This window comes from Cryptomeria japonica, chromosome 9, assembly GCF_030272615.1.
Source record: "Cryptomeria japonica chromosome 9, Sugi_1.0, whole genome shotgun sequence".
Taxonomy (NCBI): domain Eukaryota; kingdom Viridiplantae; phylum Streptophyta; class Pinopsida; order Cupressales; family Cupressaceae; genus Cryptomeria; species Cryptomeria japonica.
Genome location: NC_081413.1, coordinates 6,401,427 through 6,473,515, shown reverse-complemented (window position 1 = coordinate 6,473,515; position 72,089 = coordinate 6,401,427). Strand labels below are relative to the sequence as shown.

The following is a 72,089-nucleotide window of genomic DNA, read 5'->3' as shown; positions in this document are numbered from 1 at the left end:
TTTGTAAAAGTACCAGAACAAAGCAAGCAGATAAGAAACGGACATGGTTTGGCAGACAATATATATGTAGAAATAAATGAGAATAAATTAAGAACAACATTTGTACATATCTGCAGAGCTATACAAAATTTGTATAGGTTAATATTATCAAAGAATTGTTTCATTTAATATACTTATTTCTTTCTGTGATGATAGAATTGTCAACCATCTAACAAGAAAATTGTTCAATGGCTATGCACCATATCAAAAGCTTTGTGTCCACAAGTAATCTTCAATCGGTAGAACCCCAATTCCCTGTCAATGGTTCTCCACCCTCCTTTACCAATTGAAGGGAACTTTTTTAATTTTTCAGTTCCTACATGAGCAAGGTACGCACCTTGGCTAAGTGCGCACTGGGCAAGATTTGCAATACACACACACACACACACACACAATTATCTTTTATCTTATAAATTTGGTGTATTATGGAGATGCTCAGTTATACCTGTGCATAGGTATGCATAGTTAAAAAGGATAAGGCCTTAAAAAAAAAACATTAATGTGAAAGAATGGTTGTTTATTGTCATGGCTACATACATGCATGCAAACATAAACATATGTATGTATATAGATAGGCATATAACCCAGGACACAGTTAGCATTGAAATCAATTTCTTTTGTTTCTCTTCTTTGAGAACACATAAAATATAATGAATAGGTGTTGAACATCTTGTCGTTACACTATTGGGCAAGGCATTCTAGAAGTTGCAGTGACAAGATCAAAGTTCACAATTAATTATGGGTTTTTATTGTCTGCAATTTATTCCCTATGCCTATGCGCTTGGGCATGTATATATAGCTAACCACATGCATATAGATATACATGTAGGCATGTAGGAGGCATGAAGATGAAGACAAAGGGCATGATGTATATGTATTTCAGAAGTGTATGACAACATAAGAGCAAGTTCACCATTGTCTATTTTTTTCAAAGAGGAATGTGACAGTGAACTCATATAGCACCCATAACATCTTGTATTGATGGCTTTGGTGGTCACAGGAAGAGTTTGCATTAAATGCGGCTAAAAACTTGGCTGTCATAAGGGATGTTTCATGAACATGGAAAGTGTGTCAACCGAGCACACTAAATCTACAACATTGGCAGCAAAATGTGAATGTTGAAACAAGTGGGATTAAATGCTTTGTCAGTGCAAGGAAAATCTCATGGGGTAGAGTAGCATATGCATCATTTGTAGTATGTATACATATAGATATGCATGCATATGCATAACTATATGTATATGCAGGTATATATATGTACTCCAACAGTTTTTTAAGGATAAAAAGCCTATATATGTATGTATATGCCTATACATAGATGGACGTGTGCACAAAGATGGTGGTCAAAAAAGTGGACACCACCCAAAAAAAACATGGAAAAACAAGCAGCGCGTACGCGGTTTTAAAATTTGAAATTCCCGCATACGTGCTTAGGTTTGTTCTTCCCGAGCCTAGAAAAGGTAGCGTGTACATGCTGCTTTTAGGAAAATGAGTGCATACGCGCTACACCTAGGAAATTGAGCGCGTATGCACTACTCATAGAAAAATGAGCACGTGCATGCTAATAATCCAAATAAAACCGCGTACGCAGTGCCTCGTAAAAAAAGTTTTAAAAAAAACTAGGTCTCATTTACCCGTGAATGGCACATTTTTAACTTCGTTTTTTCCCCATTTCCTCTCCTAAACCGCGAATGGGGTGCTAGATTTGTCCTCCAAGCTATGGATCAAGGTTAGTTTTTGTTTATTTTTGTCTTTCTTTCCGGTTTATGCAATTTTTTTTACATTTTGAATTTAATTTCATTAATTTTTATTAGGTTTTTTCATTTTTTGTTTCAAAAACCAGATTCTTCTGATCTAGAACAAGAACAACCAAATGCACCTCCTGAAAACCCACAAGAACAACCAAATGCACCTCCTGAAAACACACAAGAACAAACCCCAATTCCTCCTTTTGATTGCACACCCGAAACACAGGAAGAATTAATTAATCAGTTAGGACAAAATACGTCTAAAATCAATAGACTGATTGTTAAATTGAAAACTTTTGAACTTGACCATCATCAATCCCTCGCCACTAGCCTAGAAACATTAGCTAGTGGTGCCATAGTTGTTTCCACAGAAATTACCAATGGGGAAGCTTTAGGGATAGGTGTCGTCAATTCTATGCCAATGGGCTATCATACGATGGAGTAAAAAACAAAAATATTACTAAACAATAAATATGTGCCCTTTTTGTTGATCCCAAAACTGGTCAGTCATTACCTCTTAATGCAAAGAGGTTTCCCATACATTAGTGTACCAATGTGTAGATGAAGAATCTTTTTTGGCAGAGGCGGTGGATGGTCTTTGATGATCCACCTTGTAATAATTATGAGGTAACTGACCAAAGAGAGAACCTACAAATCAAACCATATCCTTGTTCCATACTAACATGTACCAAGCCATGTAATGTAAGATCTCTTTTACCATCTAACATTCAAAAAAATGAAAAATGGTAGTAATAGATGTAAACCTTTCATGCCAAAGGTAAATCAAACAAACCAACCATTCCCATAGCAAAGGGAATCTTCCCTAAGTCACAAACCATTTCCTATATATCTCCAAATAAGTCCTTAGAACTAGACCTATAACTTAAGACCATTATCAAGAAGAACAATGAAAATCCATAAAATTATGCATCTTCTTCTAAACATCTCCTCAAATCTTCTATATTCAATACTTACTCACTTGAGAATACAAGATACAAAATAAATAATTAATCTTATAACTAGGCAAGAAATACCTCTCAGTTCATTCACCTTCTAAGTAGACCAAGAGTGGGAAACAAGATTTCCATGTGCTCACGAAACTAAGAAATTAAAGAGTACAATAAATTAAAATCTTCTCTTTAGGTACATAATGGATTTATATCCATAACCAGGTGTAGGCCCCTTGGATTTTCTATTGAAATCCTCATCAAAGAGTAACCACCTCAACACACAATCCCAAAAAATATACAAGATCGCATAGCCTCACCCAAGTCTCTCTAGTCTTCATGAGCATCTACCAATCAATTTATCCTAACTTCAAATGCAACCCTACAAAATCATGAATCTCCAAGCAAATAATTAATACTCAAATACAAAGAGAACCAACAACACCTCACCAAACACTAAAGAGTCCTCCATAGAAAACCAAGATGTTATCATCTCATATCACATGAAGATAATCATGCATCATCAAATGATTAATCTACATTATGTCAAAGCTCCCACTAAAACATGTAACCAAGCTCTCTAGGCATCATGATAACCATATCTTAATTGAATATCCTTCGTGACCCCAACACGATCAAAGAACTCAACCAAGAGCTCCCAAAGTGAAGAGTCAAACCATGATTTCCAAACCAAGAAGATACAACTACATATCCTTTTTCAATAGAACTAAATATGTCAAACTCACACTACAATATAAAGAAAAAATTGAAGAGCTTCACATGTCACCAACACCAATTGTAAAATATCATCCATCTTGTAGGAAAGAAGAAGATATAATACATTATGTAACTGCATAAAGCTCCAACTAAAAGTGATACTGAGTTATACATGACATCATAAACAATTTCATTGCCAAAACTTCACTGAAAGTGAACGGAGATCCTCGTATACCATAATCTACTGCTAAGATTCAAATGAAAAAAAATCAAGTACTCCCAAAAATCCTTCTATCACTACAATTGACATACCAGTGTAATAATGGTGACAAACAAAAAGGCCTACCAAACTGGATCCTCGTTAGACAATTTACAAGATTAGCGCATATGAAAAATGTCAAAGAAGAAATACATAATTAATGCTCCGAGATCTCAAATAACTAAAAGATTCAACCCCACATCAATATCATGCGTAACAAAGATAATCAGGCATATCATGTAGATTTCCAAGACTCAAACACTAGAATCAATACTAGAAATGATTTAACAAACAAAACCACATAGGAGTAACAATAGATCAATAAAAACCTTCCAATCAACCATGCAAACCTATAACTATCTCCATCTAGAACACCTTGAATTCAATCTTAGCATAGATCTACATAACACAAATTTTAGTTAACATGTAAAACCTGGAAAACTATCTCTATAAATCTGAAACCCACTCAAACATCCAAACATTCACAATAATATACATGTCATCTAAATAATAAAATAAGCACAAGTCTACAAAATCAACAGTTGTAAACAAGAGACCATTGCCACCTAACATGTAAAACATTTTTTCCAAGATCTTGAAACATATGAAACATATTAGTTCCACAACTCACAAAGAGGTTAGTGGATTATATTTTAGTGCTTGTATGTAACCATGAGCTAAAACCATGAACCCAACAAAAGCACTCCAATCTATAGTCCAAATAGTTTGTGTATCTTCATGTAACTAGAATGTCAATACACATCCAACATGAACACCTCTCACTCTACATGACCACAAAGTAAAGGAAAAAAACCACCAAACAAGATGATAAACACATTTTATCAAATAAGAGCTCTAGATTACCAAACCATAACTAACTCCATGAAGATCCACAACCATGAGCTTCAAATGCCCAACATAGATCACATTGATAATATACATGTGGATTCCAATCTCACAAATATGTAAAATAAAGAACTCATATAAAATTCATAGTAGCCCCAACAACCTTTAATTCCTTTGAATAGACTCTCACAAGTTTGCCAAGCTAAGAAACCAAAAATAGAGGAATACCCAAAACCAATATCCTTAAGCTCTAATGCCAAATGTTGGGAAAGAAACGAGTTCAATACCAAACATTGTAAAGGATAATTTCTATCTAATAAAAAAATCAAATGATGATATACAAGGGTTGGATAGCTACAAAATGAAAATCTGAAACTCATATGCAAATATGAAAATTAAGCTGCCATAATTATGAAAAACCATGATTAGATCCTTCTTTTTAATGATGTCAAAAATTAGCATGTCATGCTTAATAAACCTATCTTGCCTGAACGTATAAAAACAATAAATAATTATTACCATCAACATAAGATAGCAGCCACAAGGCATCAAATCAGCAACATAATATCAACACATAACACAAGGTTTATGTGGAGAAACCTTTGTGGGAAAGACCTCCACCAAGAAGAGAGGATAAGCTTGCATTATCAACAATAAATGTTCTTACAGTACAATCACTTTCATTCTCCTATTTTCCTCCAACATAGTGGCACCTATGTACATGTAAACAACCTCCTTATTTGTCCCACCTATCCTTTGTTCATGTAGAGAAATCTACATTCAACTATTACCCATAAAATTTACTCCCAAACGAATGAATTTATAGAATGGCAAGAGCTCTAAAACCACCAATAAAAATATACAAAGAAGCCTCTTCATTCTTCATGACCATAACCCTTGGAATGCCTCCATGAAACTTGAAAAGACACTATTTTTTGCTCCAATACTTCCCCTCCAACTTAGGCACACATTCTTGCAAGATAAACATTACATTAAATGAAATAAATGACGGAATACCAAGAGTGTACATGTTGCCTCTTGTATGCTCCCACTTGGAGAAGTCCAAATGTCACTATTTTTCCACTTAAGTAATCAAATATCTTATTATAGACATCCATAAATGGGGAAAACAATATTAAATAATTGTGTTCACAACCCACTTTTACTATTGTTAGTGGAATCCATCACCCCTTATGAACGTATTAAAAATAGTGGTGAGAATTAAATATTACAAAATATTTTCCCAATACATCTCAAGTGCCTTGGGACACTTTTCAAGGATGTTTAAACCATGTCATAGGATTTATAAGGTAGATGGAACCTTAATCCTAACACCACTTTATTGGATTGGAAGATAGTGCATGAGGATTAAAAACTCACTCTTCTATATTTTTGCTCCCTTTTATAGGCTTCTCTACGTCTAACCATATATTAGTTTGTGTGTGCTTATCTTGCATTGATTTATCTTGTTACATATTTCATTATTTTTTTATAATACCGATGTGTAGAAAAAGTAATCTTAAAATAACATGTGCATTAATCTAGGATCAATTCCTTATTCCTATACATCATTAGAGGTGTGAGTGGGCTAGGCTTGCTATCCATAAGGAAGAGCCATTTAATCCTAGAATCACACTTATGTTGATTGCTTGTGATTTGAAATAATTGAGTGTGTGCATGTGTGTGTGTGTGTGTGTGTGCGCGTGCATGTGAATAAACTAGGTTAACTATATTAAAATGAATAAATGTAATAGAATATAGCAATTACAATAAGACAAATCTAGAATGAAGATATAATGAGGAACCTAGCACTAAAATATGGAGGTAACTATGCTAGATAGAAGTGTTGGGTGCCCATGTCTGGAGATGATATAGGTTTTAGGAGATGATCGAAAATGGGATTAGGAACCTTTGCACACATTTCTCCTAAAATCTAGGCTACTATAGTAGGATAGGGGTGTTGGGCACCCTTGTTCAAGAGCTTTCATTTGGTCAAAGTTTAGCACTATTTGTCATTGTATTCTTTACTCATCTATATCTGTCTCATAGTTTTATTTGAATCTACACACATAAATTAGGGGAAAAATAGTTGTGTTTTATAAGGATTTGCATAATTTAAACCTTGTGTTCGTGTTTCCACCCCCACAACAACAAGGATGAGCGATAGAGTGCATTCTCTTGCAAGGATAGAGGTAGAATCAATGATAAATGCTAAAATGACAAGATTACCTTAGTTGTGAAACCCTCTCAAGGATCTCCACATAAAGGTGGTGAAACAATGCTTTTTAGGAAGTCCTACAAGTGTTAGGTTTAGAACATGATAATCATAACTGAGAAAAGTGAATCCATAATTGAGTGTAGAATGTTAAGTTTGCATCAAATTTATATGATTAGGTAATTTTATAATTTTAAATATTGAACACAATGAACTTAATTTCAGTCTGATTTAGGTTCACTGCTAAGTTATTTTCACAATACAGTTTTCGCTTTCAATCTGATATAGATGCAGATTACAATGTATATGTATATATATTGTATATGGTGAAAATGGATAACAATAATAACGATATTGAAAGGCTAAATGAATTCAACCACAAAACCCTAGCCTAACAACAACAAAGATCCACCATAACATATGAAGATTACCTAAGACAATGCAAATCAAATGAAATCACAAAGATTATACCATCACATGTCCAATAGGGTTTGGATATCCATTCTTCCTATCTCCATTGATCTTGCTTGATATATTTGCTCTCAGATTTTATGTGCACAAGAGCTCAACAAAAAATGGAATGTGGTTGCAAGTAGGATCGCATATGCCAAGTAGTCAATTGATCAAGTAGTTAGGATGATTGATTAGGATGATTGATTAGGGTTTGATAATGAAGGAAGTATCTCCTTATATAGAAGACACTATATGAAATGGAGGGATAAGATTGTGAGGTGTAAAAGGAGGTCGGCTATGATTAGAGGGTAGGTAAAAGAAATAATAAAATAATGAAAATGGTAGGTAGTGTATGAATTAAGAGATGAATGACATGTGTCATGGGTAGAAAAGGTTAATGAATTAATTAAATAAATAAAGATTTATTTAATTAATAGAAGAAGTGGGATCAATTAAATAAATAAGATATTTATTTAATTTAGGAAAAGGATAATTTAAATAAATAAATGTATTTATTTAATGAGAAATAAGGCTAGAAGAGGATAAATGAATGAATTAAATAAATAAATATTCATTTAATTAATAGAAGAATTAAGCTTAGATAATTATTTAATTAGACTGGACAATTTTGGGTGTCTACATTTTGCCCCTCTTTGAGACAATGTGGCTTGTCACGTTGTTTCAAAGAAGATAATATGAACTGATACAGAGTTGCCCCAAGATGGGAATGATATGCCCCCTCAAGAGATTGGATGAAAATGTCTGAAAAGATTGCAGACAATCTCTTGATAAGAAAGAAAGGCTAGAATGGACTGACCAGATAAAGTGACAAAGTCACGGGATAACGAAGACTGACACAGGAGACTAGGGCTAGGGTAGTCTATAAGATAGACCATGAGGGGAAAACATCCTCATTGTCATCCACACATCCAAGAGATCAGAGTGTAGAGCGAGATAGAGCAGCAGTAGTCAGCAGCGATGGCAATGGCTCACAGATTCGATCGTGTTCACCGATTTCAGAGGCCAGCAGAGCCAGGAGAGCCAGTAAGTACCACAAAACCTCCTTGTACTTTGATACATTTATTGTTGTCATTAATGCATGCTAGGTAATGTAATAAATGCGTGTTTATGTCAGGAAAGCGCGTTTGTGTCCAAAAATGTGAATTTGTGTCTTCTAGGTCAAATCGACAGTTCTGTGATGAACATACGCTGTCGATTGGATAAGTTGTTGAGAGGATACACTCAAGCAGGTCCTCTAGGGAAGACTAGGATAACAAATAGGGCTAGGATTGACAATTCTGTGATAGAACATACATTGCCAATTAGGAAACTTCTCAAGAGGATTCACTCAAGTAGAGGCCCTAGGATAGGATAGATCAAGGCACTTTGTGATGAATAGTGAGTACCAAGATATAGTACTTTGTGATGAACAGGGAGTACTAAAATATGAGTAGCACTTTGTGATGAACAGTGAGTGCAAATGTAAGCAACACTTTGTGATGAACAGGGAGTACCACTAGGATAGAAGCAACACTTTATGATGAACAGTGAGTGTCACTAGGACTGAGATGATTGATTTGTGTGACTGCAGGAGTATTTGCCTATGCTGGAGTCACGGGAGAGATTCCCATCGACTCAGAGGTTGTGACCTGAGTTGATAGCCGAGGACCGAGCTGTGATTGAGGCTATGCGATTGAGATATATTCTGTATGTGCCTGAGTTTCAGGCAAACATGGGACTGTTGACTGCACTGGCGGATAGGTGGCACTCCGAGACTTGTACGTTTCATTTGTTGATGGGGGAGATGACAGTCACCTTGGAGGATGTATACAAGATTCTGCGGATACCGATTGATGGGCAGTTGATTCCCTATGATTGAGATGGAGACAGGGAGGCCTTGAGATGAGTGTTCTGGGATCCAAGACTGGAGATGAGGGCAGGACACGTGGCTTGGGACACCATGACAACTACAGGATTAGCGCTGCCAGTAGTGATAGGAGGAGTGATCAGTGGGTTCTTGTGTCCTAATAGAGTGACATGAGGGTTGGCTGTGGGCTAGGGAGGAGCATTGGAGACACTGGTGACACAGCACACCAGATATGCCTGGGGACCGTGTGTGCTAGCACACCTATATTACGAGTTGCATCAGTTTGTGTACCATGGGTTAGTGGGATTGGGCTGCGGTGTCACATTGTTATAGGTGTGGGCCTATGAGCATCTGCTAGTGATGAGACTGATACATTTCAGGGGCAGAGGTCATGGATGCAGTTTCGTACACTTGTACGACATGATCACTTCGCAGCCATGGATTGGCAGGTTAGAGCACTGGCGGCGGGTGACTGATGACATTGATATGGTTATATGGAGGCCATACCTAAGATGCAAGTAGTGGGAGGATGATGCGGTAGATCTTCCCTACACCTTCCGGAGCAAGTATCTAATTGAGCAGATGCCCTATGTACTGGAGAGGCAGCTAATGGACAGGGTGGGCAGGCAGTTCGGTAGGATTTAGCAAATGCCACGGGGTTTAGGCATGTATGCACGGACTGTCAGGGATCAGGCGCAGTTTGGGCCCTTATTATCATATGATCAGGCTGTTACATAGCTAGTAGAGATGATGCCCCTACCCTGGGACATGTGGCCAGAGATCGAGGATGCTGGCATGGATGCCGAGTACACAACATATTGGGCCGAGCATCCATTCCCACGCCTGACGGATCTAGGAGAGCTACTAGATGGAGATGGTGGTGGAGATGGGGATGATGATGGAGATGATGGGGGTAGAGGCCGATGGAGGAGGAGGGGGGCAGTTGGAGAGAGGAGGGTGGCGCCGCAGAGGGAGGGTGGACAGGACAAGTAGGCTCAGGTAGTGAGGGGTCGCGGTGGATTACCGCTACAGGTGCCAGCAACACAGGGTCCCAGACAGGTGCAGGTACAGGGATAGGTACAAGGACAGATACAGGGATAGGCACCAGTACAGGCACAGGCACAGGGGCAGGCATCCATACAGGGGGAGCCACAGGCAGAACCACAGGGGGTTGAGGCAGAGGAGGATGAGCTGACGGAGCTGAGGGAGATCTGTCAGGGACAGGCAGATGAGATCCAGGACTTGGAGAGGGAGAGGGATAGGCTTAGGAGGCGGCTCAGAGATACTGAGCGGGAGCAGGATCAGGCCATTCAATGCTACATAGAGGCTGAGACAGCACTGAGGGCTGGGAGGCAAGCGACAGAGGACACAGGGGCTGGATATGCCTACGTCCTGCAAGCAAGGGAGGAGATCGATTATTGGCGGGATCTCTATTATGGTGTGGTGCCAGCTGATCAGTGGGCGAGGAGCTTCCATAGACCATCGTGGACAGCGATAGCTACAGGAGGGAGCCGGAGGAGACATGCATCTAGTGGTGGGGTTATGGGTCCTTCACCACCACCAGATAGAGGGGACAGGAGGGATGATCCTGGGGCGGGTCCTTCGGGGGCTCAGATTCCATCGAGGCCAGGTAGCTCCCAGGGAGGGAGTTCATCATAGCCGTAGAAACTCCCTATGTATCAGTATTATATCATTTTTGTATGATGATGTAGACACCTTTGGGTGATTGTAGCCATATGATTTTGACATCATTGTATCATGACACTTTATATATATATATATGAGATGATTCATCTTTGCAGCAGCTATATGCATGTGTACCTATGTGATGAGATGTTTCATGATGTATAGTTCTATGTGATGGTTATGATATGGATGCAAATATGTATATGATGCAATGCAATATATTTTTTGTTCTTTTATATTTTATATGTGTATGCATGATGCAAATGTGAATGTATGTAATGTAGATGAATATGATAATGCAAATGTAAATTGTGCTAACAGGTGTTGTGTGCAGGATGTGATGCAATTGTGATATCTATACGTATGTATGAAATGCTTATATGTGGTAATGCAGGTGCAAACTAGATGAAATACAAATGTTTTTGGTGTGTCATTATACTCAGTCATGTGATAGCAGGCTACGCGGACTCGAGAAGGATGATGGAAGTCAATCAAGAAAGGGGGATGGAAGACAGAAGATATGAATGTGAAAGAGCTTCTTGTGCATTATCATCATTGAGCTTTATTATGGCAAGTAGGTTATGACAATCGAGGCATATGTTTGACCCAGAAAGTCATTGTACCTATTTGCATGGAGATAAGACAGTCACAAACAAAGAATGCCCCAGTTCATACTAGACTCACAGTGTCCTCATATCCTTGGACAAGTCATAGCATTACTAAAAGACAATCCACAGACAGCAAATACAAATAGGTGACGATACTTAATCCTCGCCTTTCTAGTCAAAGACATCCTGGAGATAAAATCTCTAGTCAGAGACATCCTGGAAAAGCTAAAAGATATGTCACCAAAAGATAAAATCAAAAGAAAACCAAGACTCGACACCAACATCCATTGTAGTCCTCAAGTTTAGTGTCTCTTGTCACTTGTATAAGTCTTATTTGATTGTGGTCATAATGTTTACTTTCACAAATGGATAGATAGCACTGAACCATAATGTTGTCTGAGTCTGTTGAAAGATTTGATTTGTTGAAGCCCATTGTTGTTGCTGTCTTATCTAAAACTGATTGAATCCATGAAATTGATACTTTATTGTGGAGAAGATGAAACTTTATTGTGGATCTATGATGCAAATGTTGCTTTATTGTGGATTGTGCATGGATAGATTGAAGGAAGTTGGAAGAAACTGTACTCCTTGAAACATGTGATGTTCTCAGTTCCACACCCATCACTAGACGTAGGATTTGCCTTAGCCACAGATAGGATCTGATTTATTATGGATGGAAAGGGAGGTGAAAAGGGAGGTTTATTATGAATGGCTAACCAATCTTGGGTAGATCAATAACAAGCCATGATGGGAATGGGTAAGTTTATTATGAACGAATAGGTTGTGAGTGTGTGCAAAGTGAAAGGATGAAAGTGAAACCTGAAGGAGGGAGGAGCAATGTCTCTACGCATGGTGCTAGTGACCTAGTTTTCACCATGGTACTTGCCTAGGGTGCCACCGAAGTGGTTTTCACCGTTGGACAAAATTATTTCTCTTTACTTTTTTCAATTTTTTGATGTTTTTTGTGTCACAAGGCGCCTGTTTGCTAGGTTTTCACCAAGTAATGCTTTTTTTTTGTTTTATAATTTTTTTTTGTATTTTTGAATTTTTTATTTTTTTGTATTTTTGAAATTTTTGATTTTTTTTGTATTTTTTGAATTAGGATATTCCAAAGAGCTATGTGTAGAACCCGCGAAGGTGCATGATGTTGATAGGATCCTCTAAAGGTTCACCTTCTGTAGTTGAGAGCTGATATGCCCCAGATCCATATGCTATTGTAATGATGTAAGGACCAAGCCAATTTGGTTCGAACTTTCCCTTCTCTCTGTCTTGCTGATTTTTGGGGTTTTCTCTGAGAACCAAATCACCTACCTCAAATGTGTGAGGCTTGAATTTATTCTTGTAACTGCATTGTTCCTTGACTGAATGATGTGTAGCTTGAGTGATTGTCTTCCTTGATAAAGGAACTGAGATAGAATTACTAGTGTGTGGACTACACAGGCTCGTATGCGTGTCACCTGAAGAAGTTTGGGCATCCCTGATAACAAAGTCCCTTGAGGAAGCTCCATTAAAGGTCCATGATGTATCACTAGAAGGGTTAGGATGTGTGGAACAAGTAGATGAGTGATGAAGGCTTATGATTGTGAAAAGAAGTGAAAGTAGGATAGCATGATGGAGACTTAGGATCAACAAGTATGCTTTTTGACTTGAAATTTTAGAACTTTTGCCCCCAGTTATTTTGATATTAGGGGAGATCATCTCTTGTTCTTTTTCTTTCATAGGATTTTTATCCTTGACCTCAGAGTCCAATAGCTTTTGATTTTGATTTGGACTAAAGGACTTTTCTTTATTATTGACTTTTATATTTTTCTTTTCAAAGCTTGATTCTTGATCCGCAATGACTAAGGGCTTTTTTGATTCTTGTTGATCCAAGTGTGGAAGTGGAGTGGAAATGGAATGAGTGGATGATATGGTAAAGCTATGTGAGTTCTCAAGAGGGCTGGCGATACACTCAATAGATTCTTTGTTGGAACCATTCTTAGGACTATTGATATCAAGAGGTGCTTGCACCACTAGAGGAGATTTGCATTTAGACTTAGCAGCCACAACACTAGGTGGTTCACACCCAATTCCTTGGCATTGCAAATTGTTTGTAGGTTGTTCTTGTTGACTGAATACCTTAGGAGATAATGAGAGTTGTTCAACATGAAATATATACTCACCACATCCCATGTCTTTAAACTTGAACTTTTCTTTGATCTCTGCTTGTTTTGATGTAAAAGCTTTCAAGGATTCTGGATCCACATATGCTGATGAAGGAATAGCTTCTCGATTGACTGGGATTGTTATTTCTGACCGAGGTTGCAGATTGTTGCAATATATGAATGGATTTGGATCCGCTTTGATGGTCACTTCAACTCCATTGTGTGGAAACTTGATACATCGATGATATGTAGATGGTACTGTGCTCATCTCATGAATCCATGGACATCCCAAAAGTATGTTGTATGTAAGATCAAGGTCAAGGACTTGACAAACCACATCTTTTGTAACTAGCCCAACCTTGAGAGGTAAGGTGACTGTTCCTTTGGATGAACACTCTTCATCATCATATGATTTGATGGTAATTTTGTTTGTAGAATTCACAGCTTTATCAGAATATCCCAATTATTTAATAGTGCTCAATGTACAAATGTTTAGACCTGCTCCTCCATCTATCAGGACTCATTTTATTTGATGTTTGTGTATGAAGGCTTCAATGTGTAAAAGTACATTATGTGGCTGACTTACGGAGGCGTCATCGGCTTCTGTGAATGTAAAGGAGTGTGGAATGGAAAGGTATCCCACCATGGCTTGAAACTGGTCCACGTTCAGATCAGTAGGAATGGCAGTTTCTCTCAAGATTTTGTCAAGAATGGATTTATGTGTGGGGGATATGCGTAGGAGCTCAAGAATGGAGATGAGTGCGGGTGTCTTCCCTAATTGTTCTACAAGGTCATACTCAGGTTTGGTTGATGAGGAAGCGGTGTTTTTAACTGGAGCACCTTGCAAGGTGAATTTACCTTGATGAGTTGTAACATGACATTCAAAGGTAGGTTCAGAAGAAGATCCAATGCCTTTCAGAATGATCTTGGGTCTCTAGGTAGAATTCTCAGGGGTTTTGTCCTTGATGATAATGGTAGAGACATAATTATCCATCGAGATGTGATTGATGGTTGAATCATAGTTATAAGATGCTCTGGTATAGCTGGTTTGGTCATCTGTGGCTTTAGCTTTTCCCTTGTCATGCTTTGGGAATGGTTCCTTAAACATTTCATGTTCTTGATTGGATGAGTGTCCTTCAATCTCAATGTCACCTCTATCAATGAGATCTTGTATGATGTTTTTCAGTCGATGACAATTTCCTATTTTATGTCCCTTGCTCTTATGAAATTCACAATATTCATCATCATTCCACCAATTTGGTTTAACCTTTGGTTCATATGGAGGAAAATCTGGAATTGTTATTATTTTGTTTGCCACTAGCTTTTTGAAAACGGACTCAAGTGGTTCTCCCAATGGGGTGTACTTCCTTCGTGATCTAGAAGTTGTTTGAGTATTCACTTGGTTGTTTGTAGAGCTTGATCCCAAAAAAATGAATTTGGGTCGCACTGTATTGGCATCAACAACACCATCATTGACTGTGTTCTTGTTTTTATTCCAAAATCTTGGCTTATCTTTTCCTTGAATATCTTAATGACTCCTTGTTCAATTAAGACCTTTTCTGTCGCTACGCCTTTTTCAATGATGTCCTTGAAGGTGGACAAACAAGCTTTCCTTAGATCATAGCCAATGTCTTTGTTAACATTTTGGGTGAACATCGCTACCATTTGTGTTTGTGGAATTTCACAAGAGCATCTGCTAGCTAGATTCCTCCATCTTTGTAAAAATGATGAAAAAGACTCTCCATCTTTTTGCTTGGTGTTGCACAAAGTAGTGACTGATATGTCTGTCTCTATGTTGTAGGAGAAATGTTGAATAAATGCCTCTGCTAAGTCACCCCATGACTTAATACCAGGTGGAAGTTGGGAGAACCATTCCATAGCTTGATCACCTAGGCTTTGTGGGAATAATCTCATCAAATATGTCTCTTCTGAAGCTATCTCAATGCAAGTTGTGAAAAACTGTCTTATGTGTGCCTTAGGATCCCCTTTTCCTCTATACTTATCAAACTTAGGTGTCACAAAGTATGTAGGAAAAGGAGGCATTGGAATGCTCTTGTCAAATGGATAAGGACATATGTCTCTCATTGTGTATGTTGGTTTTGGTGTATTTATGTCCTCCATTTTCTTTTGTAAGTCCTTGATTTGTTGCTCCAAATTGTTCTTAGGTGGAGATCAACTTCTTGGACCATACCCCATGCTTGAGGCACCAATTGGAGGAGGAGCATGTTGCATATATGGATGATATTGATCATACACATGTTCATATGGCATAGATTCATGTTGAGGAATGAAATATCTATTTTGTCCATGTAGACCATACTCTACAGGCATGTCATGTTCTAATGTGTTGCCCCCAAATTTGACACGGGGTTCCCTTGTGTCCACATTTTGAGAATGCCTTTGAATATACAATTGCTTTGGTGGTTGATCCTTAGCATTGGTATGTGATTGAGCATATTTCTTTGCATAAGACTTCCATAATGGTCTGCGAAGGTGAGTATCATATCCTTGACCATGTGTATGTGGGACCTCTAGTTTTTGAAACAAAGATGATAGTGATTTAGGCACAAGATGTGGTCTTCTATTGCCTCCACTATTAGGCCTCCTTTGATCCATGTTGGAGTGAGGTTGTTGCAAAGGTCGATTTTCCATTATTTGAGACATGTCAAAATCATGAGGTATCTTGGCTCCATTTTGTGCCATCATTTGTAAGAAGTATTGTCTATCCCTCCTCATTATTTCCTCAACCAATCGATTGAAACGGGTATCCATAATGGATTCTTCCACATTTGCTGAATGTACTGAAAAGTTGTCCATATCATCATTGTGTGTATCATTGTTGTTTGTAGTGTCCATGTTCTCAACATTTGGAATGTTTCTATAGGCATCCATGTCAGGTAATGTAGTATGATCAAAATTGAAAAAGATATCATTGCCATACTCATAAGAACTCATGTTTGTGGACTCTTGAGCCTCTTTAGTTTCTCTCCTAGATTTTTGAAGACGGGTTTCAACCATGAACTAGGTATTGACCGAGATGTGTGAGACTAGATGAAAATGGAAAAAAGTATGGAAAACCAAGAGTTGGATGGAATGTAAATGAATCTGAGGTGTACTTGCAATGTCCAAAGTGTAAGACCAAGTATGAATGTAGTAGAGTAGGTGTGACTTCCAAAGAGAGGATAGTTTCTCTTGATGAGGTAAGTTGACCTTGACTCTAAGTAAAACCAAATGAGACCCAAAGGTGATAAACCTTGATGAGGGACCACTTAGCAAAATGTTGTTGTATGTAGTGTGTTGACAAAGTATGATGAGGACAAGCAAGTGACCTTTTGACTCAAGTTTAGACAAATGTAAATTTAATGCAAGATGTAAAGCAATGATGGAATTTGTGAGACCCAAAGACAAGTTGAATGCTAGATGAAAACTTGGAGAAACAACCTAGGAAGCTCAAGAATTCTGAAACTGATTGCTCTTGTTTGCTGGACTGTAAAATTTTTCCAATTTGTGAAGTTGTTGGTTGTGACCAAATCTGAATGTTTGACTATTTTTCATGACAAGAGGACACAATGTTGATGAGGACTCAATGTTTGCAAGTGTTTAGACTCAAAATGACTCCAAGAAAAGTGTGTTGTTTGATGTAAAAAATGTTTTGATACACTTGAAGACACAATGTTTTGCTATTTTGTCTTGAATGTTTTGAATGTTTAAAATAAGTCAAGCACAATTCTTATGGTTGGCCAAGACAATAGTTGTTGATCCCACATGAGGTTTTACCCCCCGAGGCTACGCTATTCAGAGTAGATACTTAGATGCTTGACCTCACTGGCTCCACCCTTGGCACTCACTTCTTGGTTCAGCCAAGCATCAGTCCTCATGAAAACTCCCCGTGGTGAACTTTGTATCTCTACTAAGAACCATATGTGTGTGGGCCGCTACCAGAGGTCTGACCTCCTGCCCCAACAACTAGAAGGATTTGGGTTTCTAAAACAAAAAGGTGCTAGTAAGGGCATCTGCTCATGTGGCCATACATGCGGCACTTTCAGCTCTGTAAATACAGAAGGCTCCCAGTTGGTAGGGGTTACGCCCTACAAATGATCAAATAAATTTGATCAAATGGGTTTATGGGGAGACATAGTGTCGATATGAACTAATCAACACATGTTATCCATAGTTTTCACCATGAATACAGTTGTTTATAGTGGTTCGGAAGAGGTGGGTTTTCCTCGCTACCACTTGGGTCATTCTCTTCTCACTAGTAGTCCTAATGACTACACGGGAAGACAGGCCCTCTAAAGATTAAACAAAAAGAGCCTATTGCTCAAGACACAAAAGACAATGATTCAATTTTAGTGCACCAATTGAAGTGTTTGCTAGTCTATGAAAACAAGGCACACAATAAAAATCCAAAAACCCTTGCCAAGGACCTGCAACACAGAGTTGTTAGTAGATTGGATTGTTTCAAATAATCACCCCTTCCTGCAAGCACATAAGTTAGGTAAATTTTAAATCCAAAAGACTTTGTGAAAATAGGGGCCTTCAACAAAATGATTTTGCTTTCAAGACAAGCTGCACCAATTTCGTTAGCTAGATCTGAAAATGTTAGCTCAAAATAAACCAGATTTGAAACCTTAAATGCAAAACCCAAAACTAAGTCAATAAACCCCCCCCCAAAAAAATTGAAACAGATGCACACAGATGTGGTTACCTTCGACACAGACACGGCTCCAGAACCCAGACGCGATTTCTGGACACAGACGCGTCTAAAAACACTGCAGACGCGACTAAGGAACACAAACGTTGTTTCCAAAATTTGCAAAATAAAATGTTGTCGATAACATAGACGCAATTCTAGATGTCATAGATGCGCCAGAATATCAAAAATGCCATCCGAAAGTACGCAGATGCAAAAATATCAAAATGCTGTCGAAAATGTCAGATCTGCAACTTCAAAACACAAAATCTGCAACAAGGATGTTAAATGCAAAAAGGGACAAGGGTCTCATTGGGCATGCCAAAATGTATATGGTGAAAATGGATAACAATAATAACGATATTGAAAGGCTAAATGAATTCAACCACAAAACCCTAACCTAACAACAACAAAGATCCACCATAACATATGAAGATTACCTAAGACAATGCAAATCAAATGAAATCACAAAGATTATACCATCACATGTCCAATAGGGTTTGGATCTGCATTCTTCCTATCTCCATTGATCTTGCTTGATGTATTTGCTCTCAGATTTTATGTGCACAAGAGCTCAACAAAGAACGAAATGTGGTTGCAAGTAGGATCGCATATGCCAAGTAGTCAATTGATCAAGTAGTTAGAATGATTGATTAGGATGATTGATTAGGGTTTGATAATGAAGGAAGTATCTCCTTATATAGAAGACACTATATGAAATGGAGGGATAAGATTGTGAGGTGTAAAAGGAGGTCGGCTATGATTAGAGGGTAGGTAAAAGAAATAATAAAATAATGAAAGGGGTAGGTAGTGTATGAATTAAGAGATGAATGACATTTGTCATGGGTAGAAAAGGTTAATGAATTAATTAAATAAATAAAGATTTATTTAATTAATAGAAGAAGTGGGATCAATTAAATAAATAATATATTTATTTAATTTAGAAAAAGGATAATTTAAATAAATAAATGTATTTATTTAAATGAGAAATAAGGCTAGAAGAGGATAAATGAATGAATTAAATAAATAAAGATTCATTTAATTAATAGAAGAATTAAGCCTAGATAATTAAATAAATAAAATATTTATTTAATTAGACTGGACAATTTTGGGTGTCTACATATATATATATATATATATATAGAGAGAGAGAGAGAGAGAGAGAGAGAGATTCACACAGATAATTTATATCTTCCACGTATGTAGTTCTTTTCACTGATTTTGTATTTCAATCTGTTATATTCTCCTTCGTGCATTCTAAGGAAATCACGTTATCCTTAAATAATATATCTACGGACTTCCTTACGGGCTGTGTCCCTTTAACATGAAGAGGTGGCTAGATAAACTTGTATCGACTCATTAAAGTTACACGAAGTTACATAATAATGTTATTAATTAAATATAGTAATAATTATTATTATCTAATCAATTTAACAATAATAATAATAAATAACATAATGATATATATTATTAAATGTTGAAGGCCTTAAGGCCAATTTAACATTTAATTTTATCCGACTAAAGCTATAAATCATCAACACTCCCTCTTAGCTAGGGAGGATAAAAGATATTGGGAGCAATATTCATAAATCGTATGATGCTTATCTTGGGACTATAGTTTCAAGATTTGAATTGCCTCTATCGGTGATTCCATTCACAAACTCTTGAGTGGATTGCCTTTGTCGGCGATTCTATCCATAAGCTCTTGTGTGGATTGCCTCAGTCGGTGATTCTATTCACAAGCTCTTTTGTGGATTGCCTCAATCGGTGATTCTATCCATGAGCTCTCACGTGGATTGCCTCAATCGACAATTCTATCCATGAGCTCTTGTGTGGATTGCCTCATTCGGCGATTCTATCCATGAGCTCTCACATGGATTGCCTCAGTCGGTGATTCTATCCATGAGCTCTTGTGTGGATTGCCTCAGTCGACGATTCTATCCACAAGCTCTTATGTGGATTGCCTCAGTCGGTGATTCTATCCATGAGCTCTTGTGTGGATTGCCTCTGTCGGCGATTCTATCCACAAGCTCTTACGTGGATTGCCTCAATTGGTGATTCTATGAGCTCTTGTGTGGATTGCCTCTGTCGGCAATTCTATCCACAAGCTCTTGTGTGGATTGCCTTAGTCGACGATTCTATCCACAATCTTGAGTTATTGTAAGATCGTCACCTTCCAATAACCTCAAAAAATACAAGTGGAAATCATTTGGAAGTCATCACTTCCTTATGATTTACACAGGGCCCATAAAATAATTATTAGTATTAATAATAATAATCAATATTTACAATTTTACCTCAAGAGTGCTCAATATTTATTAGTAAGCTCCCTCTCAATCACAAGGTATCTTGAGTTTCTTCTAGAGAATATTATTTTCTGAACATACGTCTGAATTTCTGAATTCAGCAAGGGACGCTTGTAGTTTAAGTTTGAGAGGACAAGTTCTTGCAATGTGGCCATATTCTTCACATATGAAACATTGTACTTTAGAGGAGTCTCTAGGCTTCTTGAATGATCGATTACCATGTCTTTTTGTCCTTTTTCCTTTTCAAACAAGAGACTAGAACTTGAACATCTTCATCAACGGGTTTCATGATTCCTCTTGATATTAGGTTACACTCTTCTTGAATGCAGTTAGCTTTTGGTCTATCAAATTTGGGAACTTTGGATCGAGCACTAACTCCTTGTCTAAAGTTTTCCCATGAGATAGGGAGCCCATTTAGAGTTATCATAGTTAGCTCCTTATTATCATAAATGTGACCAATTGATGAGAGATGGTTCCTTAATTCTGTTATCCTCATAAAATATGAAGTGATAGTCTCTTCTTTACTCATTTTAATATTAGAAAAATGATTTTTAAGTGTGAGGATTCTGCTCGTGTTGTTAATCTCAAACATGTCTTTCAAGGCTTTGAACATGCCATATGCAGAATGTAACCTTGTAATCATAGGTAGTAGATGACTCTTTACTCCATCTACTAATAACTCCATTGCTTTAATATTGTTCTTTTCCCACTGACTTTGTTCATCTTTTCCATCAGGTTTAGAAGGATTCTCTATTATTGTTTTTAACTCATTCTTCCTTAGTACCAACATCATTCGTAGTTTCCATGAATCATAGTTTGAGGCACCTTCAAGTCTGTCTTCGAATCTGATTCCATTCGTCATTTTAAAATACAAACTTTCAAGGAGATATCAATCTGATCTTAATCGGATCTTCCTTCAGGTGGTTAGGCTTTATAGAAGGAAACTTGGCTTTGATACCATGTTAAGTTTGGATCAGATTTATATGATTAGGTAATTTTATAATTTTAAATATTGAACACAATGAACTTAATTTCAGTCTGATTTAGGTTCACTGCTAAGTGATTGTCAGAATACAGTTTTCGCTTTCAATCTGATATAGATGCAGATTACAATGTGTGTATATATATATATTCACACAGATAATTTATATCTTCCACGTATGTAGTTCTTTTCCCTGATTTTGTATTTCGATATGTTATATTCTCCTTCGTGCATTCTAAGGAAATCACATTATCCTTAAATAATATATCTATGGACTTCCTTAAGGGTCGTGTCCCTTTAACATGAAGAGGTGGCTAGATAAACCTATATCGACTCATTAAAGTTACACAAAGTTACATAATAATGTTATTAATTAAATATAGTAATAATTATTATTATCTAATCAATTTAACAATAATAATAATAATAAATAACATAATGATATGTATTATTAAATGTTGAAGGCCTTAAGGAGAATTTAACATTTAATTTTATCCGACTAAAGCTATAAATGATCAACATAGAATGTTTGTAGTATGTTGTTCTATAAACTGCCAAACTTTGATGGAGTATTACTCATAATCTGTAGCACACAAGCATTATGTCACTAGTACATTTGGGTCAAAATTTCAACGGCAAATCGTCGGTAGTCCGATGCATTTTTGTTGCACTACCAACAAAAAAAGTCGTCAAAAACTTTTTGTCGGAAGTTCCGACTATCCTTGTGGTCGTCACAATTCCGACATCAGCCCCATCCTTTCCAATGGCCGCCATTGATACTCATACCCAGAAAGAATATCGTCTCAATCTCGGGCTACCGTCGGAATTCCGACATCAAAGCTAAAAAATTCCGACAGAGGAGTGTCGTCGGATGCACAGAATCCTCGTTGGAACTCTCCTGGAGGTCATCGTAATTTGAACCCTTTGAGTCAGAATTACGACGGTCCCCAGGAGAGCTCCGACGAGGATGATGTGCATCCAATGACACTCCTCTATCGGAATTTTTATGCTTTGATGTCGGAATTCTGATGGTAGGTCGATTTTTCAGAAAAAAAAAAATTATAGAAAAAGATTGGCATTGGTATCTCTATTCTATCTCTCTTTTCTATCCCTCTCTACTATCTCTCTTCTCTCTCCCCTCTCTAGGTCTCTTTCTCCATCCCTCTCTTCTTCTCTCCCTCTCTACTTCTCTTTCTCTACCCTCTCCAGGTCATTATCTCTTCCTCTCACCCTCTCTCTCTCTCTCTCACCTCTAGTCTGTGCATATGAGCCTTTCAAACCCACTCGGGGGTAAAATAGCCCTAAGTTGGCCTTAATTTGAGGAAAAATGCAAACATTTAAAGGATAAAATTAGTAATTTTCTACATTGCGGACCCCAATCTGTGCAAACCTTCTTGTTATTTGCGCCTAAATTTGTGCATGAGAGGAGTCCAAACCCACTCAACAAGAGAAGAGCACCTTAAGTCAGCTAGAAGGAAGGTAAATTCATGAATTTAATAAACAATTATTGGGTTGGCCAACCTATGGAGGTGAAATGAAGGGAAAGGTAAAAAGGAAGAATATAAAACAAAGATCATCAAATTCAATTTGCAACCAATTAAGAGGAGAAGAATTAGGGAGCAGGTCTGTGAATTAGGGTATAAAATTAGATTAAATTTATTTGTGATGCATTATTTGTTTTTCATTTCATTCACGATATGTTCTTTCTTGCTTTCAGGATGTCATGAGGACTTCATTACAAGGAAAAGAACACCTTACCCAACACGTAGAGCATGCCAACATCATGCTTCAATGCAAGGATGAAGACACTTGATGAAAGGAGGCTTCAAGGCATGAAAGAGGACATTGGCATCATGGAGGGTTTTCACATCAATATCAACACCAAGATTCACGATTTTATGATGGCAACATGAGGAGCTAAACCTATTCAAAGCTTTCAACAATGCAATACAAAGGAAGGAGCATCTCAAGGTGCAAGGACAATGTCAAATGATGATCAAGATATTATGAGGATTCAACAAGGAAGAAACAGAAGACTATCTTGCATTCCCTTCGAAAATCCAAGAATAGCAATCAGTAGAATAAGGAGAAATCAATAAGGATTGCTTTAAAATGAAGGGATCTACAACATGATAGGCCATATGTAAGACATCAATCACCAATGATCAAGGTATTCAATTCAGAGTTACAAAGGTGATCAAGGTTGGATAGATCAAGAATAAGTGGGTTCTACATCAAGCCTAGGCATTACAAAGTCTATATCAAACATATTCACCAAGGTGAATTACCCCACAAAGAGGTAGATTTTTGAATCTCAAAGAGGATTTCATCAAAGCAAGCCATTCAAGTCAAGTATATGCACCATGAAGTTGAAGCAAGCATCATCGGTATGGAGATGCAACAAAAGGAGGACCAAGCATCATCAAACATATACTTCATTAAGCACACGGTCACATAAAAGGATCAAGAACTATCAGGAAGATGGAAGGACACAAACATGATCAAGTAGATAGTTTCAGAAGAATTAATCAAAAGCTAAGGACTTGATCATCTAGATGATACAATTTGGGAATATGTCCCACCACCTTCATCATGTTGAGAAAACTAGATAACGTTGAGTATCAAGAGATATTGCTCAATCACATAAGCTTTGTGATGATCAACTTGGCAAGTTGAGTTGGCATCCAATCATCGTCAACCTAATCAAGTGAAGCCACATTGACATGTCCAAGTTCATCGTACTTGATTTATCTAATGAATGAGCTAGTGACACATTGCAATGCATCAAAGTTTGTTCAAGCATACCTAGCCTATTTCCTCATTGGTTAGAATTCAAGGTGGACATGTGTCCTATTCAATGTAATTATTTAATTGGCTAGAATGGAGTTTGTTATAAAAGCCCTAATTAGGGTTTCACTATATTATCTCGACTGTTGATTTGATAGTCAATCTGGGTCATTCTTTATCTCTTTTGTCTTTTATTTTCCAAGCAAGTTAGTGTAGAGTCCAAGTTCCGGTAGAGTTCAAGAAAAATGTAAGCCCCCTTGCGATTCCAGCAAAATCACACCATATTCACTAAGTCTATCCCATGCAATTAAGTTGCATAGTTCGTATTGTAAACCTTGGAGTTGCTTTGATTGATCACTTTGTTTAGCATTCAAAGTTTCTTTGTTCAAGAGATGATAGAATACCTTGGTATTTTATTATGTTCGTGGTGCATAAAAAAACATCAATAGGTGGTTCTAGATGAAAGATAGTTGTGGGTTTGCATGCATGATTAGTGCATGATTCAAGGAGGTTGTTTGCAATTTTCTCGTTGAGGAGATGTTGGTATGCAATCATTAGTCCCTCATCATCTCTACAATATTTTCTTGATGGATTCCTTGACTAGTGGAATTGTTTGGCAAATCGGATTTGGAGTTGATTTGGTGTCTTTGTCTTCATATCCATATGGTATTTCTTTGTATCTCAGTTTGCAAGTTATTGATGTGATGATGATTTTTACATGCATCATTGTTTTAGATCTACAAGTTACGCAGTTGTATGGATTTAATCCACCCATTGGTGATGCAGAGCCCTTGTTGCTGAGACAGGTTCCTTCACTCAAGAACCCCAAACAAGGACCCTACAACTTCTACAAAGACATCAAGGGTTGGATTGGTTTCAATTTGATTGTTTTCATACCTCTCCCCATACTAAGCCATCTGGACAATGCCAATCCCACAATGTCTCACAAAAGTCTCTCAGGACTCAAAGGCCACTACACCCAACCAAAGGTGGACACGCACTTCCTAAGGAAATGGGGACCTCCAATACCTTTATTTACTATCTTATAGGGTTAATAGACCTGTTCCAATCATCAAACATGATCTATTGAGAAAAATTAGTACTGCTGCTACAATTAGGCCTGTCACGCCTAGTAGCCCTACCAGTCTGAAAAACTTAAGGTTTCTTGTTAATTTCTCAAAAGACCTCTACAAATGAGAGTGGATTTTGTTTCATTCAAGTGAGTTCCAAAGGATTCCAAAATGGTTTGGGCAGATCCAATGTCTAAGGGTTATAAACCCAACTTCACTCCTAGGCCTAATAGCCCTAATTAGGCCACCTTAACAAAGGAAGTATACTCAAAACCTACTACCTGGGAAAAGTAAGACCTGAGACATGTGGGGGACATGGATAAAACAAAAATTACCAAGTTATAGCCCTTGGTTCCACCGCTATCATCATTTGTGGGGTCGGATGCATACCCAGCCAAGGTGGTCACATAGAGATGCCCACCTCTAAAACTTCAAACCCTCGCCTTTACATGTCACTTCCCTACAAAAGGTCTTGGAAATATTAAAGTACATTGTTACCACTTTCTTCACCCCAAAGGCCATACAAATTCCATGAGGTATCAGCAAGAAAAACTCATATTTGCTGTCAAACCCTAGGTAGACTGTCAAATTTGGGGTACCTTCACAAAAAACCACTTTTCTCATGGCTCCAGAAGAGTTAGAGACTCAGACTTATTGCATTGGAAAGGTAAGACACGTGAATTTCATATTCAAGAGGTTTTATGCTTTGGAGAAAGCTTTACTATACGAAATATGGGAAATAGGAGCAAAATGCAGGAAAAAGACAGATTTTTATTGGTTTCTTTGTTCACAAAACTTTCATTTTCCTTCAACAACCTTTCCAAAGGTTGGAATTCGACCTTTAATGACCCTTCCAACAGTTATCAACTGATTTTGGAAACCAACATGGCGGTTTGGAGGAAGTTGCAATTTTGGGTTAAAAGTTGTCATAGTTGCTTGACAACTTTTGACAACTTTTGACATTTTGTCCTCCTAAACACACCTAAACACTAATTGACCCCTAAGACACTTAAAACTCTTCAAATTCATTAAAAATTCCTTCAAGGCATGAATAACCCCAATTGCCATATACCCAAGGTGGTTTATAACACACCTACCTAGGGCATATGCTTACAAGGTGGGGTGACTTATTACATCGACATGAAAATAAACCAAAACTATCCTTAAGTGTTTCAAAACCTAAAAACCAATCAAGAGGAGTTTGATTCTTCAAGAATCCCATGATTTGAATTTGAAGATGCCCCTGCATCAATTGGCTATAGTGAGATGACTTGAATGTGGACTGTCTATATCCACAAATCTATGGTCGTTTGTGCATTGGTATGTTGCACTGGGATGGGAGGAAGGAATATTAGAGTACCTAGATAGTTATATATTGCCACTCTTAGTGTGGGCCACTATTAAGGGATTATTGAATGGTCATGGAAGGCATACAATTTAGTTTGCAGTAATGAAGTTCCCTCAGAGGGCATGATGCCAAGCTTTTTTTTGGGGAGTTACCTCCCCATTTGATGGGGAAGTTGTAGCTTTTTGGACAAGACTTGGCTTTGATTGTGAAAGTTATGCTTGCATGATTATGAAAGGATATAAGTTTTACATGTAGGATCTAGATGCTTTCATTCCTTACCTATGCGGGGAGAGATTTTCCTTCAAATCATGCCCAGCCGAGGTAAACCTCTTTGGAATAATAATAACAAGCATTTCTTTAACAAAGTAAATTATATATAAGAGCAGTATATGCATGGATTTACAAAAGTGTCATGCAGAATGTAGATCTATACCTTGTTACTTAAAAACAGAAGTTCTTCTCCGTGTTCATTTTTCCATGATATAACTTGACCTCGGGCAACCTTTTGACTGTCAAGAAGTGATTGCCTCAGATGAAAGTAGTGATAAATGTCACTATCAACAAAAGAACAACCAATAAATGATAAATTTGCAGTGAGATCATAGTGCCTAAATCAGTCTAAAAGCTTATAAGGATCAGAACCAAGCCATATAAGCTTCAAGAACAATTTGAGAGCATCAAAGTCATCTACCAGACATTATAAATTGTCAAATCAATGACACATTCATATCAAGCATCTTTACTTTTTTGAAAAGTAGACCACATTTCATATCTAGATGACACCATAATGACTTTGATTTCCTCTTGCAAGATATTCCTCCATTATGTATTGCTTCATCGAAGTTCAAATTTTCTTCTTCAAGGGCTCTCAATGATTCTCTATATAGGATTCTTCATGTCTATGAGATCCACTTCATTGGGAGGCCTACTTAAACATTTCACATCTGTTTGTGGACTCTCACCTTTCAAACATTTCACATCTTATAATTGAGCTTCGCTTTGTTTCGAGAATAGTTTAATATTCTCTACTTAACAAGGCCAACCACGTGAAGGTGGAAGCTTATTTGGCCCCTCCCCCCCCACCCCCCTAACATCACTCTAAATTCCTCGTTAACATCTAACATTCATTCATTCTTTCATCCATTATTAAAATATAACATTCATTCATTATCACATAATGTTCATTAACACATAAAATTCATTAACTTTCATTAAAACGCAACATTCATCAATAATCATCAACACATATCATTCATGAACATTCATTAGCACATAATTACATTCATTACACATAAAAATCAGTCATTATCAAATAAGGTAGATTACAATCATTTCTTTCTTTTTTTTTTTTTTGAAGCTATGAAAAGACTAAGTGGAACATCGGTTTCTTCATCATTTCCCCCATCTGCGGATGTTATTCCCTCTTCTCGTGCTCTTGATGTATGCCTAGTCCTATACAAAGGACGAGGATGCTGAACCAAAGGGGGGTCCTCTACAATAAAAAAGAATTGGGTTAAATTCAAAATATTTTTTTATTATTGTTACAAGTATTTCATTAATTTAAAGAACACAACCGTTACACTCTTTACCTGATGGGGCCACATCATCTTCCACATCATTTTGTCTAGCCTCAACCTCGACATGCTGAGCACCCTCTAGATCCTCTGGAGTTGAAATATGAAATGTTACATTAATCAATACACCAATTGCAATTAAATTTGTTTAAAGGAATAACAGTGGTCCTCTTTACCTAATTGGGGAACATCACGTTCCTGATGTTGTCTACCTGGATCATGCTCCACTTGGTCACCACCGACTACATGCTCTAAAATATTAACAATAAAGGCTACATTAATTACTACACTAATTTTCAATTTAAGATGTTTAATTGTATTAATAATTACATAAAAAAATTTGAATAGAAAATGAATACCTCCACTACTATGATGCACATCCGGACCTTCATGTACAGGTTCTGTTCCATGATTATCATGCTGCATTGCAATGTCACGCATAGTGTTATCATTGCTTGCTTATTTAAAAAAAATATAGTCACTTTATGTTGAAACTTAACATCAAATAGATTATTGGTTAAGTATTCAATTTGAAATCATTTTCATTTAGCTTAATTACCATTGTGACAGATGCATCAGAATCTCGTGTTTGCCCACTCAATTCTCGTAGCCATTTAGCCATGGCTATATAGCCTTTCTAGTAGCCAATTCTCTTGTCATGTTTTGTGGGCGCTCTATTGAATTCAGAGCCCTACATTTTTTATTAGTATTGTGAATTTTGCTTGTATTGTTTGATAAAAAAAAAATTGTTTACAATTTATAAATATTTTGATGTGATACTTAATTTATTAATTCTTACAATTCGTGCGGCAAGTTTCATATAACCACCAGAGCCGAGTTTGTGTTGCCCATGCTTTTCTTGTCTTGCCTTGGTTGCCTTTGACGTGTCACTCAATCTATGAAAAGTTTGAAATATGTTAGATTATATAAATATAATGAATAATTAGTACATATTCACATTCTTAATAGTATCACATACCTTCTTCTGGCGTCTGGTGGTGTATTTCCTTTTTTCCTTTCAATTCTCTCCTTTGCATCCAAAATCAGGTCCTTCCACTCCCTCTCTGGAATCATGGGGGGATGCTCATACTTTATGTTCTTCTCTAAATGTATCCTGTATTGGTCCCTCACATACTTCAGATATGTGCCAGCTTTTTCCAGGAGCTTAGTCTTGTCGAATGTGTCATTTCCAAAAAACCCTACCATACGGTTTGTGAGTTCATCTTTTAACTTTTTTTCTTGGTCATTCCACCTTAAAAGCAAAAACAAACATGTTAGATTTAGAAAGAAACTGAAGCTACCTTTGATATAGTTCAAGAAATGGATAAAAGGAAAACTATTCTAGCAATGATATGAAATCAAAATAGTGGATAAGGGTTAGTTCACGTATGATGTTCCACCTTTTACGTATGGTGGGCCCAAATATCTGCAATGAAATGTCATTAAGATTTTTATAAAAAATATCATTTCCTACAAAAAAAATATGGGATCATTAGTCCAAAATGAGTGATCAGTAAGTAAATTACAATTAGACTATATATAATAATATTTTTAAAGTACCTGGAACCTTCTGTATCTTCAAGGGAATCATTTCTTCGTCGCTCACCACCAATGTGGCCTGCAACGTTCCTGTACTAGCAATATAGGAAGATCCAGGAAATGATGGTATGTTATCAGTAGTACTCGCCTCTGGCGTATCCTCATGTGCATCTCCTACCACAATAAATGAAACCACTATGAAATGCCTCCAAGAAAGAACACTTCAAGGGTAATAAACACATAACGAAAGAGAGAGAAAAAGAGGGATCTACCACCAGTGGGCGGGTCAACACGAGCCAGTGCAACAGATGATGTCTGCATGCTATGTGTTGCCGACATTGCAGTCGGCAATACAGTTGGGCTCGACCTCGGACCCATGTCAGCACCTGAAGAGTAATACATTAAATATGTAAAACATTAAAAAAGCAAGTTCACAAGTCCAAAGGAGTGGTTTTAATATATAGAACATGGTCATCACCTGAACTACTCGCAATACCCTGATCATCGCCACCAGGATGATGAGGCCCTATAAATTTCTGTAAAAACAACACATACATATTTTAGTTAATGACATAAAAGAGATAAAAATATAAACCATTATTGAACTTCTGTTATGATTAAAGCTTTCATTACTGCTTACTTGCAAGTTTTCCATTGTCGTCAACAATAGTTGCACCCTCTTTGTTATCTCATCAGTCTAAGGACTTATGGTTGCCAAATCAAGAATCTCTTGCCTAATTTTTCTAATATTCTTATGTACAAATTGCATAGGGTTTGCGGTAAGTGCGATGTCATCAGCGCATAACATTGTCGACTACCCCACATCCCTATGGAGCTGCTGAGGTATTGCAGGTTCCTTTCCCTTATCCCAAACATCTGTCTGTGACAAGAATATAATTAACACTATCAAAATTACTTCAAAACACTCAAGAAAAGATCATAATGTAATAGTTTGATTCTATCTAATTTGTACAATTACAATGAGGTTTACCTGCTTCGTAGAAGTGTCGGGACCTACACCCCTATTTGTGCTATGTGGTGGATCCATGTGGCCCTATGACAAAGAAAAAATATAAAAACGTTAGCGAAATGAAACCAATAGACTTAGCAAAAAAATTTAATAATACAATGGTTTATTGGATTCATTAATTGGAAGTTGGCTTAAATGGTATATATATAGTACGTACCACCCCCATGATAGTAACTTTGTTTGTATCTATACGATTCAAATTGTAATCGATTAGCAACTCTTCCCCTGCACTTATTGATTTTATCACACATACAAACACACAATTTCCCTCACGTGCCTCAAATATGCAATTGGGTTGCTTATTAGTTGACCCAGGTCGTGTACTATTTATAAAACCTGCAATATTCCATGTTGCTTTTGGCCTTCCATCAATGTATATAGCCACTCGTTTACTTTGATCATTATCTTTTTGTTGTATATAATTGGCTGACAGTGCATACCTATGCATACTTTTTTTATATCGAACAATCTGCATCCAATCATTATAATTGTGACAAGGTCCAACAAACTCCATCAATTCAGCAACTTTGTTGTAACAGACCTTTATGTTGTCCATGGAAAATAGGCCCAAACCATGTAACGACGAAGGTGCTATGTGATATCCTCTCATTAACACAAAAATTAGTGTTTATTGGAGGAAGTTCCTTGGGTACACATTGTTTCAGTAGATGTTTGTACCTCAAGGGCACCTCAATGTCGCCTTTGGTCTCATCATCATAAGAACATGACCCCCCTTGAGCAAGAAAAAATTTCATGCGTTTATTGAATTTTCTTCTAATCTTTTGACCTCTAGTTGATCTCCCTATTTGAGATCTACTACATGTCTCACTTTCCTCTTCTATTCCTGCATTTCCCTCACTCGAGGAAGACACATATGACAAATACCTATTTGGTGATACCTGTGCACCATCAAATGAGAGAGTTAGTTGGTAATGAGAGAGATATTTTTCAAATGAGGGTAATATTGATGAAGAAGTTGGCCATAAAGTTGATGTTGAGATTAAAATTTGAGTAAGTCCAACTGGGGCCTCAAGTGTTGATAACTGTATTAGATTTGCTGCTAATGTTGATGTTTGAAAAACTGAGGAAGTTTGTTTTTCTTGTAATTTTTAAAAAATATATTATTTCTATAAGGTGTATTGACTTATACCTGTCGATCCATGAGACTGTGCAGGATCCTCGTCAAAGGGGTTCAGGTTCCTGCACCAACAATTGAGCATCATAAGCATTACATTTGTAATTTGATAAACAATAAATACTGCAGCATCATAAGCATCATAAGCATCACATATGTATCATCATATATGTAATTGAGCATCAAAAGAGTCACATATGTATCATCATAAACATGTAATCCATCACATAGCTAATAAGTAGTCCACATTCCATAAATAAACACAAAGTTCAAAAAATGTCACATGTATCATCATAAGCATGTAATCCATCACATATGTATTTTAAATCACCATCTATCACATAGCTAGAGGTGCATCATGAATTAATTAAGTAATGGCATTAGAATTCAAAACATATGAATTAATTATGTAACCATATAAGTCAAATCAATTTCTATCAAGATATCAATATTAAATAGATAATATAATAATCGCATCTCATACATTTCATTCATGTCATTGATCTTCTTCTTCATCCAACTCATCATCATCATCATCATCATCATCATCATCATCATCATCATCATCATCATCATCCTTGTTGTCGTCGTCGTCGTCGTCGTCGTCGTCATCGTCGTCATTGTGTTCATCATCATCATCGTCATTACCATCACTGACACCATCACCATCACCATCACCATCACCATCATCATTAGCAGCAGCACCATCATCATCATCAACTTCTTCTTTGTGTACATTTCCATCAGGAACATCATCAAGTAACTGTCAATCGTGATCATCTATATCATCTTCTACTTCTTCGGTATCTTCTTCTTCCATCACATTATACATTATCGGCCTTCCTCTTGGATCATGTCTAACAACAAATGACCAACCTGGTTTATGTGGAACCTCCGAGTAAAATACCTGCTCACATTGACTTGGAAGAACATAGGGCTCATCCCCAACTCGTTCAAATGACCTTGTACTAACCATTGTAAATCCATTATCATGTTCGATAACAGTTCTATCAGGATCATTTATATTCAGTCGTAGCCTATACCATTTGATGATAAACAGAACTAATTTGAAGGAATTAAAGTCACACTCAAGTATATCATCCAAAATGTCATAGTATCGATTTTGAGACACTTGAGGATGTATGTCGTTTCTAGATGAAATATTGGTCACCTCAAAGACTGCAGTTATCCCAGAATCACAAGTTTTCTTCGTGTCATCCAACTGTTTGATGCGAAATTTATGACCATTGCAGCACATAGCCTTGTGGTGTTTGACCTGCAATATGTCTAACATATTAAACTTATTGCATCATGAGTTGATAAACATACGGGTGATTAATAAAATTATACGTACCTATTGATCTCTTAAACCATATGCTAAATCAATTTCCCTTTGTGTAACATTGGAATCTCCATTACAATGAGCTTCTTTAACCAATGAAGTGACACCATCCCATGTTAATGTGCGACCAGAATGTTGACATCATTCAATCCACACCGTCATCCAATCAAGATTGTTTGCAATATACAAATGTAGCGCATCCCACTCCCGACCAACTGTACAAATAATTAATAGACCACTTACAATTGATTTATTTAGAAGATGAAGAATTAATTTACTACAATAACATCTTATAATTACCTCTCACTTTCTTCAATCTACCTTTTCCCATCAAGTGCAACCCTTCAAATTTATTAATGGGGTTGGGATCCCAAATGCGATCTATGTGGATTTTTGCTGCAAACTTAGGAAGATATTCAGTAATGTACACCATAGTTTGGTATACCATATATCCCTCCACCATAGAACCCTCAGGATGTGCTCTTTGTCGAACCAAAGCCTTCAAAAATTTCAAGTGCCTCTCAACCATCCACATTGACCTAGTGTGTACAAGACCACACAATTCGATCTCCTCAACTTGGTGTATGAGGTAGTGTTCTTGTGCATTGAAAAAAGTTGAAGGTAGACACTTTTGCATTTCACACATTAGATGAGGGATTTTTCTCTTCCAATATTTTATATCTTCCTTGTGGATTTCTTTAGATGACAACCACCTAATTAAAGAGATTGAAGATGCAAAAATATATAAACGAGACTTTACAAAATAATATACAAATATATTGCATAACAAGTAAAACAAATGGCAAATATAATATATATACAACAAATTGAACAAACATCACTACTTACCTCATGTATTTTCCAAGATCATATATGACTTGCTTGATATTATTGTCGAAGTGGTCTGGGAGAGATAGAGTTAGAACGTACTACAACAATTATAAAATGATCTTTTCATTGTTTTCTAACATAATACAATGAAAAGTACATGCGCAGTATACAAATATATAGTAAATACACAAGAACGTGAATTACCTTAATGAAGGTATGCCAATCATGCATTTTCATCCCTATGGGAAATCAAATTTTTCATATGACTTCTTTTATAGAATTGCTTTGCTACTCCGTTAATAACCAAGGAAGGGCACTTATATTAATCTGATCTCCATTGCTATTTGATTGAATGACATTTTTCATTGCATGATTGGATTCCACAATGTCACTACAAATTTTGACATTTTTTTCTTTGTCATGCCTTCCATCCAATATTTTCCATAATGTCTCTGTTATATTCTTTCCAATATGCATTGTATCAAACAAATGCACAATTTGTAGTTGCTCGTAGTAAGGCAACCTACTGAATTGTCTGGGATAACTTTTTAGTCCGTTTGGAAGGTGGCCATCCATGCCTTGATGACCTTCAGTATCATCAATTACATCATCAGTAAACAAAACACGATAGAAAAATTCAAATTCCAAACATAAACCATTAGATGGAATGACATTACCTTGACGATTAATTCTATTATATTCCAACTTCCATAAATGAGGAGTCATTCTTCGTGGCTTTGATGTAGTCTCTTCTTTCCCATTGAAAAGATGTTTTTCAGTATTCTGGTACTTATGATTTTTGTGAAGGAAGTGCCTATACTCATCAAACACCTGCTTTCCTAAACTTTTTGAATGACAGGATTTCATCTTTGGACCACAAACTGGACATGCAAATTTTCCCTTTGTTTGAAGACCTACAAGATAATGTATAATTCTATTAAATTTGTTAATTTTTATAATTATAATTATCATGCGCAACTTGAACACTATAATGTACCACAAAAATGTGTTAGCCCTGGGGCATCATGTATTGCCCATACAAGCATTGCATGGAATTGAAATTGTCTTTGTCCTATTGGTCTAGAGATGTCATACATGGTCACACCATTTTATAACTCCAGCAACTCGTCGATAAGAGGCTCAATATATACATTCATATCTTTAACTTGGTACTTGCCTAGTGGAATGAACAAAAACATTACATAATTATTATGACCATTTTACTGCAATATTTATAATTAAATGTAGATGACTATTAAATGATAAAATACCTGGAACAAACATTGCCAACATTATGTGCTCCCTCTTTATTGACATCCAAGGAGGAATATTATTGTTGATAACAAAAATAGACCACACCGAGTAAACAGATCTCAACTCTCCAAATGGATTGACACCGTCTGCTACCAATGAAAGCCTGAGATTATGAGGTTCTTCTTTAAAGTGTGGCCACTTTTCCTCTATGTCCATAAATGCTGAAGCATCTGTAGGCATTCGAATAATGTCATCTCGACTTCTATTGCATGCATGGTAATCCATAAATTGTGTGAAGCTAGTGCACCTGAATAATCGTTGCATACGTGGAATAATGGGAATATAACGAAGAACCTTGCGAGGCACCTTTTTTGTTATTTGATCTGTTCGATATCTACTGATATGACATTTAGGGCATTCTGTTCCAAATTCATGTTGTTTATAATATATAATATGATCATTGGGACACGCATCTATTGTTTGATACTCCATTCCAATATCTTTCATAATGGCAGATAATTCTCGGTATGAGCGAGGTAGAATATTTGATGGTGGTAAGAAAAAATCACCTATCAATCTATAGCAAAAAAAAGAGTTTGAGGTGTTAATATAAAGAATATTAATGGTACATGATTCACCATTTATTAACTATAATGACATGTATGACACACCTTAACATACGAGAGATTGTTATGTTGGATAACCATTCATAGCCTTCAAGTTCACCAACAACAATACAATAGAGAGAAGAGTTGTTTGGGAGCCTTTGTAAAGGGGCTCATATGCCTTCTCAAGAAGAGGTAAATCATGAACATTAAGGTCATCCTGATCAGCTATGCCAGTACTAAATGTGTCATGGATCAATGTATTTGTACCATCATCTTCAATTGTGTTTTCTGGTGCATGATCGTCATCTTCCTTGGAATCATTATCTTCAGCTTCGATATTCACACCTCCATGTTCCTCCACTTCCAAAACCATATTCTCAGGGTTTTGTTGATCCATACCATGTGCTCTAGGGTGCTCCACCTATATAAAATTGATATACATAAATAAACCGTGATCATGATCTCATTATCAAGTGATTTCTTATGTATATAAATTGTTAAAATGATATAATGAACAACTTACCAATGGATGATAATCATGTCCCCCTTCAATGTGACCATGTTGCCTACAATGTTTCTTAGTTGTTTTGATTAGAAGTCTTCTAGTCTTTAAGCCCTTACAAATTTTGCAGGGACAATAACATTTCCCATCACCTTTTCTTTTCAAGTTAGACCATAATCTAGCAATTGTCTCCTTATTTTGTTCTTCGTTGATATTATCTGACATGGTCTTTCTTCACAGGCAAAAAAGTCAGGCTATGGAAACTTCAGTGCAAAAGCTTCACAAAAATTGCAAATCGAACCAAAACCATTGAACTTAATAGAGAACATATTTAATGTAGCTGATTGTGTAAATTTCTAAGCATTGTGTCTGCAAATTCTTACTAAAAGTTTGCCTGTTGCAGACTTTTTGAGAGACATTTTTGAGTATTCTAAGCAAAGCATTTATTTAAACATACACTTATTAATCCACATTGTAGGGATAACAATACAAGGCTCACATATTGGTCTAAGAGGATGCCATGGTCTCACAAAGTAACCAAGAACCATATGAAATGATGGCCGTCTTGAATCCACACACAACTAGGGAGGATCCATATGATTATGTATGACTTCCCCCTTGTTTGTTTAATGGGATTAGCCAGCTCCAAGACATAGCCGTCAATAATCACTAAGAATGTACAAGTGGATCGTAGCTACCCATACAACAAACACTTACCCCTATCCTCAAATTTTCCCAATGTTTGATTCCTTATATACACTCATCCAAGGTTATCTATGTCGATCTTGGTGAGGAATCACATCACAACAAAGAAGGCAACATTTAAAAATAGCAAGAGTTTCACTAAACTACCAAAGATCATAAATATTGAAAGAAACAAAAAATAGTAACAATAATAAGTCAAATAAATGTGTTCAATTCCAATAGCAAATCAAGCATAGCCACAATAACTACACAATAGAGAAAACTCACAATAGTGATTAAACTAATTCAAACAAGATAAAATAAAATTGTTGGCCCATGCAACAAAGATGAGAGATCATTAATAATTGAAGGAAACTTCACAATCCTTAAAAGTGCACATTACATAACTATACGACTAGAAATTGTGGCTAAATAGAGTGAAGATTCATCATGACTCCAATAATAGTCCCTCATGTGTGCATTTGTGGCATGAACACAAAAACTCCCACATGGCATGGCCATGTACCTAATGGATAAGACATGCCTAGGCTACATGCCCAAAAAACATGACTATAATAATAGTCCCTCATGCATGCATTTGTGGCCTGCACACTACAAATCCTAACATATCATGGCAATACACCTCATATAGAAGACACACCTAGGGCCACATTGCACATAGCAACGTGCCTCACAAAGATGACATGCATAGGGCACATGCCACATAGCAATGTGTCTTATGGAAAAATGTGCATGCATGTCACACACCAAAGCTATATGTATACATCATGAGGCACATTCAAATGTTATCAAACACAACCTATTGTATCTAACATGAGTTCCTCTCTACATGTGTGCAAATCTTCCAACACTAATCGCCACTAAGAAGGAATAATATAAAATGCATCTTCAAATATGTGTGTGTGTGTGTGTGTGGAATTGTGTCTTTGAACCCAAATCGCTACCATCAACAACATATAACCATCACCTACACTATATCAAAACATAAGTATGGTGTGACATCATATCTATTTGCATAATGTCAAAACACATGCAAACATGAAAATTATCATAGCATGACAAAAATCAATCTCCACATGTTGGAACAAAGATATAAATAAGATAATAGGGTAAGAGGAAACCCATACCAAGAACCACATACCAACTATCGGCAATGCCATCAAGATAAATGTAGGATAGGATACCACTATGAGCCATCCAATGGTCCATTCTATGAGGAGAACTAGGGGATACTATCTTTGAAAGGTGTGGTCAATAGAGATAATCCCTACTAATGCCACAATATGTCACCATAGCTTCTTGATTTTTCCATTCTTCTACTTAACACCACATTTATTGAGTTCCTCAACAGCGAGGTTGGTTCTCAATAGGATGAACAAACATGTAAACACACAAGCATGGTTTCATCATACTTGTATTGTATCATACTTGTACAACAATACAAATTCATTTTTCTAGTTAATTACTTAGTGTAAAAATAACTCCATTACATAACATAGGGTAATAATCACCATAAGTTTTCAAATAAACTTCCCAAACATCAATTGGAGTTACCCTTTCTAAGATACAAACATAATTTATTTATAACTTCAAAATTAAAATAATCACAATATATCCAAATAAGTTCAATAGTGCATGGAAATAGACAACATGATCCATAATTAAACCCATAAATTACCCTAATTGGATATGCTAATAAAATGGTGTCTCAAATAATAGAGATTATGTTGGACCTATAATAGAGATCTGGACTTTGTTTCATCATACACAAGCATGGTTTCATCATACTTGTATCCAAATACACCATCCATAGATAGGTACTCAGTACCACAATCTCATGGGTACCCTTTTAGCTGAATTTACCCTATATTTAGGTGAATCTACCCTTGTATCATTCCTTGATCTAGTATGTCATTCCACCAATCAATAATTTTTCCATATTCTTGGGAGAATACACTATCCCTTAGGTGAATATGCCATATCCTTAAATTAATCCTCCTTGTGATCATCATCCTAAGTCCTCTTTTTGTTAAGTCTTATCCCTTCATCTTTAGGAAAATCCACCTATCCTTATGTGAATCTACTTTCTCTAAGTCCTCTTTTTGTTCAAGAAGACACACTCAAGCCTTCATCACATTCCATAAAAAGAAAATCATTATTCCATATAATTGGAAGGAAATGATATATTGCAAAGATTACTGTGAAGGTCTAAAATAGTAAAAGAGATGAGACTAATCTTTTATTTCTACTTACAACAGTGAATTGGTTGAGATATACTCATAGACAAAGTGAATGACATGTATGAGAACAACCTCAATAAAGGTAAAAAGGACAATAAATAGTAGTGATAGATGACAATGCATTGAATGTGCCAAGAAAAAGACAGTGGAAGCCATGGAGAAATCACTATCAAAACAAAGCCATTAAATAAAACTATGTTGGTGCAGCTTGAGAAGCACAGTAGAACAATGAAAAAAGAACACTATAGGATTCACATTACAATGACATCAGTGAACAATCATCTCTTAGCATGTATCTTCATTGACTTTGGTTGCTATAGAAAAATATAGTGATCATATGCAAATACAATTACATGGTTTGAAAAAGGATACATTACCATATGATATAGGCTGAAAAAGATAAAATTTAATATGTACTTGGAAAAGGGTCTTATTAGTAAGACTCATCATTCATATGTTTACTCCACTCTATGTTTATATTGCATAGAATATCAAATTTGGTGATACTATTTGAATATGTGAGCATATGTTATATGGTTTTGATCATTGGATAAGAGAATTGTTGCCTAGTAGTTTTCTAACGGCATTGAATATAGTGTCTAAAAGACTTTGGGCTTGAAACACTTTCTAAAGGCATTAAAAGAATGGGACACTTTATGTCACTATAAAATGGGAATATATTATACTTAACTTTTTTTTATCATCCCATCCAAATTCATTTACAATATCTCGAGCTTTGGCTATGACACACGATAGTTAGGGTTCTTGCTTCTTGGTTCTAGTTAGGGTTCTTGCTTCTTGGATGACTATGTAACTGGTAGCCCGTGTCTGATAAATATACAAACTGGTATGTATTTTTATTGTATGATTAAGGGTTGTTTTTGTAAAAATCCTCGTTACTATCGTGTCTAAATAATGTTAAGCATTTGGTTCAAAAACATTTTATTAACTCATTTCGAGCTTTGCATGTGTAGTGTCTATTGGGTCAAGGGTTTCATGATCCATAACTATTGTATTTTGTTAAAAACGTTTCTCTGCTGCAACGTTTGCTAGCATCCTCCCTACGTGTGCCAAAATAGGAGCTTTGGAACAAGGTATGGACATCCATCAAAGCATAATCGAAGGGGGTTTTTTTGTCAGAAATTAGTTGCAAATGCTCCAATAACAAAAATTGCAAAATGGGGTAGCATACACACAGCATGTGATTAATTCGCAAAAAAAAACCAGTCTCAATATGATTGCGGAAAAAAATTAGTTGCCCTTACCTTGCTTGTGTAGAGATCGCTCCAGCAGGGGGGGGGGGGGGGGGGGGGGGGCAGGGAGGCAAGACGGTTGTCGGTTGCTTCGAATTGCTTCGATTCAAAATGAAAATGCGTTGTGTTTTTTTTTTATAAAATGCCCGATGTCGTCGGAATTCCAACAAACACGGGCATATTTTTAAAAAAAATCAAATTTGACCCCAACGCTCCTTGTCCGTCAGAAACCTCCATCGGAATTTGACCCCAAATGTATTAGTGTGTCTAAACATACAGGGTTAAATGAGGTTCCCCTATATAAAATCTCACTTTTTCAATAATCCAATCTTTTTCCTAATGGATTTTTGGTGATGCAGAAACTATCAATTTTCTTTAATGAAAAGTTTCAATGTTGCATAAATTTCATTTTGTTTGTCATGGGTTCAAACCATTAGTTCCAACACATCTAGGTGGGTGATTTTGCAATAGGCGTTCTCTTATTTTTCTCGCCAACTCACCTAAACATTCTACAACACACCATACCAGCACATTCTCTTAAGTACCCTAAGTGCAAAAAAATGTCAAACTTTGATGGATTGTATCTTGGTGGCACATAGGAGAATTCTTTCTAAACATACAGGGTCATGTAAGGACCATCTACAATAACCTCTCTCATATTTTGAATACTCTAATCCAATTGATCATGGTGATAATTTTTTAAATGCTACAAAAATTATCAACTTGTTTAATGAAATAGCATAACTTTCATTCTGTTCAATGTGGGGTTGAATTGTTAGTGCCAACACATCTAGGTGGGTGGGTTAATGCAAGACATGCTCCTATTTTTCTTTTCAAATTTCCCAAATTTTCTAGGCCACACTTTATTGATGGATTCTCTTAAGTTCTCTAAGTGAAAAAAGCTATCAAACTTTGATGGGTTGTATCTCGAATTCGGTGGCACATACGACCATATTGTCTAAACCTATATGGTCATGTAGGGCCCTATTGACGAGCCTTTTGAAACACTCTACACAAGCTAAGTGTTACCACCTAACTTCTCTTGAAAGAGGTAGGAACAAGGATTTCCATAACCTCCAAAGGTTGTTTTAGTTGGGTCACAACGATGCAAAACAACTAAGTGTTCATATGGCAGGGCTCAACAAAGGGGGCATGTTGGTTACAAGATGAAAGTGTAGATTTTATAATCCAATTCCTAACTTAACATATTGATGGAAATGACAAAAGATAGAACAAGGAAATAAGAGAATGAACATCCTGCAACTATCTAACCAACATTATCAACAAAATCCAAGAAGCATTATACACATGAATCATTTAACGTCAGAATAATCAATTTTAACATGAAATGAAGATGAATTTCACAAGATACAAATTAATTTCTATTCAAATATTCATTTTAACCTCAAACACCATTTACATGCATAGATCAATTCATAAAATGAAGATTCTTGGAATATTGAGATTAATATTGGGTTAAGGAAGATGTAGGAAAAAAATGAATGCTAGACATTCATAAGAGACATTCCATGAAATTGTAAACCACAGGCATTATTGTATTATTCTTCAAAATATACCAACAAATCACTAATATTTATTTCACAACATCTACAAAATGATCTCCTCTAAGAAACTAAGATAATGAAAGCAAGAAAACAAATCCACTATTGTATGCTAAGGACCTCAAATATGCAAATCTTGGACCCTCTAAATGATTTAAGAAATTAAATTTTATAGGAAGCCTCCTCAGAAGTAGGGACTAAATCCCACCCAAAAGATCCTATTTCTTAGAAGGCATAGTTAACACACAAGTTACTGGCAAAAAGACTGAGTTTTCTACCTCAAAAATGAAAGTAAGTTTGCCAAAGATGAGAGACATGAGCTGTCATGTGGTGGAACTAATTGTTGCCACCTAGAATTGTCGAAGGAGCTCTCCAAACTAAAGTATGAACTCATGCATGCAATGAGGAAGGAAACTCAATTGTTGGTACATAGAGGAAACTTTATGTTTCAACTACAGTCAACTTGTACGATTGATGATGACATTGAGAGATGAAAGAGGTGATGCCATGTTATTATTAGGAGTTAACTCTCTCTTACTTCTCCTTAGCCACCCAATCAACCAAATGAAAGAATATTTTAGAGTAATAAAGAATAAGCTTCAAAATTTGAATTCAAAAGGCAAAATTTTGTTTGGGATTCTTCTTGTATTCTCTATAGCTTACAAAACAAAAGCTCAAGGGTTCCTTGTTGGGCCCATCAACCCAATCAATCTTGAACTTGGAAAACTAAACGCACCTCCTTTAGTTTACCTACAACATCTTCTAATGTAGCCACTGCCTTGGTAGTAAGTTCAGTTGCTATGATCTATTCCAAGAAATCATTTAGAAATTACTCATCAAACTTCCTATTAGAGATAAACTTGCTTTCCTCTAACTTAACCCAATGGAAAAGTGTAACCTCCTCACTATCCAAGTGACCCAAGTTTGATATAAAAAGGTGGCCACCAAGATTGACCATTATGTAAGCTTCATAAGGTTGGTGTTCTATTAGCTCTGAAGATGACATTTTATCATTTTAGTCCTATATTTCTCTATAACTCCCAATTTGAACTCAAGCTTGTCCAAGATGCTTTGTATGAATTCAAATTCTTCCTCACTTAAAATGTCAGATTCTTTGATCTCTTCTTTGCTCAATTCTTTAATTTCCTTCATTAAATCAATTTGTTTTTTAATATTTTGGGATTCCTTATTCCATCGGCTGGACAATGTATCCATTTCCCCTTCTAATTCACATGCTCCTTCATACATATCAAAAGAGTTGACCAAATACAATCATATTTTACCTAATTGTTGGGCACCCCATGTATGTGTTATGGCTACCTTTGCCTTCATTGCATACAATGAGTCTATTTCTTCTTGTAGGATCATGGAAGCTACTTGTGTTAATGTTGCTTGAGAGGCCAAGATCTTTAATAAACTACCTAAACTGAGTTGTTTGAGTCTTCAACTCATGCTTTGACTAATGCTCCTCTTGAATTCTTAACTTGATCATCTCCATGGTAGCATCCAATGTGGCAATATGTACCCATTTTGTTTATTTTCCTAGATTTACTCAATAGACCTAATAATCAAAGGGATTCATCTCCCTATCATCCTTATCTATAGTTGGTGCATTTATAAAATCTCACATCCTCCCTTCCACAACTACTTCTACCTCTTCCTCTTCCTCCTTTGTAGTTGCTAAAGTATCTTATGCCATCCATTTTTTTTTTAGAGGAGTGTTTTGAATAGTATTTATGTTTTTTTAGATCCTCCAACTAGGTTCTTTGTACCCATGATCTTGGTTGTAAATGGGTCCTTCCACAAGTCCCTTGGAATATGCCATTATTTGATTTATAGTTCCCTTGTTATTCTACTTCTATCTATAGCATGGTTCATGTTCCCCCTCTTCTTTTAATCAAAATAGTAGTGAAGGACAATCATCTATCTCATGGTCATCCCTTTCTCTATAGATTCCACAATATACTATTTGGTTCTTCCTAGGGACTTGTAATATTTTCTCTTAACATGGTAGCCCCTTTTTCTCCTTTCATTACACAACACTTGGTTTTTTGTGTCCTTTCCTTCCATAGTATGTACACCAAATGTTTGATCTTTGCTTTTGTGGACTAGTGTCTTTCTAAACCAATATTTCTTGTTTAGTTTTGATTGTTCCAATTCTAATATTAATTTTCCTATTTATTTGTTTTCATTGGTATTTTTTTCTTCTTTATGTTTTTGGCTTCTATATGGCAAGCTAGGGTCATCTCTTCAAAGTATGTATTAAATACTCTTCCATCCAAGGATGTTTTGATCTTTAAGTCTAAGCTTGAAACAAACCACCCTATCCTTTTAATTTCGGTTAATTAATCTTCTAACTTTTTGTATTCCTCCTTGCACCTTCACTCATAATATTTTATTCATGCTCTCCTTCCCAAATTAGATCCCTCATTTTACTAATGTCTTTTGTGGGTGCTTGTGGAGATTCAAAATTAACCAAAATTTCCTTTTTAACTTCTTCCCACTCTTTATATGTTGTGGGTAGATTTTTTGTACCAATTAAAGGTGTCATTCCTTAATGTTCCCACAAAGTCAAATAGCTTGGGTTGATCTTCGATTACACATTTCTTTTGTCAAATAGATATTAACACACATATATGCTCCACAACCTCTATAGTATCTTTTATAGATATTGGGAGCTTAATTGGAGAATCAATTTTAATTTTAGGCTTAGTCTCCTCCTTGTGGTAAATTCTATTTAGTACTTGTTTGTTTTCCTTTTTAAAGCTTCTTTATGGTATAAGTATATTGTCTCCTCCTTATCTCTTGGCAATTGAATGTGAAAATAATTTTTTCCTAATATTGCCTCACAATCCTTTATAAACTATTGCTATGGATCTAATGCTTGATTCAATCCTTCACATGTACTATGTGATGAAATACTTTTTGACGTATATGTCATAGGGGATGGTTTCTAATCTTGTGGGTTCAATTCTTCAAAGTGTCATTTGTTTTTGGAGATGTCTTTTCAAATGTGAACGTAATTTGATTGGTTATTGAGGATAGTTTTTTTCAAAATTGAACATGGTTTTATTATCTTTATAGATTTAAATATAGTTGTAGTAGATGTGATTTAATTAAAGATGGAATTGTTGGAACCTAAAAACTCGTGCAACTTTCTTCTAGCTCTTTTCTTGGTACTCCACAACTTTCTATACTTCCCATTAATTCTATTAACATTTCTTTTGCTTTGCTAAGATTTAGGTTTACTTATTTTGGAGTTCAATACATTTTTATTTACTTATTAGCAACACCCACATTGGAACACTTTTCTTCCTCATCGGTAGCACCCACATTGGCATGCTTAACAACATCCTTCTTGGTGCACTCACTCCCAATCTTTTTTAAGTGTTAATTGTTTATTATTTCATTAACTCTTAATGTCTCCCACAATATTATAATGTGTTCACTTGATTGGTCACATTTTTTCAAGGATCTCTTTTGAAAATCCCTCTTTACATTTGCCATCCCCTAGATTCATAACCCCCTCTCATGAGGTTAACACCTAGAAAATGCTAACACAAGTCTTAAATTTCTTTTGCCTTTCTTATACTACATTCCTTTGTTTATTGGTTTATTCTACATGTTTATTTAGTGTAATTAATTAATTAATAATTTCAAAACATAAGACTTGCAAAGTGTAGTAGCCCTAATCCAACACTTTTCACTCTAATTCCTTTGGCAAATTCATACCTATGACTAGTGATTTGGAGTTAATCTACCTACAATTATAGACCCACCACTTTTCTAAAGGTCTCCTAGATGAATATTGCTAAAGATCTTTCATTGTTTATCCCCTCACTAACAATGACTAGTGTCTTTGTTTCTCAACCAAAGTATACCTAGGAGCTAAAGCAAATGATGGAAAAACAATTGCAACCGCCATTTGACCTTAACTACAACTTTCCAAGGTAAATGAACCCCTCCATAGAAATTTTTTAAGGAGTCTCATTTATATTAAACATATACTACTAGATCAAGGATATTCTATGAACTAGCTCTCTAGGTTCATGGCAAAACCTACACACACGAGAAAGATACAAAAGGGGTTTTGAGATACTTTCAACTTCGGGCTAGAGTACAAGGAGAATAGCAAGTTTAGCTTGACTGGTTAATTATACGTTGATTAGGCAGGCTCCATTGACAATCAAAAGTTGATAACTGGACATGTTTCTAACATGGGTTCATGAGCAGTCTCTTATCTTAGTAAGGAGCAAATGACATTTTCCATTTCCTCTGTTGAAATAGAGTAGAAATCCACACAAGGAGCCATACGCAAAACTATGTAAATTTAAAGAATCCTAGGAGATATGCATATCCCCTCCAAAAACCAACAATAATGTACTGCAATAAACAGAGAACAATAAAGATGGCAAGGAATCCTGTTATGCATGAGATATCCAAAGAGATCAAGGTTCATTGCCATTTCATCCAAGAAGAAGTGTAAAATAATGAAATACAAATATATTTCATTTCTACTCAGGATTAAACTGCAGATGGTTTTACAGAACCATTGTCTCCTGTCAAATTTGTACAGTTCTAAACCAGGCTCTTTGTAGTCAACAACTTCCACAAATTAGTCTTTTGAGGGATAATCTAGAAATAAGAATAACTAATTGATGGTTATGGTTTGTTATTTGATTTAGTTGGTTGTATATTGTTGTATTAATGATTGGTTCAACCAAACTAGTTTTGCTTATGTGATCAATATTTTAACAGCTTTCAAAGTGCCTTGCCATCTAGTGATTTTGGGATTTGTGTTGTTAAGAGGAATTAGAAATAGTAAAAACTGAACTTACTGCACCTTATGTACAATGGAGACAAAGTTTGATTCGAAATGTTATACATTTTGAGCATGAATATTTACTCCTTGGATAACATCTCGTTTATCATTAAGGTTATTTGATAGATGTTTCTTCTCAATTACCTTTATATATGCATATGAGTTGAAAAAACTGTTTCCTTACACATCAAGTTGACAAAAAGGAGATCATGTCCCATTCAAAGTGAGGAGGAAAGTTACTTCTTCTGATATTGAAACTACTCAATTAAAGGTGCTGTTAAATTGCTGCTAAGTATGGTAGTCGATAAATTAATGTAGTTCTAACTGATGCTGTTGTTCATTTAGTTGTAAGCATGGGAGTGGACAAAATAATGTAGTTCCAATATTGAATTGACAAACAGAAGAGGAAAATTGCAGATTATAAGATGGGCTTAATCAAGCCCAGTCCACTTACAACTAAGTTAATAAAAATAGGTTATTATAGCTGTATTTTTCTGGATTTGACTGCATTGATTTTTGGTGCCATATCTTTGGATACGAGTTACAATGGGAGCAATATCATACAACAAAAGTTAGGTCGGTGTAGATATAAAAACAATGGATTTCTATTGAGTAGACAAAAATGAAGACTGCATCTTTGGATAGTCAGACTATCTGTTTGATGTTACTGCTCAATTACTTCCTAGCATGGGAGTTGGAAACTTTAATTGTCATGACACAAATAAGGGGAAGGTTACATCCTATGGGACATGATGACCTGAAAAGAGATTTACATCTTTAGTCTTGCAGATGGGAAGGTGGGCATATATCATTACCGATTGGACTTATTGAGCTCCAAAAAGAGGTTACATCTTTGGACAAAAACATAATAAGGTGGGCAGAGATTATGCCCTAAAGGGCTTACAATCAGGCTGACAAAAAGAAGTTACATCTTTGTAAGAAATTCACTGTTGAATTAAATTAAACAAGGGCAATAAAGTGGGGATAGATCATATGCCATTGGACTTCTAGTGAGCAGTATAGCGGGATGAAATCTCCCAAATTAAGTTATGAATCCACTCTAGGGGATCTTCATTTTTCTCTTTTGCTTCTTCAGTTTCAGTAGGTGGCACAATTTTCTTCCAAAACCAGTGTTTTCTCCACTGAAAGATCATTTCTTCAATGGGTACACCTTTGGTTTCTGGCAAGAAGAGGTATACAAAGACTGTCATAATGCAGATCCAACCTGCAAAGAATAGGAAGATCCCATATCTGAAAACACATAAAAGGGGTAGAAAGGATTGAGTAATTGCAAACATTGAAAGAAGGTTCACAGACACAGTAATGGCCTGTCCAGCGGAGCGTGTTTCTAATGGAAAGATTTCACTTGGCACAGTCCATCCAAGAGGGCCCCAGGACCACCCAAAAGCAGCAACAAATATACATGAAATGATTACCAATAGCTCTAACAACTTATTTGAGAGTGTATCTGCTTTATACTTCAAGCCCAATATTATACCCATTGTTGCCTGTGAACAGATCAAACAATAAAATTATTAGTGAATGTGCAATACTCTTGCTAATGATACTATAGGTTTCAGTAATCCATTATAACTATAACAAATAGATTCCTGGCTAGACCTGTCCTAGTTAACGTAGGTCTATCCAGAAATCTATTTTTCCTAAAAAAGAAAGTTTCAGAAAACACCAAAATGCTATCATCAGATTAAAAATTACATATTCATCCCCATACCTGGCATATCATCATCACAATTCCTCCCCAAAGTAGCAAGGCCCTGCGCCCCCATCTGTCTACTGTGGCCATAGAAAAGAGCCCCGCAAACAGGGGCAAAATTCCAGTCAATACAGAACAATAGAGAGAAGAATTCTCCCCAAGTCCCAAACTCTGGAATAGTATAGGAGCATAGAACAGTAATGTCTTAATACCAGTCAAAATGTGAAATGCTGGCATGCAGATTGCCATGACCAGTTGTGGACGATTTGTTCTTTTTAAAATGTTCCTATATGGATTTTTTATTACTTTAGCCAATTCTCTTGCGTCCATCATGTCTTCAAATTCAGCTTGAACATTCTTTGTCCCTCTAATTTTTTCTAAACAAGCCCTGCCTTTCTCCACATGACCTTGCTCTATGAGGCAATTGGGGGTCTCAGGGAGAAATAATATCCCTCCAACAGTCAATATTAGTGCAGGAACTGCACCTAAACCCAAAGAGAGACGCCATCCCCAATGGTTTATTTTCTGGGTTCCATAGTTTATCATGCTTGCAGTGAAGAACCCAAAGGTTATCGCTACTTCGAACATCATGTTCAATCCACCCCGGAGATTTGCAGGGGCCAACTCTGAAATGTAAACCGGGATTGCCTAGTTCACACATTCAAATAACAAAGTTTGCCTAATCTTTACGAACATTTTGAATTAAAATTGTTCAAAATTACTATCTAATAAAAATAAGAAAATCTATGATCTTAGAAACTGTAAACGAAAAAGATCAGTACCAGATATTTTGCAATACCTAATTATAATTTTTAAGGGTCAGATATTTCTGGTTGTAACTTCTCAACTTAACCAGCTTCAGGGCCTTTGGGCACTGGGCTGGTAGGTACTGAGGCAGAGGAGATTTGAGGAAATCTACCAGCTATAAGTTCAATCTTCAGGTCAAGGACATCTCTGACCAGACAAACGGCTGGACCCAGAGCCTTCAGGGAATTCACACTTTCCCTCTCTATCTTCAGTGGTTGAGAAGTTGGATTCATTTTGACCTTCAAAATTATTACACAGATATCCCAAAATCTCTGGTACTGATGTTGATCTATGAAAGTTTAATGACCTAAGACTTACCTGATTTCCAAAGCCAATTCCCACGCCATATATAATGCGTCCGGTGAAAAGCATGCTCAGGTTTATGGCCCCAGCTTCAAGAGCTACACCTAACAGGCAACTGATGCCTCCAAGGACAATACTATTCGTTCGTCCATATTTTCTAGTCACATAAGATGCACACAGCGAAGCAAAGAGACCTGCAACATATAACGATGAATTGAACAGGCCCAGATTTTGATTATCATATCTGCAGTAATTGTTTCCATATGTCTCTGTGTGGGAGTACTTTCTCTTGTACAAGTTTGGGAAGAACTTCATTAGAAAATGATCCATGGACGCCACTCCTCCTGCAATTCCCAAAAAGAAATCTTAAACCAACTTACCTTGAAATGGCAAACACTAGCTTTCACTGATAGTTATTGCCATTATAAATAAAAGTTTTTAAATAAAAGTAGAAAGAAAATTACACAATTCAAGGGTTTAGAATGTAATGGCAACTGTTAAAATTAGGAATCAATTTTATTTCCTAGGCCAATTTTACATATCCAAAGATATGGTTTTAGCTTACCCCACATCACCTTACAGGCCACAAACATCATCCATATCTCTGGATTAACTGGCTTTACAGAACCGTATTTCAATAAAAACTTTCAGACCATCAAAATATCCAGGTGGGTCCGAATAACCCATTAACCATTTGATCTCTAGTGGTAGACTAACACTAAGTTTCAGAATTTTTGTTAACAATAGGGCCGTTGTTGATGCAACTCTGCAACTTTATTCATAAAGGTATATAAGAAAGCTAAGGATTATGGGTCATATCTGATGCCAAGTTAGAAAATAAAACTACTCGACCACAATGACATTTCTGTGCGCTTAACCCTTTATATTGTTAAAACCATGGATGCTATTACCATGACAAAAAACTGACATAAAAGGTATATCCTTTAATAGCATCCGCTAGGGTTACAGCAACGAAAGTGGACTTAAATATCCAAAAAGCGCTGAAACGGAACGATCAATGAAAAGGTTGGCTAAAGGTGTCTTCTAAGCCCTGACGCACCCCTTATCACATAACCCGAGGCCACTGGATGCTAATGAAGCTGAGTACAAGCCATTTGGTTGTTTCCCTCATAAACATGCCACAGGTAATTACGATACTGTGAGGGCTACTCTTTTGTGGTTTGTCATTTTTGTTTTATACATAGACACTATTTCCATGAAAGAAAGCTTCCAAAATTTCTTTGTAGTGGCTTCTAGTTCTGACAAGTAAATTATGTATTGAAATAAAGCCATTCCTGCTATAAGAGGCCGCTCAATTTTCTGAAAAATAAAACATTCTATTTTTTTCTTATATATCACAATTGGAAGCTTGACACAGAATATATAGAAGCTGCAAACCCTGCATGGAAGCACATCTTTATTATCCATACATAATAAAAGATAAGAGATACTGTCATAACCAAAAAGATAATGCCATGGCTCGAAAAAAGAAGGAGCTTATCTTGCAGATATCCTAATAAATGAAAAAGATATCCCCAAGAACACAGAGAGCTATTCAAATATTACAAAAACTACTAAACATCTGATAAACATCGTACTCACTAAATATGCCCATTACCATCTTTTAGATAAGTACAGACTCAGAGATATAATACCAATGCCCTACCTATGCAGAATGAAAGAGAGGAGATTTCCACAGCTAAATATTTTGATAATTTCATCAGAATTCAACTGTGTTATGATTCTGAGATTCTTCCAGATCCTTCATCGTAGAAATATTACAACAAATTTCTGGAAAGAGACTCTGAGAAAACAAAAATTCTAATACAGTTGTGCCCAGACATAGTTATCTGATCTCTAAGAGATTTCTCTTTCTCCTCACCGAAACTTTGATGAAAAAAACTTAATAGACAGCGATTTCCGAAAGGACACTAACTCATCTATAACAGAGTTCACCTCTGTGAAAAAACTCTACCATATGAATTTCCAAGTAAAGACTGCACATTTGTTATAATGGATACACATTGTATATATACTTACCCGATACACCAAAGTCATAACCAAAAAGAACACCGCCCATGGAAGCAACCATGCATGCCAGCACCACATATACAGTAGTTTTGCCCTCATATCGATCTACTCTTTCCTCGCAAATCCCCTTCCCCTTTGGCCTTGCCATTCTGATGCTCGATTTACTGGTCGAGGAAGAAGATTTCCGTGGGCATTTCACTGGAAATTAAACATGATATACAGTGAGATCCAAACCATTTAGCAAAGCTCAATACGCTGCAAACAAAATACTGTCAATGCAAAAATGTAGGAGATGATAGAACAGAATTTAATGTTGTGTAAAACTCATTGGGTAGAAGAAGAATACACTTGATATTGCTAATATGGGCATGAAGCCAGCTTTGCCATGGGAAAAAGGTGTCACAGCGGGGAAAATATATAGAAAGAAGTGATATGGCCACAATTTACAATAGATTATGTAATCTTGGCTTATGATGATAATGTGAGATTTTTTCCATTCCACCTGTTTGTAATATAAGTTTTAATAAAATAAAATGAAATTAGGGCTGTCATGTCTTTCTCATGTCAAAAATGCTTAAAACTAGGTAATATTGAGCATACTCCCCTTCATGGCTTTTTATGAGGATTCTGTTCCAAAAGCTCAACATCATATTGGGGTTTTCTACGGGGTCTAAATTTGATGATTGTAGAGTTGTATTTAGTGGTTTTGTTGTAAAATAAAAATAAAATTTGTTTTTTTTTCTCGGAGTTCTTTGAATTAGCTTTTGTAAAGAAATATATAAATAAAATATATTAAGTGGTACTATCATTTAAAAAAAAAAATTGGTTTAAAAAGTAGAATTGATGATCTTTTTTTTTGGTATAGTTGTAGTCAGGGGTTTTGTAGTAAAATAAAACTAAAAATTATTTAAAATATATAGTTGATGATCAGATTTTGACGATTGTATAATTATACTTAGATATTTTATTATAAAATAAAATAAAAAATTGTTTGAAAAATAGAGTTGATAGTCAAATTTAGGTCTTTGTTCCCGCTAAAAAATGTTTTTATAAATAAATGAGTTGAAAGTTATTTTGAAATAAATTATTATCTTATTTTGCTTAGAAAACTGTGGTATTAAAAGAAGTTTTTTGTGGGTTGTTGAGGAGATTGTCTTTACAAAATAAATACATTTGTTTAGTAGGTAGTTTTTTGTTTTGAAAATTGAAACTTTTTATTAAATAGATTGGTCTAGGGAATGAGAGATCTTTATTAGGTGGTTTTATTTGGGAAATTGTGGTTGAATCAAGAGAATTCATTTTAGGGTTTTTAATGGGACCTAAATTTGATGATTGTATAGTTGTATTTAGGTAATTTACTTAAAATAAATTTAAAAATTATTTGAAAAATAGAGTTGATAGTCAGATCTAAGTCTTTTTTTCCACAAAAAAGTGTTTTTTCAAAATAGTTGGGTTGAAGATTATTTTAAAATAAATTATTTTTTAAAATTATATTATTTTGCTTAGAAATTTGTGATATTAAAAGCAGTTTTTTGTGGGTTGTTGAGGAGATCATTTTTGAAAGTAAATACATTTTTTTAGTAGGTAGTTTTTTGTTTTGGAAAATGAGACTTTTTATTAAATAGATTGGTCTAGGAAATGAGAGTTCTTTATTAGGGGATTCTATATTGGAAATTGTGGTTCAATTAAGAGACTTTATATGAAGTACTTTTATCTTGAAAACTAGAATTTTCTAATAAGTAGGTTTGTCTAAAAAATTATGGGCATTCTATTAATAGTTTTTTCTAACCGCTACCATATTAGGGTTGTTAATGGGGTCTAAATTTGATGATTGTATAGTTGTATTTAGGTGTTTTGCTTTTAAAATAAAATTTAAAATAGTTTGAAAAATAGAGTCGATATTCAAATTCAGGGCTTTTTCCCACAAAGAAGTGTTTTTCAAAATATTTGGGTTGAAGGTTATTAAAAATTAAATAAATTTTATTATTTATTTATTTTGCTTAGAAAATTGTGGTATTAAAAGCAATTTTTTTCTTGTTGTTGAGATGTTCATCTTTGCCAAGTAAATGCATTTTTTTATTACATAGATTGCTTGAGAGAATAAGAGGTCTTTATTAGGTAGTTTTACCTTGGAAATTGTGGCTCTTTATGTGGTAGTTTTATCTTGGAAATTAGAATTTTTCTAGTAAGTAGTGTTGTCTAAGAAATTATGGAATTTCTAATAATAGTTTTGTCTAAAACAATAGAATATAGTTTGAAAAAATTACTAGAAAAATATTATAAAGAAGAAATTAATATATAAAATATAAAATATAAAATAACTAATTATAAACAAGAAATCAAAATTGACTTTTGAAATCTGAAAAAAAAAATATTTTTTTATATATAATTTCAAAAATTATATATATATTTTTTCTTTTAACATTAAGATGTAAAGCTTAGACACCTTTCTCCACAATTTTTAATCATGATTCTTACTAGATTATTAATAGTCATCTCATAAAATTTCACATATAAACCTAATTTACCTCATTTGTGAGAATATTTTCATTTAATTTATATATTACAACATTTATAAAAGCAACCTCAATGATCTTTATGGAAAATGGAACTTGAGTCTACGGTAGCAATATCTCATCTTTACGTCTCATTTATATCAGTAAGACAATTCTAAAATTAAATATTTATAATATTTTTTATATCGAAATAATATATGTCTAATTATGATATCAAAGTCAATAAAAGTTTAAATAATTAACAATTTTATATGATAATTAAAATACCATTTATGATAAACACTAATTTAAAATATATAAATATATTTAAAAGTTAAAATAAATGAGGGTTATTAATTTTTAAGATATATTTTTAGTATTTTCTTTTAAAAAACTCTTAAATTTATATGTAAAAATAAATAAATTATTTTGTATGTTAATTTTGCTATGTTAGTTTTGTCGTATTAATTTTTTCTTATATAAATTTATTTATTTATTATTATAGAGGCGAAATAACACAACTTTACATTGTATGTATATGTGTGTGTATGTCATACATACATATATATGTATATGTAATGGTGGAAATTAGGGTTTCCACCACTAGATGTGGTAAAACCGCTAATTTTGTTTAGGGACCAATTACATTAAAGAGGGCTGAATCCAATAGATCTAGCCTCAATCCAACAAAGGCGGGGTTGAGAATTCTAATTAGATTCACTAATTAGAATTTGATTCCCTCTTTTCAAGTTGAATTGTGAAAATGTTGAAATTAGGGTAAATGTGTGTAAATTGAAGCAATTATGCATAAACAATGAGCTACAGTCGTCAAACGAAACCACGAACTTGGATTTGAGCAATATATGAGTATTTAGATCTGTTCCCATAAGGTCGACTTGAATTGTCGAGACTAGAGCGTTGATTGCTCTGTCCTCTACACTTTTTGCCATCCAAAGGAGAACTTGTTCGTCTTTGTGAATTATGTCAATCCTGAAAGTTACAACTTTGTACCTATTCCTGCACATAATAGAGAAGGGAAAATGGTTGGGAATAGGGTTTTGCCTAAGTCAAACCTTGGTTTAGGAATTAACCTTGAATGAAATAATGCAAATATTGAAATAAATAATGGAAAGATATACCTTACATTTGCAATTGTTGATAATGATGTTTTGCTTCTTGAATGTAATTACATGTGTTGTATGGAATGGCATGAACATGACAAAACCCTAATCACACATGCATGTTTGCATGTGAATGATGTAATTTTGCTCCATAAGGGTTGAATGAAGAATATGCAGCCTTGAAGATTTCTTAAAATGGTTGATGATGAATGCTTCACGGATGCAAAATCGCTTGATTTCTTGAATTCGATAGATAGGTTAAAGCTATGAAATTAGGTTGATCAAATGTCTTTATATAGGGGTATCTAGGTCATTTACCGATTAGGCCGACATCCAACAGTCATGTGGAGCCACAAAATTGAATTCTCGCCAGAGAGATAGGACCCTTGCCCCATTTTAAAATAGGGCCCAACTAAGAGGGACCAGGGCGAGGGCACTCTAGTCCTAGGACCAGCGTGCTAGCCCCCTGTTGCTTCTCAGTTAGGGACCTCAATTTAGCCCCATGGAGAATGACACCCCTCCAAGAAACCAATCAATGGGTGTACATGGCATTAGAACTAGAGAATTAGCACAAAACGGACCTAGATAGGAGATGAGGAGGGAACATGCTAAAGTAGGGGCACAAAGATGAGGTGTAAATTGGATTGGTGACAATTTATGATGCTACATTTAGCACCCACTTTAACTAGAGTATGAGCCTATGCAAATACTCACGGCAATGTAGACATAAGAGATGAAAGAGAGGAGCAATTAGGAGCATAATCACAAGGAGTATAAGATATCACTAATTTCAAGGAATTAAGCCCCTAATCTTAGGATCTCAACTCACTCAAACACATGCAAGTGCACACAAAACAAGACAAAAACAAAAAGGCAAATAAAGACAAACAAAGACAAAAGGCAAAAGACACACAAAAAAGGATAAAACCCAAAAACAAGACCTCAAGTCAACTAGTTGAAGAGACCTCGATATCAAAATGTCTCAACCACTAATATAATTCCTAAAAAATGTCATCTCAAGAACACAAGTGATCACATAAAAGAGTGAGAGCACACATTATCCATGAACTACGAATAGAAAATCCATGAGTTCATGAGAAGAAAAGGGGGAAGCATGGATACACATTCTAGATGGGTTTTTCTAGGTGATACATCTTGGGGAGGAGTTTAGGAATAGTCTAGTTGTGTTTTGCTAGTTCCACTCCTCCTCATGTGTGCATGCAAGTGATGTCTAGTTTCAGGTGTTAAGCATCACGTATAAGAGTTTTTTTCCTCTGGTTTTGAGTATACAACAACCTATGTAAGACATGAAATGAAAAATTCCAAGGGGCATGTTTGGTTTCAAGAACATCTCATGTAAGAGTTTGTTTTCTCTATTTTAAAAAAATGTGTAATCCTTTGTAAGGCATTGCAAAAATATAGTACAATATAGTATAAAAGAGGGCAATAGGTATGCCCCCCCTTAAGATGTCAACATACCCCTATGTTTATGTTTTAAGGAAGCTAGAAACAAGGATACCCACCTTCAACACCAAGGAGATATCCTTTAGGCAACAATGTTCATAAATCTGAGCTAAAGAGGCAATACTCTTACAAGCAAGGATAAGATAGTTGAAAAAGAGATATCTCACAAAAAGTGTAAAGAGGATTGTTGGAGGGGAAGAGATCTTTGCTCAAAATACATCTGCCTCCAAGAGGAGTTTTTGAACAAACATAACACCTTCTACCAAAATAAGGGAAGGAGGACAAGAATGCCTACCTTCCTCCTATTGCTAGGTGAAAGGGATTCTTGATGGAGGATGACACACTTTTGACCCAATGTGAGGGGTAAGTTTATAATAGATATACATTGCGTTAAAGTGAAGAAGAGGTTGTAATCAAGGATACACACCTTTTGCATAAGATAAAATTCTTGAGCAAACAAACAACTTCACACAAGGAATAACATCAAATTATAAGCAAATACTTACTCAACAAAGGAAAAGTGGATCCTTAGAAAGGATAAGAGAGATCAATGCCCCCCAAGCGTAGGGACAGAGAGAAGGATTACACAAATTCCAAAGAGAGATTATTCATAAGAGACATACCATTTCAAACAAAGATTAGGTCCTAACCAAGGAAGACACATGTACTCATATGAAAGATAATTCTATGCAAGAAAGGATGTCATGTTATGAAAATGCAACCCATAAAGGTAAAAGTGAATCCCCAGAAGAGGAAAGAGATAGAAAATTATTCTTTCCCCCCTAGCCATAGAGACAAGAATAAATAGACTGTTATGTTGCTCACTAAGTATGATTGCACCTGAAATTGTATCACCGTGAATGACAATGAGCTCCCTATAGGTAAGCTAACAATGTCACATAGTGAGGAGCAACAAAACTTGAATGCTATTTGAAATGATTGTGAGAAATATGTCATTCATCGTCACATGTTACTTTTGCGATACCTAAATCAATATAATGTTGTACTTTTATTTTCAAAGCTTGACAGTCACTAGTAGAATGGTCATGAATTTGATGATGTTTGCAAAAAGAAGAATTTTCAAGATGTTGTCTATGTTTCCTTCTTCTTTTAGGCCAAAGAAGAGAGATAAAATTGGCATGAGGAAGATCAGACAAAAAAATTATCTTGTTGTAATATCATATTAGAATGAAAAGATGTGGATTCCCTAGACAATGGAGAAGGGGATGTTGAAAAAGGAAGAGGTTGGTAACCTTGATTTTCATTAGAAAAGTGTCATTTCTCATGACTTTCAAGACTTTGTTGCACACATCCTAAACCATGTCGATTGTATCCATGCATAAAATCAAATATATGTGTTGAAATGTCTAGAGGAGAGGGTTCATTCTTAGTGTTAAAGTCTAAAGAGCCCCCATCGTCACCAAGACATGTATTGGAAGGAGAGGTGAGAATTGATTTAGAAGAAGTTTGGATAAATGACACACAAGGATCCTTCAAGGCTTCCTTCTTAGATTGAGGGATCTTATACCCATTGAAGGAAGGTATAAAGTCTAATGTACCTCGATTCTTTGCTAAGGAAGCATCATTGACATTAAATTATGTTGTTGAAGGAATCATATTATCAAAGCGAGAAATACATCCTACATCATGAACGAAATCCTAAGGATTATGATCAGCTTTGATTGTGTGAATTTTATTGTTATATATAAATTTGATTGTGCAATGAAGAGTAGAAGGGATTGCTTTTAGTGTGAATCCATAGTCTACTTAGAAGAAGGTTATAATTAAGATGGTTGGGCATGACATGAATAGGAGTAGGTAAAGTCACAGGTCCTACTTTGATCGGTAATATGACTATACATAGTGACTCTCTAGGAACATTATCAAAGCCACAAACACAGAGGGTTAGGTTGAATAGAAGAATGATCCCAACTTATCTTGTCTAATAAGTCAACACAAAAATTTTTAAGTGCCAACACATTATCAATTCAAGTACCTCTTATGTTTTGCTCATAAATGTGAGGAGTAATCATGAGGGGATCATCTCTATTTTTAACCTCTATAGAAGGCAATTCAACTTGTGAGAATGTAATATCATTTGGTTTTAAAGAAGGACGAGTAACCACCCTTTTTAAGGCTTCTTGGATCAACTTATGATGTGAAGGTGGAGTTTTAATCAAGTCCCAAAGGGAAATCAAGTAGCTAAGATATCATGGAGCTTCTCAACGAGATTAGGTTCCCTATCAACATGTTTCTTAGGATGAGGGGGGGGAGAAGGAAAGTGAAAAGAACATTGGAATCTTTCTTTTTGGCACAAGCATTAAATGTGTGATGTATTTCAGAACCATATTTTTGTTCTAGTTGCCTTTCCATATCGCCTCTTTCACATATGTATTTTACAACTTGGAGGATATTGGGAGGTTTTTTGGGTCTAGGCTTCTCATAACTAGAAAGATGAATGTCATTGACTTTATTATGGTCTTTGTTCTCCAAGGATACATCTTTAGGAGGGAGAGAATCAAGGAAAATGCTAATAATTTCATCTTCTTGCTCCAAGGTATCTTTATGGGTAATATAAGCTTTAGGAGAATGACAAACATAACTCATTAATGCTTCATCTCTAGTGGGAAATTCATTGAAATGACAAGAGGTTATGGTATCACTAGGAAAGGTAGTGACAATATCATCCACTTGCACCAAATGATCCTCATGGGGGAGGTACATTTCAGGAGGAAGATGAACATAATTCTTTAAAAATTCATGCTTAGGAAGGAGATATTTGAAAGAAGTGTTCATAACCTCTTCTTGCACCAATGTGTCCCCATTGGTAAGACCAAATTTGTGAGAGGATAAATCAATGTCCATCAACACTATTTCTCTAGGAGAGGTACCATGTATGGAAGATAAAGTAGCATTAAGGAAGGTGTTTATGATATCATCCTCTTCCTCTAAGATACTCTTTTTAGGAGAAATATCAACATCATTCTTCAAAACTTCTTCCTTAGGAGGGAGAGTTTTGAAAGAAGTGTTAATGGTCTCTTTTTGCACTAAAATGTCCTCATGGATAGGAGGATCTTTAAGAGAGGGATAAAGTGAAACAAGGGAGGCTAACCCATTATCACATCTATGAAATAAATGCATCATGACAACAATTTACTTTTTTATGTCGTGCATGTGAAGTGTATACCTACAGCTACAACACAAAACACTCAATAGATCATTACAAGCATGGTTAGCAAATTTAGAACAAATAAAGATAAAACCATGGCTAATCGATCTATCACCTCCTAATAAATGTGAGTGTAGATTTGCTCTTAGATTTGGATAAGAAAATTCTAGTGACTTGACTACACCTAGATGGAGGATTTAAGATGATAATGATACATTTAAGCTAGAAAAAGAGAATATTAAGCTACATGATTCAACAATTATGCTAGAAAATAAGCTAGATCTAAGAATACAATTGCCTATAATAACAATGCTCAAATGATATGCTAAGAGATATTATGCCTATAGTAACAATGCCTGAAATGCAAATGAGATGGGATGATTATTGCTCCAAAATGGGGTCTATCTATAGGATTTCCAAGGCCAAGGGTGAGGTGGCAGGAATCAATGGTCAAGATTAAGTCTGAAGATATCAATGGTGAAATTGGAGGAGGTTGGCAAAGAGGTTGGATGAAGGGGAACATTTTTCATCTCTATGGTGACAAGTGTCAAGAAGCTTCCAAGAGAGGTTGGATAAAAGGAAACATTTGTCATCTCTATGGTGACAAGTGTCAAGAGGCTTCCAAGAGAGGGGACATGTGGCCTAAGAATGCCATGTGTCTCAAGGGGAGAGTATCCACACTAGACGAGGTTAGGATAAGGAGGTTAGAATGTGCAAGCTAAGGTAGGTTTAATTAAACCCAGGGTTAGATGGAATGGGTTAGGTTTAGAAGTGGTTAGGAGTTAGGAGACATGTGGGTAATATGAATTAAAAAATTCAAATAATAAGAAAAGGCTAATTAATTTTCAACAACTCATAAATTGATTTGTTTTAATTAATTAGAAGATTAGAAGAAATGATTTTGATGGAGGGAGAATTAATTAATTTGAATTAATTAATCAAAGGGGATTATGAAAATGAACCTATTAAATAAATCCTTAGATTTATTAATAAGTAGATGAAAGGAGGAATTTAATCAAATTGCTTAGTGAATTCGATTAAATTGGGAAAGGGGATTAATTAAATAATTGCTTATTTAATTAATTATCTTCAAACCATTTTTAGGTGTATACATTTTCAAATGGTAACTATACAAAATACATGATAAAAATAGATAATAGTGTGCAATTTTTACGATGTTTTCACTAATGCAGTTACATAAATAATGATTGAATGCATCTAAATTTGAACATAACATGTCATAACAATCATATATGAAAAATGTAATTGAAAAATTATGCAATCCACAAAAAATTAACCATAATAAATAAGGGTTTTTATGAATTGAACCTCTAAATTTATGTAATTTGATTTAAAAATGATATCTAAGTGTACAAAATTGAAAATTAAAATGCTAGCAAATCAAATCTGAAATAATTAATCTAGATTAGGCAACCCACAAGTTCAATTTTAGAATTAAACATTAGGATTTGTGTGAATTTAACCTCTAAATTTAAGTAATTCAATTGAAAAAAGAACTTGTAAATATAAATTTGAATTTGAAATGCATAAACACTCAGATCTAAGAACAAAAATTAAAAAAAAGGGTGTAAGGAGTCGGGTTCACCAAAAATGTAGTGGTGAAAATTAGGGTTTCCACCACTAGATGTAGTAAAACCACTAATTTTTCTTAGGGACCAATTACATTAAAGAGGGGTGAATCCAATAGATCTATCCTCAATCCAATTATATCTTAATTTATATTAGTCACTCCATTCTTACATTATCTCTTGCATCAAAAATATCAAAATCTTAATTCTTATGTATGCAATGTATAAGCTAAGGGTCTCATTGCATCATTTCTTGGACAATCATTACAATTATACTACATGACATTCAATTACTTGTGCATCTATTGCATATGATTCTTTTTATGTCTTCCAAAATTTTAAAAATTATTGAAATGATTAATTAGGTTTCGCTACACCAAAGGAAATCTCAAGGATTCCCCATTATCATGGAAAGTTCTAATGGTATTTCTCAAAACCACCAAGTATTTATAATTCCAAGTACAATGAAGAAAATATGTCTTCTATACATGTTACAAATTATATGAACACATTAAGTTTAGGGCCATGTGTGATAGGTTCAAGGGCATTGAAGGATCAAGGCCACCCTTTTAACCTAAATATAAGCCCCTACATTATTTCATGTTTTAGAAAGTTCATAAAAAAAAATATTTCTAGATCTTTTTTTTTAGTCTAGTTACAAAATCTATCTAAATGTCACAAAAGAATTAGTCCCCTCTCTTTGAATCTGAGATACACAAATTCATTTCAATTATATTATCTATATTACAATTCTAGATTCATCAAATTTAGGTATGTGTCTAAAATCAACTCTTATTTATCTATTGATTTGTGTAGACATTTAAATTTGACTATGCATTTGTCACCATGTCATCCATAGCATTTTTCTTCTATCTATATTAATTAAATAAATTTTAATTATTTAATTATGTCATTATCCTTTTCTTCTATTAATTAAATATTTTTATTTTATTTATTTTACTACTTTTACCCAATATTTAATAAATTTTTATCCTATAATTAAATAATTTTCAAAAGTCATTTAATTAGCTAATACTTCCCTCTCAAATTAAATAAATTTAAATAATTTTCCCCAATTAAATAAATAAAAGTAATAAATATTTATTTATTTTGTCTATGCATTTACACCTTACCTTATCCTTCCACCTCTCCTTCACTCTACTAATGCTTTATTACTTGCTCATTTAAATTTGAAAAACTGTAATTGGAAACTTGTGGAGAGATGTATCAAATAAGAGGGTAAAACTTATTTGTATACCTCACTCCACAAAACGTGTTTGAAATTATCAAAAAGGCCAACACAGGAAATATATTCACGCCCAAAATTTTCCAATTGTTAGAGGATTTGAAATTGGGCCCTTTTGGTCTAAAGAAGGGTGCTAGGTGCCCTTGACCAGTCCATTTGGACTTAATCAAGGATCAAAGAGTAGAGATAAGAATGAGGATTGAAGATATGATGTTGGTATGAGCAAAATGAAGCAAATCGAGACATATTTGAGGAAAAAACACCAAAGTGAGGCCCGAGTATGAAATTGTATAAAGATACAATTTGTATAATGCTAAATTTAGCCCTAAATTTAGTAGGAGTATGAACATATGCTTGTACTCTTGATAAAGTACAAAATAGCATTGAAAAAAATTCATCAAGATATTAAAGAGGCAAGATGCACCAAGCCCCCAAGGACTTAGGATCTTATCAATATAATATAAAGATAAAATGAGCAACACATGAATAGAAGAATAAATAAAATCATGACTATGCTAGCCTAATAAGGCTATGCTTACTATGAGTCATCTTGTGAAAGAAAATTTTGAACTATAAAATCAGTACATGAAGATTAGAAAACAAAGCCTTAGTTTGCAAAGTAATCTAGAAAAAAAGTTAACTGCAAAATGGGTGTTGCAACATACACCAAACATGTCATGGTGTGCGATCAAAGTGTACAAACTGAATCTTGTGGTGTGTGCATGAAGTGTAACAAAGAGAAGAGTGCATGCCCCCATGTTAAAGTGATCGTGTACACCTTATCAAGAGCAATTGCTTTAAGGTAGCATACATGCATCCAAAAAACAAGTATGATGCAATAGTGAAATACCCCCAAGCATGAGCAAATCAAAGACAATGGTTCACAAAACACAAATGTTGGAATTGTGTTGTCATTGATGTCAATTGGTATGAGATATTGTTGGTATAGTTTTCATTGATGTCAACCAGTAATGGTGTCATTGATGTCAACTAGTATTGCTTGTCACCGGTAAGAAGAGGATGTCAACCAGCCTTGTGGTCATTGGAGTTACCGGTACACAAGTCAATGTTGGCTTGTGTTGAAGACATAAGTATTGGAGATCGGTATGGTATGACAACCAGTAAGTGATGTGTTGGCAGTGTATGGTTGTCAACCAGTAAGCATATGACTAGTGAGAAAGAAGGGTGAGCTAATGAAGAAGTGCAGAACCAGTATGTAGTTGGATGCCTTACTGTAGGAATCCCACCGAATAGAGATGCTATCACAAGATGAAGAGAAGATTGATAGAAAGTGTGCTACCTCAGATAGCAAGAAAGACATGTGGAATTCTATCGGGTTATGTGTAGAAGATGTATTTGCTCACAGAAGGAGGTCATACCTGTGCAATGTCGGAAGTAGAATGAATGACAAGGATCCACTCCCTCTGGTCAGTGGAGCTTATCCCCCAACATGCATGGAATGTACTATAACTCTCCGGGATAGGTTAGTCAAGAAGTTAAAGGTAGTATATTGAAGGCTCACACCGAATGAACTGATTAAACACAAAGATGCCTCAAGTGCATGAATTCAAAGATATGCATTGGATCAACTAGAGTTGGCAAGTTGAGCTATAGGGACAAAGAAGGAAGAGTAAAGAAGTGATGGGTTTGTCACTTTGCCAATCTAGTTAAGATGTTGTCTAGGCTGATGAAGATGAAGGTAAAGTTGAGGAGCTATAGCTAGAGAGTGCATCCAGAATGCAGATGGAGATAGTTGAAGATTGATGACATGGTGTCATCAAGGTGGTTACTGGTAAGTATGTCCACCGGTAAAGCTGACAAAGTGATAAGTGAAGAGCTCTTGTCTAATGAAGATGAACATGTTGTGGATTGGCATGCCTGGTGACTGGTTAAGGTGTTCCACCAGAAGAACAACAAAGTGTAGGTTTGAAGGTTGACCAGTTAGGGTATAACCGACTAGATTAGTGAATTGGTAGGTGAGCACTAGTTGTATGTTGGTCAATGGCTATGCCTAAACTGACACTATGGCATGAGAAGAGGTGGATGTCGACAATGATGACACGTAGAACATAGGTGTCATGCATGAAGTGGTCGGTGAAGTGTGCTTCAACGAGGTTGGTGATGGGTCGGTTGACATTAATGTTGACTGCGAATTTCACGGGTCAAGGATTGAGGTTTGCGGCTCGATGCAGAGTGGAGATCTGAGTGATGAACTGATCAAATTTGGTGAAGGGGACCATCAACTCATTCATCGTGGTTGACAAGTGCAAACCGACAAAGAGGTCGTGTTTGCTAAATATGGCAAAATGTGTTTTGGATGCAACGAGATTGGTGGAGTTGATTGATCCGTTGCAAATAGTCAATCTCTGGAAGGAGATCTGATTGGGTTTGGTTTGCGTCGATGTTGATGAAGGAACCCTATCACACCAAAGGTTTAAATATTGGTCATGGCGGGAAAAGTCAAGTATAAATATGCTGACTAAAGATCAAAGAGGATTGATGCACAGGCCGGTTATTGAAGAACAAAGAGTGAATGTGTAGAAGAGAGTCAACCAGTTAGAGTGTTCATTGAAGATCAAGGTGATTGAGTGCTTGAGAGAGCACTGGTTAGAAGAGTTCAATCAGCAAGGGTAAGGCAACCGATAGAGTGTCATTGAGCCTGACAGTGGTGTGAACCGATGGTGGTTGAACCGGTAAGAAGGTAGCTACACTAAGACAAGGAGAGCAGAGAGAAAGTGAGAAGAGGTAGAGGTTGAACCGACAAAGGGATCAGAGAAGAGTGAACCTGCAGACAAGAGGCACAGAAGATCAAAGCATAGCTTAATTGGCAAGCTGAGAACCGGTAGTGATCAGAGAGCAGAGTACCAATAGAGAATAGGTAGAGGCTGAACCGGTAAGGTTGCAGCTGAGAGTGAAGGAGAGGAGGATCTGAGTGAGAAGAGATCCAACGGAGAGCAGAGAGCAGAGAAAAGAGTACCGGTAGAGGAGAGGTAGAGGCTGAACTGGTAAGGTTGCTATAAAGAAGAAAGATTGCAAAGGTTGCATAACTCATTTGTAACTGAGGTTATTACTATTGTTTTGATATATGATATTGTAATCACTGAGTTGGAGCTTGATGCAGAGGTTGGTGCTCCTTGGGTTGGTGCACTAAAATCAGGGGTTGCTTCTCCTTGGGTTGGTACCTTAAATCAAGGGGGCTGGTGCTCCTTGGGTTGGTGCCCTAAATCAGTAGGGGTGGTACTCCTTGGGTTGGTGCCCTAAATGTTGTAACCAATATTTTCATTGTGAAGCTAGATTGGAGCTGTATATGGTGAAAATGGATAACAATAATAACAATATTGAGAGGCTAAATGAATTCAACCACAAAACCCTAGCCTAACAACAACAAAGATCCACCATAACATATGAAGATTACCCAAGACAATGCAAAATCACATGAAATCACAAAGATTATACCATCACATGTCCAATAGGGTTTTGATCTCCATTCTTCCTATCTCCATTGATCTTGCTTGATATATTTGCTCTCAGATTTTATGTGCACAAGAGCTCAACAAAGAACGGAATGTGGTTGCAAGTAGGATCGTAGTATAGTCAATTGCATAAATTGATTCATTAGGGTTTGATAATGAAGGAAGCATCTCCTTATATAGAAGACACTATATGAAATGGAGGGATAAGATTGAGAGGTGTAAAAGGAGGTCGGCTATGATTAGAGGGTAGGTAAAAGAAATAATAAAATAATGAAAGGGGTAGGTAGTGTATGAATTAAGAGATGAATGACATGTGTCATGGGTAGAAAAGGTTAATGAATTAATTTAAATAAATAAAGATTTATTTAATTAATAGAAGAAATGGGATAATTAAATAAATGAAATATTTATTTAATTTAGGAAAAGGATAATTTAAATAAATAAATGTATTTATTTAAATGAGAAATAAGGCTAGAAGAGGATAAATGAATGAATTAAATAAATAAGGATTTATTTAATTAATAGAAGAATTAGGCTTAGATAATTAAATAAATAAAATATTTATTTAATTAGACTGGACAATTTTAGGTGTCTACATTTTGCCCCTCTTTGAGACAATGCGGCTTGTCGCGTTGTTTCAAAGAAGATAAGATGAACTGATACAGAGTTGCCCCAAGATGGGAATGATATGCCCCCTCGAGAGATTGGATGAAAATGTCTGAAAAGATTACAGACAATCTCTCGATAAGAAAGACAAGATAGAATGGATTGACCAGATAAAGTGACAAAGTCACAGGATAACGAAGACTGACTCGAAAAATGAAGGCAAGGGCTAGGGTAGGCTATAAGATAGACCACGGGGGAAAATACATCCTCATTGTCATCTACACATCCACAAGAGCATATTGCAGAGCGGAAATTTAGCAGGAGCAATCAGCAGCGATGGCTTTCACTCACAGATTCAACCGTGTTCACCGATTTCAGAGGCCAGCAGAGGCAGGAGAGCCGATAAGTACCACCAAACCTCCTCGTACTTTGACGCATTTAATTTTGTCATTAATGCATGTCGAATAGGGTAATAAATGCGCTTAGACTAGGGTCCAAAAAGTGTCAAAAACATTTAGGCGCGTCTGCGTTGGTGCCAGGCGCGTCTGTGTCTGCTAGGCGCGTCTGTGTCTGCTAGGCGCGTCTGTGTTTGTGCCAGGCGCGTCTACGTCTGGACCCACGTTTGCATCAATTGCGGCTGCGTCTGTGATGGACAGGCGCGTTTGTGCCAAGAAGGCATGTCTATGTCTCCCAGGCGCATCTATGCAGAGCATAGGCACGTCTGTATTGGGCAGGCGCGTCTGTGCAGTCTTTGAGCATGTTTGTGTCATGTAAGCGCGTTTGCGTTGAAAAAGTATGAATTTGCATCTTCTAGGTCAAATCGACAGTTCTGTGATGAACATACGTTGTCAATTGGATAAGCTGCTGAGAGGATACACTCAAGCAGGTCCTCTAGGAAGACTAGGATAGATCAAGGCACTTTGTGATGAACAGTGAGTACCAAGATAAAGTACTTTGTGATGAACAGGGAGTACTAAAATATGAGCAGCACTTTGTGATGAACAGGGAGTGCAAATGTGAGTAACACTTTGTGATGAATAGGGAGTGTCACACACGTAGTACTTTGTGATGAACAGGGAGTACCACTAGGATAAATAGCAACACTTTGTGATGAACAGTGAGTGTCACTAGGGTAGAATGCCATATGCACTTAGATAAAAAGTAGCATTTTGTGATGAACAGTGAATGCCACGATGACTGACATGATTGATTTGCTTGACTGCAGGAGTATTTGCCTATGTTGGAGTCACGGGAGAGATTCCCGTCGACACAGAGGTTGCGACCTGAGTTGTCGCTCGAGGACAGAGCTGCCATCGAGGAGATGGGTTTGAGACATGTGCTGTATGTGCCTGAGTTTCGGGCAAACATGTGTTTGCTGACTGCGCTGGCTGAGAGATGGCACTCTGAGACGTGCACATTTCATTTGCCGATGGGTGAGATGATAGTCACCCTAGAGGATGTATACAGGATTCTGTGGGTGCCGATCGATGGGGAGCTGATCCCATACGATCGAGATGGCGACAGAGAGGCCCTGAGACGAGTATTCCAGGACCCTGGATTGGAGATGAGGGCTGGACATGTGGCATGGGACACCATGACAGCCACAGGGTTAGCATTGCCGGCAGTGATCGGAGGAGCTATCAGTGGGTTCCTGTGTCTGGACAGGGCGACACGGGGTTTGGCTGTGGGCTGGGGGGAGCACTGGAGACACTGATGACACAACATACTAGATATGCCTGGGGACCGTGTGTACTGGCACACTTGTATTACGAGCTGCATCAGTTTGTTTATCATGGGTCAGTGGGATTGGGCTGCGGAGTTACATTGCTGCAGGTATGGGCTTACGAGCATCTGCCAGTTACTCGACCGATACACTTCAGGGGCAGAGGTCATGGGCATAGCTTCATGCATTTATATGATATGATCACCTCGCAGCCACGGAATGGCAGGCTAGAGTACTGACGGCGAGTGATTGATGACATTGATGAGGTCATATGGCGACCTTATCTGGGCTGCGAGCAATGGGAGGATGATGCAGTTGAGCTACCGTACACCTTTCGGAGCAGGTACCTGATTGGGTGGACGCCTTATGTGCTAGAGAGGCAGCTGGTAGATAGGATTGGCCGACAGTTTGGTCGGATTCAGAGGATGCCCCGGGGATCAGGCATGTATGCCCGTACCGTGAGAGATCAGGCACAGTTTGGGCCGCTATTGTCATATGATCAGGCAGTGACACAACTGGTGGAGATGATACCTCTACCCTGGGTCATGTGGCCAGAGATCGAGGACGCCGACATGGATGCCGAGTATACAGCTTATTGGGCAGAGCATCCGTTCCCACGGTTGACAGATCCAAGAGAGGCACTGGAGGGAGATGGTGGGGGAGATGATGATGAGGGTGGAGGTGATGGGGGTCGAGGCCGACGGAGGAGGAGGGGAGTAGTTGGAGAGAGGAGGGTTGCACCTCGGAGGGAGGGTGGTGAGGAGAGACCATCTCGGGTGGTGAGGGGTCACAGTGGATTGCCACTACAGGTACCAGCAGCACAGGGTCCTGGACAGGTACAGGCACAGGGACAGGGACAGAGACAGGGACCAGTACAGGTACAGGTATAGGGACAGGGGGAGCCATAGGCAGAGGCAGAGGCAGAGGGGGTTGACCCAGTGGAAGTTGAGCTACTGGATCTGAGGGAGATCTGCCAGGGCCAGGCAGATGAGATTCAGGATCTGGAGAGGGAGAGGGATCGACTCAGGACCAGGCTCAGGGATACTGAGCGAGAGCGGGATCAGGCTATCCAGTGCTACACAGAGGCTGAGACAACACTGAGGGTTGGGAGGCAGGCAGCAGAGGACATAGGGGCCGGATACGCTTATGTCCTATGGGCAGGAGAGGAGATAGCCTACTGGAGGGACCTCTACTATGGGGTAGTGCCAGCAGATCAATGAGCAAGGAGCTTCCATAGACCGTCGCGTACAACAACAACTACGGGGGGAGCCAGAGGAGACAGGCATCAAGTGGTGGGGTCATGGGTCCTCCACCACCACCAGATAGAGGAGACAGGCAGGATGATCCTGGGGCGGGTCCTTCAGGGGCTCAGATTCCATCGAGGCCAGGCAGCTCCGAGGGAGGGAGTTCATCATAGCCTTAGAGGGCTCCCTTTGTATCAGTTTTGTACCATTTTTGTATTGTAGACACCTATGGGTGCTTTTGTAGCCATATGATTTTGACATCATTGTATCATGACAATTTTTATTATATATATGAGATGATTCATCTTTGCGGCAGCTATATGCCTGTGTACCTATGTGATGAGATGTTTTATGATGTATGTTGTATGCTATGGATGCAAATGTATATGATGCAATGCAATATTTATTTATTTTTTTGTTCTTTTTATGTTTTATATGTTGTGCCAATGCAACTGTGAATGTATGAAATGCAAATGACTATGTTAATGCAAATAATTATTTACATGATGAAAATGTAAAATGTACTAATATGTGTTGTGTGTAGGATGTGATACAGTTGTGATATCTATATGTGTGTAGGAAATGCTTATATGTGGTAATGCAGGTGCAACTACATGAAATGCAAATGTTTTTGGTGTGTCCTTATACTCAGTCATGTGATAGCAGGCTACGCGGATTGAAGAAGGATGATGGAAGTCAATCAAGAAAAGGGGATGGAAGACAGAAGATATGAAAGTGAAAGAGCTTCTTGTGCATTATCATCATTGAGCTTTATTATGGCAAAATAGGTTATGACAATCAAGGCATATGTTCGACCCAGAAAGTCATTGTACCTGTTTGCATGGAGATAAGACAATCACAAACAAGGAATGCCCCAGTTCATACTAGACTCACAGTGTCCTCATATCCTTGGACAAGTCATAGCATTACTAAGAGACAATCCACAGACAAAAAATACAAATAGGTGATGATACCCCATCCTCGCCTTTCTAGTCAAAGACATTCTAGAGATAGAATCTCTAGTCAAAGACATCTTGGAAAAGCTAAAAGGCATGTCACCAGAAAGATAAAATCAAAAGAAAACCAAGACTCGACACCAACATCCACTGTAGTCCTCAAGTTTAGTGTCTCTTGTCACTTGTATAAGTCTTATTTGATTGTGGTCACAATGTTTACTTTCATAGAAAGGATAGATAGCACTGAACCATATGTTGTCTGAGTCTGTTGAAAGATTTGATTTGTTGAAGCCCATTGTTGTTGCTGTGTCTCATCTGAAACTGACTTAATCCATGAAACTGATACTTTATTGCGGAGAAGATGAAACTTTATTGTGGATCTGTGATGCAAATGCTGCTTTATTGCGGATTGTGCTCGGATAGACTGAAGAAAGCTGGAAGAAACTGTACTCCTCGAAACATGTGATGTTCTCAGTTCCACACCCATTACTAGACGTAGGATTTTGCCTTAGCCACAAATAGGATTTGATTTATTATGGATGGAAAGAGAGATGAAAAGGAATGTTTATTATGAATGGCTGACCAATCTTGGGTAGATCAATAACAAGCCATGATGGGAATGGGTAAGTTTATTATGAATGGAATAGGTTGTGAGTGTGTACAAAGTGAAATGATGAAAGAGAATCCTGAAGAAGGGAGGAGCAATGTCTCTACGCATGGCGCTGGTGACCTAGTTTTCACCATGGTACTTGCCCAGGGTGCCACCGAAGTGGTTTTCACCGTTGGACGAAATTATTTCTCTTTACTTTTTTGATTTTTCAATGTTTTTTGTGTCACAAGGCGCCTGTTTGCCAGGTTTTCACCAAGTAACGATTTTTTTGTTTTATAATTTTTATTTTTTTTGAAATTTTGGATATTCCGAAGAGCTATGAGTAGAACCTACGAAGGTGCATGCTATTGATAGGATCCTCCAAAGGTTCACCCTCTGTAGTTGAAAGCTGATATGCACCAGATCTATATGCTGCTGTAACAATGT

At 36.3% G+C, this 72,089-nt stretch overlaps 1 protein-coding gene across 3 annotated transcripts; it reads right to left on the bottom strand.

Annotated features, from left to right (window-relative positions):
* Positions 1 to 47,695: 47,695 nt before the first annotated feature.
* On the bottom strand, positions 47,696 to 52,456 carry LOC131067758 (sugar transport protein 7). Of its 3 annotated transcripts, XM_058002888.2 has the most exons (5): positions 52,314 to 52,456; positions 51,977 to 52,165; positions 49,952 to 50,280; positions 48,845 to 49,474; positions 47,696 to 48,620 (listed from the first exon to the last, which is right to left on the bottom strand). In XM_058002888.2, exons 2-5 carry the CDS (start codon positions 52,113 to 52,115, stop codon positions 48,120 to 48,122), a joined length of 1,599 nt encoding a protein of 532 aa, XP_057858871.1. In that variant the 5' UTR covers positions 52,116 to 52,165; positions 52,314 to 52,456; the 3' UTR covers positions 47,696 to 48,119. The 3 variants fall into 3 exon arrangements, with proteins under 3 accessions (XP_057858871.1, XP_057858872.1, XP_057858873.1); XM_058002889.2 differs by lacking the exon at positions 52,314 to 52,456 and having other exon boundaries at positions 51,977 to 52,307; XM_058002890.2 differs by lacking the exons at positions 51,977 to 52,165; positions 52,314 to 52,456 and adding an exon at positions 50,502 to 51,188.
* Between the last annotated feature and the right edge of the window lie 19,633 nt (positions 52,457 to 72,089).

Excerpts from the sequence above, each read along its gene's own strand:
- LOC131067758 (XM_058002888.2), bottom strand. The coding sequence starts at position 52,115 with ATGGCAAGGCCAAAGGGGAAGGGGATTTGCGAGGAAAGAGTAGATCGA. Across the intron at positions 50,281-51,976 it reads TTATGACTTTGGTGTATCGG|GAGGAGTGGCGTCCATGGAT; the intron begins GTAAGTATATAT and ends TGGGAATTGCAG. Across the intron at positions 48,621-48,844 it reads TTGTGATGATGATATGCCAG|GCAACAATGGGTATAATATT; the intron begins GTATGGGGATGA and ends ATCTGTTCACAG.